This window comes from Chelonia mydas, chromosome 1, assembly GCF_015237465.2.
Source record: "Chelonia mydas isolate rCheMyd1 chromosome 1, rCheMyd1.pri.v2, whole genome shotgun sequence".
Classification (NCBI taxonomy): Eukaryota; Metazoa; Chordata; order Testudines; family Cheloniidae; genus Chelonia; species Chelonia mydas.
The window spans coordinates 210,233,559-210,305,389 of record NC_057849.1 but is presented as its reverse complement, the minus strand read 5'-3'; the positions used below and the strand labels follow the sequence as shown (position 1 = coordinate 210,305,389).

At 42.6% G+C, this 71,831-nt stretch overlaps 2 protein-coding genes across 8 annotated transcripts; both read right to left on the bottom strand.

Annotated features, from left to right (window-relative positions):
* Positions 1-11,623: 11,623 nt before the first annotated feature.
* Positions 11,624-55,645, bottom strand: LOC102929876 (killer cell lectin-like receptor subfamily G member 1). Of its 7 annotated transcripts, none has more exons than XM_043550229.1 (7): positions 55,096-55,645; positions 51,094-51,270; positions 13,978-14,073; positions 13,497-13,595; positions 13,274-13,425; positions 12,311-12,414; positions 11,624-12,090 (listed from the first exon to the last, which is right to left on the bottom strand). In XM_043550229.1, exons 2-7 carry the CDS (start codon positions 51,182-51,184, stop codon positions 11,979-11,981), a joined length of 654 nt encoding a protein of 217 aa, XP_043406164.1. In that variant the 5' UTR covers positions 51,185-51,270; positions 55,096-55,645; the 3' UTR covers positions 11,624-11,978. The 7 variants fall into 7 exon arrangements, with proteins under 7 accessions (XP_043406164.1, XP_043406052.1, XP_037745664.1 ...); XM_043550117.1 differs by lacking the exons at positions 51,094-51,270; positions 55,096-55,645 and adding exons at positions 18,789-18,949; positions 22,103-22,224; XM_037889733.1 differs by lacking the exons at positions 11,624-12,090; positions 12,311-12,414; positions 13,274-13,425; positions 13,497-13,595; positions 13,978-14,073 and adding exons at positions 44,469-46,382; positions 47,034-47,140; positions 48,048-48,199; positions 49,974-50,078; positions 50,591-50,689.
* A 4,570-nt stretch (positions 55,646-60,215) lies between these two features.
* Positions 60,216-68,397, bottom strand: LOC114021663 (killer cell lectin-like receptor subfamily G member 1). Its single transcript, XM_027831468.2, has 5 exons — positions 65,222-68,397; positions 64,718-64,816; positions 63,111-63,262; positions 62,483-62,586; positions 60,216-60,664 (listed from the first exon to the last, which is right to left on the bottom strand). Exons 1-5 carry the CDS (start codon positions 65,313-65,315, stop codon positions 60,553-60,555), a joined length of 561 nt encoding a protein of 186 aa, XP_027687269.2. The 5' UTR covers positions 65,316-68,397; the 3' UTR covers positions 60,216-60,552.
* Positions 68,398-71,831: the final 3,434 nt, after the last annotated feature.

Below are 71,831 nucleotides of genomic sequence, written 5' to 3'. Positions count from 1 at the left end.
CACTCCAAGCACATGAGGTGTCAAGTTGCCAGGTTTGTTAGGATACAGATATTCAGGCCTGTCGGTAAAGGCCTGTACTCTAAGAATTTAGGTGTATACTTATCACTTGGCTAGTTCTAGAGGTATAAAAGAAAGAATCAAAATCACTGTCTGCCGGTGTAAGAGCCTTCTCTTACTGTGACAGTCTGAGGCCCTGTTCTTAGGCTAAGGCCTTTGACTAAGCAACAGAGGCAGCTATAAACTGGGAAGTGACCGGTCACATCCTCACATTCCAAACTAGTCACATTGAAAGAAGGTGCTATTGGGCTGTTAGGAATACAATCCTGTCCTGATAGTGCCTATCACCTCCAGAGAAAGAGAAGTGCCTAGAAAATGTAAAAGGAAACTTAGTTTGATAGCATCCTGTCTGGCAAGAACTCACTTATCAATACTGGGATGTGAAATCCTCACTTCTGTATTGTTTTGTCATTATAGTTCCCACTTTGCTATTGTTTGTCTATATAATCTCTGTCTGGTTCTGTGATTGTTCCTGTCTGCTGTATAATTAATTTTGCTGGGTGTAAACTAATTAAGGTGGTGGGATACAACTGGTTACATAGTCACGTTACCATATGTTAGGATTGGTTAGTTAAATTTCAGGAAAATGATTGGTTAAGGTAAAGCTAAGCAGAACTCAATTTTACTATATAGTCTGCAGTCAATCAGGAAGTGAGTGGGTGAGAGTGGGTGTGTGTGTGTGTGGGGGGGGAATGGGAACAGGGAATGGGGGTGGGGAAATTGGAATCAAGTTTGGCTAAGGGCAGGAATGGGAACAGGGACATAGGTGTAAGGCTCTGTGGTGCCAGAGCTGGGAAGAGGGACACTAAGGAAGGAAACTGGAATCATGCTTGCTGGAAGTTCACCCCAATAAACATTGAATTGTTTGCACCTTTGGACTTCGGGTATTGTTGCTCTCCGTTCATGTGAGAAGGACCAGGGAAGTAAGTGGGTGAAGGAATAAGCCCCCTAACAAGGTTCTGAGGACTCTCAGCCCTGGTCTACACTACGAGTTTAGGTCGAATTTAGCAGCATTAGATTGATTTAACCCTGCACCCATCCACACAACGAAGCCATTTTTGTTGACTTAATGGGCTCTTAAAATCGATTTCTGTACTCCTCCCGGACGAGGGGATTAGCGCTGAAATCGACATCACTGGGTCGAATTTGGGTTAGTGTGGACTCAGTTTGATGGTATTGGCCTCCGGGAGCTATCCCACAGTGCTCCATTGGAACTGCTCTGGACAGCACTCTCAACTCGGATGCACTGGCCAGGTAAACAGGAAAAGCCCTGCAAGCTTTTGAATTTCATTTCCTGTTTGGCCAGCATGGCAAGCTGATCAGCACAGGTGACTGTGCAGATCTCATCAGCAGAGGTGACCATGGAGTCCCAGAATCGCAAAAGAGCCCCAGCATTGACTGAACGGGAGGTACTGGATCTGATTGCTGTATGGGGAGACGAATCCGTGCTATCAGAACTCCGTAGTGAAAAAGGTATTTGCAGCTTTGTGGTTAAATACACTATAATTCAGGTTAATAAGAATGTTCTGATTGGCTGTTTACCTGTCCAAAGTTGAATATCAAATGAATGTGGTACTACTCACTGTGAATGGCTAAGGCCTGTCTCCTTCCATTACAAATTGCTCAGCATTTTCTGTGATTGCAGGAAGTATTTGAAAATGACTGTAAACTACATTATAATAAATGCAACATACTACCTCTCGAGGCATGGATTATGCCAGAGTTTGTCTTTGTGTTCAGGAGTCAGGTTATGGCAGGAAACAATTTGCATCACTTCTACATTCCTCTCACTGCCAGTGCAGTAGGTTTTGAGTGAACGGCCTTCTTCTCACAAATGCAGTGGTGGTGTTGTTCTTCACAAGAAAAGTATTTGACTGCTTTGCTGGCAATTAGTACACAGTCCCCTGGCGTATAAAGTTGTGTAAGTGTAAACCTAAGATGGAGAGAGAAATCTAAGTGCCTGCCTTGCATTAACACAGTAACCATCCTCAACAGTGGTACTCATTGTGGCTTTGGTGGGGAGCAGGACAGGAGTGGGTTTAGTTTCTAAAACAACTTGTGAATGAATCTAATGTTGCTGAAAGTGAAGTGTATACAGGCAGACCACAGAGAACAAGTGATATGTCAACAGAACTGTACCTAATGAAGCCTTTTAGTGATTTCCTGTCACTAGCACCATATGAACCATTTTGGATTCTACTGTGTACCGGACACATACAGTGCCACAGACATTTCTGAGCTCATTCTCCTCTCTGTTGGCCAGATGGTGATGGCTTCTCCTCAGCCAAGCAGGGAGCATGATAAACCTGCCTTCTCCACTCAATAGCTGAGCAGGGGCCTCCCACAACAGCAGTCCCTGCACTCTAATGAGTGGAAAAGCTGCTTGGTTCTTATCTCCCGATCCCCCGGGGAGCACAACTCAGAAAAGTGGGTCATGCCCCCTCCCTTTCCACTTGCTTATGGAGCAAGGCAGCCCACCAGGGGGAACAATCTGTTCCATCGTAGCAGAGCTCCCTCCTCATGAACAAAGACAAGCCCTGAGAAAGACAGAGGGACCTAGACAAATTAGAGGATTGGCCAAAAGAAATCTGATGAGGTTCAACAAAGACAAGTGCAGAGTCCTGCACTTAGGACGGAAGAATCCCATGCACCGCTACAGAGTAGGGACCAAGTGGCTAGGCAGCAGTTCTGCAGAAAAGGACCTAGGGGTTACTGTGGACGAGGAGCTGAACTATGAGTCAACAGTGTACCTTTGTGGCCAAGAAGGCTAATGGCATTTTGGGCTGTATCAGTAGGGACATTGCCAGCAGATCGAGGGACGTGATCGTTCCCCTCTATTTGACATTGGTGAGGACTCATCTGGAGTACTGTGTCCAGTTTTGGGTCCCACACTACAAGAAGGATGTGAAAAAATTGAAAAGTGTCCAGCAGAGGGCAACAAAAATGATTAGGGGACTGGAACACATGATTTATTAGGAGAGGCTGAGGGACCTGGGATTATTTAGTCTGCAGAAGAGAAGAATGGCGGGGGTAGCTACTTTCAACTACCTGAAAGGGGGTTCCAAAAAGGATGGATCTAGACTGTTTTCAGTGGTAGCAGATGACAGAACAAGGAGTAATGGTCTCAAGTTTCAGCGCGGGAGGTTTAGGTTGGATATTAGGAAAAACTTTTTCACTAGGAGGGTGGTGAAGCACTGGAATACGTTACCTAGGGAGGTGGTGGAATCTCCTTCTTTTGAGTTTTTTAAGGTCAGGCTTGACAAAACCCTGGCTGGGATGATTTAGTTGTGTATTGGTCCTGCTTTGAGCAGGGGGTTGGACAGGATGACCTCCTTAGGTCCCTTCCAACCCTGATATTCTGTGATTCTATGAACCCCTAACAATGAATTCTTAAATACACCGTGCCTACTGCTTGTACTGAACTTTAACAGAGAAGAAATAAAATCAAAGTTACACACATATATATAAAATCCCTTTGGTGTAATAAAGCCACCATTTTCTGAATTAGGTATATTTTATTTATGTAAACTTATCTAATACTGTCACGTTAAAAGCCATGGAAGCATTTGGGTATGACACCTTTGTTTGTACCTATAGGTCCTTAGGAAGAGGCTGGAGAGCTGGAATTGAACTTTCTGAGCTGTATTTGGTCTAGTCCCAGCAGAGAAATTGTGATATCACCATCAGACTGTCCTGTTAGAAGATGGACAGCATGACCCAAGAAAGGAAGATTTTTTCACTCTGTAATTTTTCATCTCAGACCGCGCAGGAAGTTTTCAAATTGAAGTGAGATGTTCCACACCAATCCAAATAGCTCAGAGCAAAGGGCTTACATCTATGAGTCAAAATGACACTACCTAGGGCTACGGTGTTAAATTCAAAGTCTTGCTGCAACTAGTTAGAATTTATTAAGCAACAATGTCTCTGAAGCACAGAGAAGGAGGCTAAACAATCTGTGACACTTAATGCTCATAGACCCTGATCTGAAGCCCATAGAAGTCAATGGAAAAACACTCATTGTTATCCATGGGCTTTGCCTCAGGCACATATTACCTTACATTTTTACGATTCAGGACAGACCTTTTGCTATCTATTCTACAGCACAGGTTTTACAACTCATAGGATATGTCTACTCTGCATGCGCACACACACGCACACACACACACACACACACACAACACCTTGCAGCAGCCAGTCTCTGAGGTTTGGATCAATTGAATTTAGATCATGGGTCTAAAAATAGCGGTGTGGATGTTCCCATTCAGGCTGGAACCTGAGCTCTGAAACCTGGCGAGGCTTTTTTAGCTTCATAGTATGAGCCCCATGAGTCTGTGTCAGTTGACCCATGCTCTCAGACTCGTTGCCCCACTGCAGTGTAGATGTACCCATAGTCCCTGGACTGTAAGTAATTGAAGATCTCTCTGCACTTTTATTCTTTCAATTTTTCCTTATATTTTTTCCGTTCCTCATTTGGCTACCCCTGGAATTTTGAAATCAGTTCTGGGCACCTCATTACTAGAAAGATATTGACAAACTAGTGGGAGTTCAGAGAAGAACAATGAAAATGATTAGGGGTCTAAAGGGATGGAATTCTGAGGAAAGATTAAAATAACTACATATTAGAGGTGGTTGAAATTTGGAATTTCCATTCTGCAGGAAATCCTGATGTTTTGAAATTTATCTTTGTTCTGGATAAGAACAAAACTAAGAAATTTCAAAATTTCCTATGAAATGAATTTTTTTGACGCAAAATGTTTTGTGTAGCTTGAAATGTTACATTTTGATAAAACTGAAACATTTTTTCCAGTTTCAAGTTTTTAAAATTTAAAATATAATATAAAGTGAAATGAATTTTTAAATGAAAATTCACTTGGAAACAAACATTTGAAATGCTTAATTTCATTTTTTTTTCAAATCAAAATATCATCAAAACTGATATGTTGCCCAGGGAAAGTTTTGATTTTGAGAAACAGACATTTTCCTGTGGAAAATGTTCTAGGTCCACTAAATTAGCAAGATTGGCTAAGTGATGAATAAGTGGAGATAAGATAAGAGTCTACAAAGACTTTAAAGTTATGAATCCTGAGGAGGGGAAATCATTATTTATGTGGGGACACTGAATTATGATTAGGAATAATGGGATGAAATGAATAAAGAAAAACTTCAGGCTAGACATCAGGAAAACAATCCTGACGTGGAGGGTCTCTTAGAGGGGAAGTAGTCTTCCCAAGTGAAGTATCTGAAGGCCCAATGCTGAAGCATTTAAAACAAGGACTGGGGAGAAAAACAATGAAACCCAGCAAAACAATTAAATCACCTGTAGCACCAATACCAGTCCTGTCAGCATCTTCAGCCCTCTTTACTCAGACATTGCAATCCACCACCCCAGCAGGTAATAAACTAATGCCCTGAAGAATGAGAACCTTATAGTCCTGGTATCTTTTTCTCTAGCTGGTTTCTCTGCAGATGCAGTTCATATGCTGTAAATGCCACTGTAATCCACAGACTCAAACTGCAGCAATTTTTTTTAAAGTCTAATGAAGGGAGAGAGCAGTGGGGAGAGACAGATTTTTGTTGAATCCTCCATATCTCTACTCTACACATATGCAGAGAGCAGGACAAGACACTTAGTTAGAAGGGCCCAGCCCCAGAAGCGTCTAGAGGAGGTGGTGGGGAGGGATCGTAGTCTCTGGGTATGTATGCTAATAACTGCCTCTGGAGTTGTGCAGAGGGTTTCCATTAAGGCCAGACTGTCTGCCAGGTTCCACACATCCACCAAGAGCAGAGTGGGGGAAAATGGAGCAAGAGACTGACCTGTTGCCTCAGCAGATGAACCATGCAGCACTCAGAAATGTCTGCTGTGAAAGCTGCATCCCAGAGCCTTGTGCCACTTTGGATCCAGATTACAGATGCCCTAGCTTGCTGGAAGCTGAGCAGATGCCAACTGTTGATGCCAGAAGTGGAGCTGGCCACGAGGAGTTTAATGGAAAACTGTGGAACTTCCATCGTCATCTGGTTCTGTGGAGTTCAGGTGACACGTGCACTCTTGACGGCACACTGCAGAGACTGAGAAGTCATCAGAGTGTATGCGTGTGTGCATGCTCAGGTGTACAGCTGGCACTATAATTCATTTAACAGCAGTAAAGTGGGGAAGTTTGTGTGGGAAAACGCCAACTGAGTTACTGCTTACTAATTTTGTCTAAGGCAAAATTTTCACAAGTATTCCAAAGGCCGGTTGCAGATATTTGTATCAAAATTAATTTTTCATCCTTAACAACTTCTCTGGCATGCTGTCTCAGGGCTCGTCTACACTGGCACTTTACAGCGTTGCAACTTTCTCGCTCAGGGGTGTGAAAAAACACCGCCCCCCCGAGCGCAGCAAGTTTCAGTGCTGTAAAGTGCCAGTGTAGACAGTGCCCCAGCGCTGGGAGCTACACCCCTCGAGGAGGTGTTTTTTTTAAAGTTCTGGGAGAGCTCTCTCCCAGCGCTCTACTGCAACTACACAAGCCCGTTGCCAGTGTAGACTAGCCCTCAGTGGTTTAAATCTGTGTAATCCTTTTTTTCTAAGTCCTGAAAAGACTGGCCTATGCTTCAGCAGAGAGATAGGCTGAGGCTCAGGTAAAAAGGGAGTGTATTAGTTACACCTAATATTAGGTCAGCACACTCCTAAACCGTTACAGCTGATTCTCTCCTTATTCTTGTATAGGGAATAACTACTTATTATGCTACAGGTGATTTACTTAACTACTATTAAGTCAGGAATAACGCCTTTGAATTCAGTGGAATTACCTCAGAGTAAAACCAGTGTGAGAAGAGAATCAGGTCCACAATTGTCTCATCCTTGTTCTAATATTACTGAGCTAGTGGGGTTATTGCTTCACAATGTGTTACTCAGGAATATCCTGAAACATTGAGTTCCACAGATTAATTTTACATTTTGTTAATGAAATAGTACATTTTATCCATTTACAATTTACAGTATTTTTAATTTCATTGAGAATTCTCTGGTTCTTTTACATCATAGAGCATGTATACACTATGAAATTAGATCAATTTTATAGAAGTTGATCTTGAGTAAGTGATTTTATACAGTCGATCATGCGTGTCCCCACTAAGCGCATTTGGTTTGTCCTCAATACCGTGGCTAGCATCAACTCACAGAGTGGTGCACTGTGGGTAGCTATCCCACAGTCCCCGCTGCCCATTGGAGTTCTGGGTTGAGCTCCCAATGCCTGATGGGACAAAAACATTGTCGCGGGTGATTTTGGGCACATGTCATCAGTCTCCCATCCCTCCCTCCCTCCTTGAAAGCAATGGCAAACAATCATTTTGCACCGTTTTGCTGAGTTATCTGTACAGACACCATAGCACTGCAAGCATGGAGCCCACTCAACTGCACACTGCTTTTGTGAGCATTGTAAACACCTCGCGCATTATCCTGCAGTATGTGCAGAGCCTAGCTTGGAGCCTCCAGCACGAGGAAGATTGTGAGGAGGACACGGATATAGACCTTCTTGAAAGCATGGGATGTGGTAATTGGGATATCATGGCAGCATTGGGCCATGTTGATACAGTGGAACACCGATTCTGGGCCCAGCAAACAAGCACAGACTGGTGGGACTGCCTAGTGTTGCAGGTATGGGATGATTCCCAGTGGCTGCAAAACTTTCGCATGTGTAAGGCCACTTTCATTGAACTTTGTGAGTTGCTTTCCCCCACCCTGAAGTGCAGGAATACCAAGATGAGATCTTCCCTGACAGTTGAGAAGCGAGTGGCATAGCTCTGTGGAAGCTTGCAACGCCTGACTGCTACTGGTCAGTCGGAAATCAATTCGGAGTGGGCAAATCTACCGTGGGGACTGCTGTGATCCAAGTAGCGAGGGCAATTAATAACCTGCTGCTAACAAGGGCAGTGACTTTTGGAAATGTGCAGGTCATAATGGATGGCTTTGCTGCAATGGGGTTCCCTAACTGTGGTGGGGCAATAGACGGAACACATATCCCTATCTTGGCACCGGATCACCTTGCCAAATGGTACATAAACCACAAGGGGTACTTCTCAATGGTGTTGCAAGCACTGGTGTATCACAAGGGCTGTTTCACCAACATCAACATGGGATGGTTGGGAAACGTGCATGATGCTTGCATCTTTCGGAACTCCGGGCTGTTCGAAAAGCTGCAAGAAGGGACTTTCTTCCCAGACCAGAAAATTACTATTGGGGTTGTTGAAATGCCAGTAGTTATCCTTGGGGACCCAGCCTACTCCTTGCTTCCGTGGCTCATGAAGCCATACACAGGCAGCCTGGACAGCAGTAAGGAGCAGTTCAACTATAGGCTGAGCAAGTGCAGAATGGTGGTAGAATGTGCCTTTGGATGTTTATAAGGGTGCTGGCGCTGTTTGTTCAGCAGGTTAGACCTCAGTGAAAGCAATATTCCCATTGGTATTGCTGCTTGCTGTGTGCTCCATAATATCTGTGAGAGTAAGGGGGAGATGTTTATTGCAGGGTGGGAGGTTGAGGCAAATCACCTGGCAGCCAATTTTAAACAGACAGACACTATGGCAATTAGAAGAGCACATCGAGGCGCGCTGTGCATCAGAGAGGCTTTGAAAAACGGTTTCATGACTGACCAGGCTATGGTGTGACAGTTGTGTGTGTTTGTCCTTGATGCAAAGCTGACCCCTTTGGTGAATGTACTTCCCTGTAAGCCAGTCCCCCTACCCCCTTCAACCACTGCTGGCACAGGAAATAAAGTCCCTATTGTTCTGAATCCATTCATTCTTTATTTATTAAAAAAAACCTTGATAATGCTGACTAGTAAAACGTAGCCCAGGTGGGGTGGGGGAGGAGGGAAGGACAAGGCCACATTGCTTATTGTAGCCACACTACAAATCAAAGCTGTTTGAATGACAGCCTTCTGTTGCTTGGGCCATCCCCTGGAGTTGAGTGGCTGGTGCCCAGAGCCTCCTCCCCTCCCACCCACCGTGTTCTTGGGCGTTGGGTGAGGAGGATATGGAACTTGGCAAGGAGGGCAGGCGGTTACACAATGGATGCAGCGGGGGTCTGTACTCTAGTTGCCTTTCCTGCAGCTCCACCAGACGCCTCATCATGTCCGTTTGCCCCTCCATTAGCTTCAGCAACTCCTCCTGCGTGTTCCGATCATGCTCACTGTATGCTTTCCTGGCCTCTGCCACCGAATGCCTCCATGCATTCAGCTGTGCCCTATCAGTGCAGGAGGACTGCATGAGCTCTGCGATAACCTCAGGGATGGAGTTGATAGGGGGAGCATAGAAACATTTGCACCTGCAGGGGGGAAAAAAAGGGAGAGTAGAATTTAAGAAGATACATTTCTGAGAACAAAAGGGAGACTCTTTCACAGTGAATCAAGCAATTCACAGCAGACAGCACATGTGTTTTAGGTACAAGGTCGCATTTTGCCTTTTATATTGAGCGCCTGCTGGTATTGTGAAACATCACACACGACTGGGCAACAGAATTCTGTTTCCAGGCAGCCATGGTAAGCCAAAGGGTATCGGGATTGGGTTCTTCCACGTTCATAACATGTGGGAATGGTTTCAAACTGCAGTGCCCTCCTTTCCCATAGCAACCAATGCCGGTTAGGTTTGCCATTTAAAAGGAGGGGCTGCGGTTTTGGGGTGGATGTGCAGCACACACCTCCCCCCACCCCACCGCGTGGCTATTCTCCAGGATGATCCCTTTTAGCCAAGCACAAACAGCCTAGCATGACTGGGGTCTAATGTGCCGGGGATCACCAAACAAATGGGATTACTGTTCCCTTACAAAAATTCCCCTATTTCAACCAGGTGACCATGAATGATATCACTCTCCTGAGGCTGACACAGAAAGATAAAGACCGAATGTTGCATGAATGCAACCAAAACCCAGGACCATTCGCTGCCATGCTTTGCGCTGCAATGATTCCAGACTACTTGCTACTGGCTTGGCAAGGTAAAGTGTCCTACCGTGGAGGACGAAATAAGGCAGCCCTCCCCAGAAACCTTCTGCAAAGGCTTTCGGAGTACCTCCAGGAGAGCGTCATGGAGATGTCCCTGAGGATTCCCGCTCCATCCCCAGACAAGTTAACAGACTTTTCCAGTAGCTGTACTGGCTGCGAATGCATTCCAATTGTTTAGGGCAAATCAAACATTAAACACAATTGCTTTTAAACCCTGTACTGTAGTTACAAATGTGCACTCGCCAGAGGTGCCTTCTCTGCCTTCAGGGTCCGGGAACAATATGCCCTGGGAGGGTACTGGCTCCAGGGTGATGAAAAGGTCCTGGCTGCCGGGGAGAATGGATTCACCGCTTGCCTGCTGCGCATTCTCCTCCTCATCCATAAAATCCTCCTCTGTGTTGCGTGAGACTGCCACCTTGCAGGTGTTCGTGGACAGTGGTGGGGTAGTGGTAGGGTCCCACCGCAGAATGGCATACAGCTGATCTTAGAAGTGGCATGTCTGGGGCTCTGACCCAGAGTGACCATTTGCCTCCTTTGTCTTTTGGTAGGCTTGCCTGAGCTCCTTAATTTTCACGTGGCACTGCTGTGTGTCCCTGGTGTAGCCTCTCTCCACCATGCCCTGTGCGATTTTGGCATATATATTAACATTTCTTCTGCTGGATCGGAGTTCTGCCTGCACAGATTCTTGTCCCCATACAGCAATCAGATCCAGTGTCTCCCGTTCGCTCCATGCTGGAGCTCGTGTGTGATTCTGGGTCTGCATGGTCACCTGTTCTGCTGAGCATGCCATGCTGACCAAAGAGGAAATGAAATTCAAAAGTTCCCAGTGCTTTTCCTGTGTACCTGGCTAGTGCATTGGAGTTGAAAGTGCTGTCCAGAGTGGTCACATTGGAGCACTCTGGATAGCTCCTGGAGGCCAATATCATTGAATTGCACAGCACTGCATCTACAGTACCCCAAATTCGACCCAGGAAGGTCGATTTTAGTGCTACTCCCTTCGTCAGGGAAGAGTACAGCAGTCGATTTTAAGAGCCTTTTAGGTCGGCAGAAGGGGGTTGGTTGTGTAGACACATTCCTTATAAAATCGACCTAACGCGGCTAAATTCGACCTAACCTCGTAGTATAGACCGGGACATAGGAACAAGCTAATAGATGCTCCTGAAGGGCTTCCCCTGTCCCATTCTTTGTTTTACAGATCTCTATCGCATCTCCTCTTAGTCTTCTTTTTAAAAAAAATCAGAGGGGAAAATCACAAGTATAGCTAATAATTGCTGAAGGAAGCAGAAGAAAAGGGAGTAAATGTTAAATCTGTTTAGCTTGAAATATGAGTCATGCCAGAGTATTTCCCTCCATTTGGGGAAAGTATTATATCTAAAGGTTAATTGAGTAGGGTAGGAGTGAGCAAATGTAATAATTACTTGAGAATACTCGAGCAATCCTGCTAAAGAAAGAGGAAAAGACACACAGTGTAACTGTAACATTTTGTGAATGAATGAAAAATCCAGTTTAATCCTACTCATGCCGCTTACTTCACTCCAAGTACAACAGTGAGGTATCATCTTTAAAGAAGAAATACTTAATATTGTCCCATTATTTTCCTTTATTGAGCTTTTAAACACAGTTTAATTTCTGGCAGTCTGAGCCACAGTACAACTGTGCTGAAAATAGAAATACAAAGATAATCAACGATACGTGTATTAACAAGAACTTCAGCTTTTTCAGCTGATGCTGCTTTAACTAGATGCTTAGACACAATTGTATACCTACATTACAGCAGGAATCAAACCTTGGTCTCCCACAAGGCCAGTGTATGCTGCTAACCACCTAGGAATACTGTCAAACTTGTCCCACATGAACAAAGCTAGGAGCATCTTTAATGGGTTCATGATTCAGGTCCATTGGCTGAGTGTGAGTGAAGACTATTTGGTGGGAAAGTGCAGCAGGAGGTTACTTGGGGGATTTCTCACAGATGCATAGGAAAGGAACTGCACAGCTGGAGGCGTGGAGGGCATCCTTCAATAGGACAGCACAGTGCTGCACGGGGCTGTTAGAGGTGACCCTGCAAAAGACACAAAAGGAACACAGATGGGTTGTGGGAAGAATAGTGAAAGATTCCTTGCTGAAAGAGAAACAGGCTCATGTTTTACTCCACCCATATTCTGGTTAATGACTTCAGAGGGAGTTTTTCCTGAGTAAACATTGAGTAAGGTGCTCAGGATCTGTCTTATGGACTTGAAAACAACTGAAAACCCCAAAACTAAAAATTGAATCAAACCAACTTTATATCGTTGAATGTTGATCCATCTTCCCAGGCCCAGCCAGAGCCATTGAAATTTGTCAATCCAATCCAGTGTTCTTCTGCATGGATCCCCAGGAACAGGTTCTACAAGGGGAAGAAGGACAGAAGGGACAAAGGATCTGAACAAAATCACCCTGGGCAAAAAACAGCAACATAATGTAAGGGAGTAAAATATTCCAACCTTTCAGAAAGACCACTGTGATTCCCGCTGACTAAGACCTGCTCTGTGAGCCAAGCAATTTTAGCCTCTTTAATACTTCCTTGAGTCATAGTACTTGTGGGAAAGACCCACAAGAATTGAGAATTTGGGAACTAGTGGTGATCCCAACTGGTGGTGAAGGGGAGCAAAGACCTCACACCTTCAGGGTGCATGTGGAGGAGCAGAAGCATGTCCCAGCACTCACTTATGTTATTTTACATGTCTGTTAACTAGAAATGAAAGGGGCTAAACAATTCTTTACCGGATGTCATTCATCCCATAATTTTACAGATCTCCATTTCTGATGCCTGTTCTCCCATAATCTATGGGACTCTGCACCAAATGTCAGTCTCCCATAATCTCACAGGCAGAGTTGGTCCAAAGATGGTATTATTTTCTGCGGAAAACTTCTACCAAAATGGAAAATTCTGACTAGACACCTAAAACTCCAACCCCCAGAAACTAGAAATATTTAGATTTTCAGAAACTGAAAATTTTCAGATGAAAACCAAAACATTTCAGTCAAACTCCCAAAATTTTCAGTTTTGGGTGTTCAATTTTCCAAAATCTAAAACTTGTGAGGAAAACAGACTCTTGGTATGAAAATTTCCGTTTAGTCAAAACACCCATTTTCTGTCAAAAACGTTTTGATGAAAAATTTTCAACCAGCCCTTCCTCAGAGCTCCAGACTATCACATCTGCCAATTGAATTGCTACAGATTTGGCTGCATTACTGGCATTTACCTTTTCCCTGTTGTCACTGATTACCAAGAGCCCTGAGTCTTGGGCAGAGCAGAAATTCCAGCTAGAATTCCAATCTTTCTTTTCCTTGGAGAAGTAGTAACAGCTGTCTCTATATCGTACCCACTGGTCAGGGCATCCCGGACAGGAATTATCTGTAAAGGAATCATAAAATACTTATAATGGCTCAGATCAGAGACTCTGTGTCTTTCCTGAAAATACTTACACTTGATAGCCAAGGCCACTGAGACTCCTAACAACACCAGGCAGAAGATCCCCAGGATCACCGCAATGATCTGCCAGGGTGGAGCTGGAGCAGGGGAAGCTATCAAGAAAACAGGAAACATAGATATGGGCAGAATGAGCCACTGTCCTGAGTATCTGAAGTCAGATAACACACAACCATATCTGAAAACCAAATGACACATTTCCATTCACTAGATGCTAAGTAATTCTGGCAGCCAGTGAGAGTGCTTGCAACAAATTTGTCTGGTCTATCAGAGCCCTTCACCTGTAAACCACCCTGCTTCTGTGCTATGTGCTGCTTTTTATCTCCCTGCTAGTATGGTGTTGATTGATATAATAGAGGAACATTCTTATTTTAATATCCTTAAAAATCTCTCTTGGGGCAGAGGAAGTAGTAAGTTGTTTAACTAAAGACAGAACAACAAAAGGAAGAATATCAGGGGCTTGATCATTTACAATACCTTTGATTTCTGCATATTCAGGTCTTTGATTCAACTGCTGCTTAGGAGAAGTGAGAAATTTTGTATTCGTGTAGATCGTCTCTTTCTTTCTCATTTCTAGTGGGTTATAAGAGTGGAAATTTAAGACTATATATGGGGCTAAGATAAGAAATGAGTAGAGAGGTGACTAGCTGCAAAATCTGATATGGATCTGAACTTCCGCAAAGTTGATTGGCTTTTGGATCAAGTTTTTCAGTTTGGGTCCATCTCTAAAGGCAAATCATAATACACTAGAACAGGAGAGAACTGTGTGTCACATGGGTTGGCTAAAATAATAATTTCTTTAATATACTTTTTTCTTGAGGCTTGTACTAAACTGTACCATAGAAGAATTAAAAAGTTACACATGTATATAATCTCATTCATTGTAAGTATCATCACACCTTTCTGAATTTACAGCACAAGTGATATACTTCTCTAACGATAAAAGCACCAGGAGCATTTCGCCAGGAAGAATATATTTGCACCTGTAGACCCTTAGGAAGAAGCTGAAAATTTGGAACACAACTTTATGTGGTGTATCTGTCCTTGTCCTGTATTCCTAGAGAAGAAGGAGTCTGATATCACTTCTGAGTAACCTGATAGAAGCTCTACGGTGGAGAAATGAAGAGTTATTAACTCTGCAATGAACAATACCAACTGTAATGACACAGGAAACGTGCACACCTCTATCCCAACACAAACAATTCAGAGCAAAGGGGCTATCTTCTCAGGATTCAAATGACACTCATTATAATCATGATGTTAACTTCAAACTCTAGCTGGAACCATTTAAATCAGGGGAGAGCAAAGTACGGCCCATGGGCTGGATCCGACCGGTTAGGGCTTTCAATCTGGCCAGCAGGATTGCCAGCCCTGTGGTACAGCGGGTCTAAGGCAGGCTTCCTGCCTGCCCAGGCCCTGCGCTGCTCCAGGAAGCAGATGGCACCACATTCCTGCAGCCCCTGGCTGGGGGCAGGGGTGCAGAGGGCTCTGTGCGCTGCTCTCGCCTGCAGGCACCACTCCGCACAGCTCCAATTGGCTGGGAACGGGGAACCGCGGCCAATGGGAGCTTCGGAGGTGGTTCCCACAGGCGAGGGCAGCGCACAGCGGAGATGCCTGACCCACTCCACCCCCAGGAGCCACTGCCAGACATGCTGGCCATTCTGGGAGCAGCGGGGGGCCAGGGCAGGCAGGGAGCCTGTCTTAGCCCCGCTGCCATCCTGGAGCCACTTGAGATAAGCGATGCTGGGCTGGAGCCTTCACCCTGAACCCCTCCTGTACCCCAACCTCCTGCCCTGAGCCCCCACCCCCTGCCCTGAGCCCCCTGCCACAGCCCACATCACTCCTGCACCCCAACCCCCTGCCCTAAGCCCTCTAACTGCCTGCCTTGAGCCCCCCGCCACACTCCTCCTGCACCACAACCTACTGCCCTGAGCCCCCTACTGCATCCTGCACCCCTCCTGCACCCCAACCCCCTGCCCGAGCCCTACATTCATGGCCCTGCACACAATTTCCCCACCCAGATGTGGCCCTTGGGCCAAAACGTTTGCCCACCCCTGATTTAAATGGTGAAGTAATTAAGCTACTATATGAGACAAGAAATCAAATTTGTATACAGGTCAATGGGCAGCTTCTGGGTGATGGCGCTTAAGTGACATTCTGATGAAATAGAAACTTTCCCCCAGTGTCCTATAGATAGGCTTGGAAAAATACATTTTTAATTTTTTTTTTAATAATTTCAATGTATAATATTTGTCTTTATTTTTAAGTTTTTAAATTTTGATCAATGTAAATTAACAGTGGTGCAAAATTATGAGTTTTAAGCAATTTTTTAAAGATATTTTCCTCTGAGTTGTTACAGTTGTGGAAAGTTATGGGGGGTCAGACAATAATTATTTAATGACAGTAGATGTTGAGATTTAAACAATGAAAGATGTAAAACTGTTAAAACACAAACTGTCAACATCATATGTCAAAATGTTAGTCTTAAATCAAACTCTAATATGTTCTTAAGCAGCATTTGTCTTACTTTGACTATCTGTAAATTTTGATAATTATTGAGAGAAATATTTTCTTTTCAGTTTGTGTGTGTCTGGTGAAATCACTATTTATCAACATTCGTCGATAAAAATCTAATCCTTTCAAGCCTACCAACAGAGCCCTTCCAGTAATGGAAGACTGTGTGGCCTTTTGTGTGTGAAAAGGGATAGTTATGGACTCCAGTTTCCTTAGAGTTTCAGTCTGTAGTACGATTTCAACATTTTGTTTCTTTTTCAAGTTTACAGAAACACACACATACCTGAAAGCCTCATGGACACAACGGTGCTCAGTATGTTTCCTCACTTTCTCACAGCCATTATTGCACCACTTATCTTAATGATGATTCAGAGTGTTCAACTGCAATCCCCTCTGGCTGATACAAAAAAAATTGTATCTCTCTATATATTTACTTAGCATTTACTGCCAGCTATACTGAGTGCAACCACTCAGAACTTCTATAAGAAATCAGTTGGCCTAGTGAAATCCTGTTAAATTACTATGTGTGTATTGAGAACTTACTGCACAGTACATAATAATAACAATAATATCTGGGGCTGGTCAATAAATGGAAAAACAGTTTGGTGGCAAACTTCCAATATTTTGAAATTGTTTCCATTTTGCAGGGTTTGAAATTGATCAATTTTTCACTTTTATAAAATTGTCCATGAAATATTTCCCCCAAAATCTTAGAATTTTTTTTTAAATTGCATTTTAAAATTTTTATTTTCTTTCCATCCTGGTTTTCCTTTTTGCCATAGAATGCAATGAAATGAAGGATGTCCAGGGTTCTTTTCCTTCACTTTTTTCATATTTTCCTTTTTCCTTATGTTACTTTGTAACTTTGAAAAACTTCTGCAAATTTGGAAGAGCTGCAGTATAGTGTTTAATTTTTTCCTTTTGCCACACTGCAACTTTTGCATAGTTGAGGAAGTTGTCAAAAGCTAGAGTGGTAAAAGGAAAAAGGAACAGAAGAAAAAGGAAAATGTAGACATGATACACTATATTGTATTCAGTGGCAAATCAAAAAAGAGGAGGGTCAAAAGGGGAATATGAAAATATGAATATCTCAGAATTTCAAAATTATTGTTTCAGTGAACAAATAGATTCTTAAAGAAAATCCTTCCCCAAAAATGTTACTTTTTTAAAGTCAATTTTTATTGGAAAAATTACAAACAAAAAAATTTAACCAGCTCTCATAAAAATCACATTTAGCTCCTTTCATCTCAAAAGTTCTCATAGAGGTTTAAGAAGTATTAACAAGGACCCATATACTCCTTGACAAGCAGAGATTAAATTCTGCAGCAAGTTCCTTGGATTCTCCAGCATTCTGGTGCAGCTGACAGGACATTTTGTGGGAACTTCATTTACATTTAAAACATATAGATTTTTAAAAATACCAAGCAAGGAAAAAGTTCACAGTGAGCAATTACTGGTTCTGTTTCAAGCTGAGCTTATGTACTCTTTCTCTTTATTGTTATATGAGAGATTGTCTGGCTGTCCTTTTATTAGGTCAGCAACAGCCAACAGGAAATAGGAATGTCTTTTGAAGGCTTATACTTTATACGTGGGAAGTAGCTTACTCACATTACTCATAAGAATCATCCTCCCCAGAGCACTCAGAACAAGGGGACTTTTAGAGTTAAATACAAGTAAGCAACAAGGAGTAAAACTGTAATGTTTTACTTCCTCGTTACTTACTTGAGAACAAATATGAGTTAATGTTGAAGTTAAACATTACAGTTTTACTTCCAGATTAACTCATATTAGCAAATTTAATTGTTTACTCTGTGTGTGTGTGTGTGAGAGCGGGAGAGAGAGAGAGAGAGAGAGAGAGAGAGAGAGAGAGAGAGTGTACAGACAATATAAAGAGGCAAATGCGAAAAAAAAAAAGTCCCACAATTAGAGAGATAAGGTGGGTGAGGTGTAGCTCGGAAGAGACAAGCTTCTGACTTACACAGAGCTCTTCTTCAGCTCTTTTACCAACAGAAGTTGGTTCAATAAAATATATTACCTCACACACCTAGTCTCTAACATCCTGGGACCAACATGGCTACAACAACACTGCACAGTCCCATAATATTTAGAGTCTTTCTACAGTATTGTCTGCTTTCTTCACATTCTGAGCCTTCTCAGACAAACAGCAGCCCTACTCAACTCCTGCCCTCAACACAGCAATTTATAGTTGTTTCCATGGTGCAGAGCTTTCACAGAGTAACCAAAGCTGCTAACCTGGTCACCCGACTTTACAGGAAACTGTCTGCAACCAAACATCAATATCTGAGAAAAACAGCTCAGGTACTCCCACACTTCATCTCCCAAACACACATGTTTTTTTGTCCACCAGAGAATGGAACGGTTTGTTATTTAAAAAGTAGAATAGACTTGGTTTAAGCACACATGATTCAGTGTGACCTCACTTCCCATGGTGATTAATACGAAGAATCATTGCAAATTTGCCCTGCATCCATGCTACCACTGTTATAAATCCATTCCAGTCAAAGTGCCCTCTGGGTACCTATCGGATAGTTCCCAGTTCAACTCTCAGAAGCAATGTAGAAAAAAATCATTTGAAATTGACATTTTGAAATGAGAAAATTCATTTCACTTAAATTATTAATTAGAAACATGTTTTTCTTTTGAACTTCTTGATGAAAAATAAAACAAATTCATAAAATTGACCATTTCCTGCTCTGTTAGTGACACAGGTAGTAAAATGCTTTTGAAAATATATTTGCTTTCAAACTACTTACCCTTTCACAATAAAGTACAGTTCAATTGGCAGTGGAAAGACAGCCACTTGGGATGCTGAGAGAGCTCTGATTGCCTGGTGAAAATCCTGAATGGTTTGGGGTTTAGCAGATTTAAGCCTCTGCTTCTTATTCTGGCCAAGCTCCTTTTGGTGTTGTCTTGTCTACATGGTGAATTAATATGCAGTAGATTACCACCTTGACTTTTGTGCACTAACTCACAGTGTAAGATACAGGTGTCATGGTTTCCATGTTTCTCCTTGTATCAATGTGTCAGGCTTTGATGAAAGAACTGACAACTCATAAATATAGCACTTTGCATCCATGCAGTTGCCTCTTCACCTGTGACAACTGCACAGTCCCTATCAATGTACCCTTTCTCATGATGGAATATATATATTTTTTTTACTTCCAGACGTTTTAGTTATGTAATCATAGAATTGTCGGGCTAGGAGGGACCTCATGAGATCATCCAGTCCATCCCCTCATACCGAGACAGGTTTAAATATACCTAAAACATCTCTGACAAAGGTTTCTCTAACTTGCTCTTAAAAAATGACCTAGACAAATCTGAGAATTGGTCTGAAATCAATAAGATGAAATGCAATAAAAGCAGTTGCAAAGTTCTACACTTAGGAAAGTTAGATCAAATGCACAAATACAAACTGTGGAATAACTGGCTAGGCAGAAAAGGATCTAGGAGTTATAGTGGATCACAAACTGCATGTGAGTCAATAATATGATGCAGTTGCAAAAAAGGCTAATATAATTCTGGGGTGTAGTTAGAAAGTTTTTTCTAATATCTAGCCTAAATATCCCTTGCTGCAGATTAAGCCCATTACTTCTTGTCCTGTCTTTGGTGGACAGGGAAAACAATTGATCCCATCTTCTTTTAAACAGCCCTTAACGTATTGGGAGACTGTTATCAGGTCCCCCCTCCATCTTCTTTTCCCAAGACTAAACAGGTCCATTTTTTTTAATCCTTTCTTCATAGGTCAGGTTTTCTAAACCTTTTAACAATTCTGTTGCTCTCCTCTTCACGCTCTCCAATTTGTCCACAACATTCTTATAGTATGTTGCTGCAAACCAGACACATTACTCCACCTGAGCCCTCACCAGTGCAGAGTATAATGAAACAATTACCTCCTATGCTTTACATATGACACTCCTGTTAATACATCCCAGAATGACATCTGCTTTTCTGCCGTGGTGTGGCACTGTTGATTCATATTAAATTTGTGATCTGTTGTAACTTCTAGATACTTTTCTGCACTACTAATGCCTAGCCAGTTATATCCCATTTGAGTTTTCCTTCCAAAATGTAGTACTTATTTCAACATCACTATCTTAGTTTCCCATAGGTACCTAATCACTCTAGAATCTAAGAGCTGTGGTATATAACAATGCCAAATCATTTTAGTAATAAGAGAACGATTTTGGAGAAGCATATAAATATCTCAAAGGAATGAAGAATGAAGTCAAGGGAGATCTAGAGAAAGCAGCAGAATTTCATCATTGCAGGCCACAGAACTTTACCCATCCACTCCTGTAATAGAACCCTAACCTCCGGCAGAGTTACTGAAGTCCTCAAATCATGATTTAAAGGCTTGAAATTACCAAGAATTCACCATTTACACTAGTTTAAACCTGCAGGTGATCCATGACCCATGCTGCAGAAGAAGGCAAAATCCCCCAGGGTCTCTGCCAATCTGACCTGGGGGAAATTCCTTCCTGACCCCAAATATGGCGAGCGATTAGACCTTGGTCATGTGGGCAAGACCCATCAGGCAGATACCTGGGAAAAAATTCTCTGTAGTAACTCAGAGCCCTCCCCATCTAGTGTCCTGTCTCCGGCCATTGGGGATTTTTGCTACTGGCAGTTGCCGATGGGCCACCTGCCGTTGTAGGCAGTCCTGTCATATCATCCCCCTCATAAACTTATCAAGCTTCAGACTTTTAGGTCATTAGCGAGAGCTGCTGCCTCCCCACATGCAGGGCCTGTAGTCTTATCATGGGATAATCACGGTGAAAAGTTGTCAGTGGGTTTATGAAATTCAGTGCAAGAACAATAGCAAATCATAACTAGCTTCCCAATGTTGCTCTTTCATGGAGGCATGGATATCAGATAGGGTAGTGTGGTTAACAAGTCCTGATTAACTGAAACTTCTCTGTGGTTCAGAAATCAAATTGGCCAGATCAGTCACATTGTTCATTTTCTCCAAGAATATTGGCTATAGATTTCTTTTTGACAACATTCCCCACCCACCCCTCCTTTACCCCATTTTGTCCATGTGCATGCCTAAAGACCCAAATTCAGGCACCTAGGGCAATTTTATTGCAAAAACTTAGACACTGAGTGAGTTTAGGTGCTTACAGGATTTGTCATGGGGTTTTGTACATCACAGTGGAGCTAAAACTAAGATGTAAGCACCTAAAATAGGGTCTTAGGTGCTTGACTCCTTTTGAGCATTCTGCCCTTAGTAACTATTACATTCCATTGTTTCAGATTATTTTCCCCCAAATGCAATATCTTGCACTTTGTCCAGCTTGATTCTTACTTTGTTACCTGTCAATATTTCTTACTTCTCTAGGGTGATTTATATTATTTCACTCTCCTTAATGATATTCACAGCACTTTCCCCATTTAATATTTCACTATTATGTTATTTACTCACTTTTACAGATTATGCATAAATATGTGAAGTAAACGCAGCCCAACACAGTCCTACGTGGTATCCCCTTCGCAAGATCATACGTCGTCGTTTTCCTTCTCTCTTTGCTTACAACCTTCAACAGCTTTCAGATGAAATGTCTTGATTCACAGGCAAACCAATGTAACTGTTTTCTCAAGCATGGTTTCTTGAGAGTCTATATCAAATATTTTCCTACTATCCCTATATGTTCCCTCTACCACCTTCCTTGTCAGATGCTGAACTTGTAGATTTTGCCTTTAAGGACAAAATAATTAAAGATGGGGTCAGATGATTTCCTGACAGTTCAAAATTGTTGAGACCCAGGAATTTAGATCAGACTCATCTCTATATTTAACTAAAGTTACCCGAAGGAGGAGGAGATCACAGGACTATAAACAAAGGACTATATGTCACAGAGACTCTCACAACTATAAATCTTTAAATATATAATCCCTAAAGAGAAAAAAAATAAAATCAAAGTTACATGCCTGTATAATATCTTTCATGAAAACACTTTCACTCATTTCTTGAATTAGAAAACACAAGTACATTTTACCAACATTAATGTTCTACTCTAATAATAAAAGCTTTATATGTATTTGGCCATGATACCTTTGTCTGTACCTGTAGTTATTTATGAAGAGGCTGGAGAGCTAGGGTAGATAATTTGTGCTCAATCTTTTCTGGTCCTGTATATATGAATCCCCAGGGGAGAAAAGATGATATTTCACTCTGGCTGTCCCGATAGAAGATCAACCATGCAAGCCAAAAGACAATGGCTTATTCACTTCATGATGTTCTAGCTGAAACCGCACAGGAAGATCATTGGGTGTTAATTTGAAAAGACCTCCCTCGATGCAAAGTGCTCACTGAGGAGAGTTCACTGATGGAAGTGCCTGATTCTTCCTGGACTCAGATGTAAATCAGTGTCTGATGAAGGGAGCTGTAGCTCCCGAAAGCTTATGCTCCAATAAATTGGTTCGTCTCTAAGATGCCACAAGTCCTTCTTTTCTTTTTTTGAAATCAGTGTAAATGAGAGGAGATTCAGGTCTAATTCTTATTTTAATCTCAATGAACGTGTGGGGTTACTTCTCAGCAGCAGGTTACCAAGGAATATAATGGAATTTGGAGTTCCGCAGGTTAGTTTATATCACATCAATGGAATATTTCATTCTAGCCATTTACAATGTACTGAATTTTTAATTTCACTCTGAACCGCTATGTTTTTTTCTTTCAAAGGAAAGGGTAAATAGGATCTCCTGAATGGCCTCCCCTGTCTCATTCACTGTATTATAATCCTTTATCACATCTTCTCTTAGGCTTCTCTTTTTAAAAACATGATGGGGAAAATACACAAATATAGTTAATAATGATTGAAGGAGACTTAAAAAAAAAGAAAGACCGTTGAATCTGTTGAGCCTGAAATATGAGTTATATCAGATTATTTCCCTAAATGTGGGCATATTAGCATATTAATTGATTCCAGTACCATCTGGGTCTCAGCTCCATGTCAATGTAATACCTGCTGGACAAAGGTGTGTAGCTGCACTCCCTAGAAGTCGTGGTAGTCTGTATCTGCAAAAAGAAAAGGAGTACTTGTGGCACCTTAGAGCCTAACAAATTTATTGAAGTGAGCTGTAGCTCACGAAAGCTTATGCTCAAATAAATTTGTTAGTCTCTAAGGTGCCACAAGTACTCCTTTTCTTTTTCCCTAGAAGTGTGTCTCATTTCTCAATTTCTGCCAGTATTTTTCTCCAGAGTCCCCAGTCTGTCCACATTACCAGTCTGTACAGCACTGTCATCTGGAGTAGCATCCTAGGCCCAGTGCACTGTTTGCACTTCTCCTATTAGATAATGAGCCAATCAGATAGCTCAGGATTCCTTCTCACTAGATTACAGTAATAATCTGTTCAAAAGTAACCTGGTGGATAATTTTCCTATCCCAGTTTGGATAAGAAAGGTTGAGGATTTACTGACAGACTGGTCAGTGCAACCTATTTAACGTCTCCTGTGACTCTCAGACCTGAAGAAGAGCTCTGTGTTGCTCATAAGCTTCCCTTTCTCACCAACAGAAGTTGGTCCAATAAAAGATATTACCTCACCCACCTTGTCTCTCATTGATTAGACACTCAGGCCCTGGTCCTCAAAGATATGTAGGCACCTAACTCTCATTGATTTAAATACTTTTGAGTATCTGGGCCTCAATAACTCTGGCAGCCAATGAGAATTTTTGGAGAAAATAGGTACTTGTCATGCCTGCCAGCACTGTGAGCCCCCAGCTTGAAACCTCCATGAACAACAACCCTATTTGGTCCTAGGTGCTGTCACCCCCACCCATAACTTGATGCTGTGTGACATACAGAGGGACATTTTTACTCTACCCTTCCAAATACCAAGAGTCAGGGCCACGAAAGGAAGAGGCGTTCTGACTATGGTCAGTAAAAGAAAGTATAAAGTCAGCGGCTTATTAAGACAGTACCTTTGCTCTTGGTTTCCTTAGGTCTTTGTTTCCTTTGGTTCTCGGAAGGAGTGTGACATTCCAAATCTGTGTTGCTCAGCTCCTGATGGCTCGTTTCTGGTGGTTTATAATGGTAGAAATTTTAGACTCTGTTTAAGTGGATTTTAGAGTTGTGTCTAGCTACAAAGACTGGATTGGATCTGAACTCCCTGAAGTTCAATGGAGTTTGCCTCCAAGTTTTTGGATTGGACCCATTTCTAAAGACAAAGTATAATTCAGTAGAGGAAAATGACACACAAAGCTTCAAGGAGGGAATTGTGCGCTCCATGAGCTGCTTGAAATAACAAATCCTTTAATATGCCTTTCCTTGTGCTTGGGCTAAACTGCATCCAAGAAAAATTAAAAGTTACACATCTATATAATCTCTTTCACAGTTCCAGGCAGAGAAGGAAGTGGATGAGAGCCTCCAGGGAGCTTGGAAGGTGGCACGGAGCGACCTACCGCCTCTCAGCTCTTCTAATAGGTCCCAGTTTGTTGTAGAAAGAGGACTTTTATACAAGGAAACTCTTTCTAGTGGACACCAGGAGAACTGGCATCCTCAAAGACTGTTGGTAGTTCCAACTCAGTACAGGGTAAACCTCTTGAGCTTAGCCCATGATCATCCTAATGGCCATGCTGGGGTGAACAGGACCAAAGATCATTTGGGGAAGTCATTCCACTGGGAGGGAATGTGCAATGACATTTCTACCTATGTCCAGCCTTGTGAGGTCTGCCAGAGGGTGGGAAAACCCCAAGACCAGGTCAAAGCCCCCCTCCAGCCACTCCCCATAATTGAGGTTCCATTTCAGAGAGTAGCTGTCAATATTCTAGGTCCTTTCCTTAAAAAGACACCCAGAGGGAAGCAGTACATACTGACTTTCATGGATTTTGCCACCCGATGGCCGGAAGCAGTAGCTCTAAGCAACATCAGGGCTAAAAGCATGTGCCAGGCATTAACAGACTTTTATGCCAGGGTAGGTTGGTCCTCTGACATCCTTATGGATTCGGGAACTAATTTCCTGGCAGGGACCATGAAAAGCCTTTGGGAAGCTCATGGGTTGAACGACTTGGTTGCCACCCCTTACCACCATCAAACAAATGGCGTGGTGGATAAGTTTAATGGAACTTTGGGGGCTATGATACGTAAATTTGTAAATGAGCACTCTAACGATTGGGACCTAGTGTTGCAGCAGTTGCTGTTTGCCTACAGGGCTGTACCACATCCCAGTTTTGGCTTTTCACCATTTGAACTTGTGTATGGCTGCGAGGTTAAGGGGCCATTACAGTTGGTGAAGCAGCAATGGAAGGGGTTTACACCTTCTCCAGGAACTAACATTCTGGACTTTGTAACCAACCTACAAAACACCCTCTGAGACTCTTTAGCTCTTGCTCAAGAAAACCTAACAGATGCTCAGGAAGAGCAAACGGCCTAATATGATAAACATGCCAGAGAGCATTCCTTCGGATTAGGGGACCAGGTCATGGTCTTAAAGGCGCTCCAGGCCCATAAAATGGAAGCATCGTGGGAAGGGCCATTTACTGTCCAAGAGCGCCTGGGAGCTGTTAACTATCTCATAGCGTCCCCCACCTCAAATCTAAAGCCTAAAGTGAACCATGTTAATTCTCTAAAGCCCTTTTATTCCAAGGAATTCAAGGTTTTTCAGTTTACAGCCCAGGGAGGAGATGACGCTTAGTGGCCTGAAGGTGTCTACTACGAAGGAAAAAGTGATGGTGGCCTGAAAAAGGCGAACCTCTCCATGACCCTCATCCATTTGCCCTGACAACAGATCAAGGAGCTGTGTACTAGCTTCGCACCGATGTTCTCAGCCACCCCAGGATGGACCGAACGGGCATACCACTCCATTGACACAGGTAATGCTCGCCCAGTTAGAGCCCAACCTTACCAGGTGGTTCCTCAAGCCAAAACTGCTATAGAATGGGAGATCCAGGACTTGCTACAGATGGGTGTAATCTGCCCCTCTGGCAGTGCATGGGCATCTCCAGTGGTTCTAGTTCCCAAACCAGATGGGGAAATACGCTTTTGCGTGGACTACCGTAAGCTAAATGCTGTAACTTGCCCAGACGACTATCCAGTGCCATACACAGACGAGCTATTGGAGAAACTGGGATGTGCCCAGTTCATCTCTACCTTAGACTTAACCAAAGGGTACTGGCAGGTACCGCTAGATGAATCTGCCAAGGAAAGGTCAGCCTTCATCACCCATAAGGGGCTATATGAATTTAATGTGCTTCCTTTCAGGCTGCGAAATGCACCCGCCACCTTCCAGAAACTTGTAGATAGTCTCCGAGCAGGATTGGGAGAATCTGCAGTTGCCTACCTTGACGATGTGGCCATATTTTCAGATTCCTGGGCAGAACACCTGGAGCATCTACGAAAAGTCTTTGAGCGCATAAGGGAGGCAGAACTAACTGTTAAGGCTAAAAAGTGTCAAATAGGCCTAAACAGAGTGACTTACCTTGGACATCAGGTGGATTAAGGAACTATCAACCCCCTATAGGCCAAAGTGAATGCTACCCAAAAGTGGCCTGTCCCAAAGTCAAAAAAACAAGTCCAATCCTTCTCAGGCTTGGCCAGATATTACAGGTGATTTGTACCGCAAATAACAAAAAACTTATTCAGTGGAGTTTAAGTCTCCAAGATTTTGATTTTGAAATACAACACATTTCAGGGCTTCTAACAAAGTGGCTGATGCACTCTCCCATGAAAGTTTCCCAGAATCAACTGGTTAAAATCGTCCTTAAAATGTGGAAAATATTGTTAGTTTTTATATAATCAGTAGTATGTCTAGAGGTGCATGTGTCTTATTAACTCTGTTTTCTCGTAGAGCTCCAGGAAGAAATCACAGCCAGTGTGGAACAGGCTGTCCAGCACCGTCTGTGATTTGGGGGGCGTGTCATAAACATAGAGATAAGGGCAGCTGTACTGAGTCGCTTTACCTCTAAGGGGTTAAGAAGCTCAAGTAACCTAGTTGGCACCTGACCAGAAGGACCAATGAGGAAAGAAGATACTTTCAAATCTTGAGGGGGGTAGGTTTTGTTTGTGGGTCTCTGTTTGTTCCCTCTCTGGATGGAGCGAGAGACCAGGCAGGTACAATATCTCCTGAAAACATACCTTCTATTAACCCTTCCAGGGCTAGTGTGGAATGAACACCCCACTGTCTTTTTGTTCTGTGTTTATACGGTGGGTAGCACAATGGGATCCTGGTCCATTACTGGGGCTTGTAAACACTACGATAATACAAATAATACATAAGAATAAGAAAAAGAAACAAATGTTTTTGGTCAAAAAATGTGTTCTCCTTTTCATTGGACTTGAAACATTCAGTTCTGTGCATCTTCTCAGAAAGATATTGACAACCTGGAGGGAGTTCAGAGGTCAGCAACAAAACCAATCAGCTGCATTGGAAGAACTGACTTAGCAGGAAAATTTTAAATGAGCTAAATGTATATGGCCCAATTTTCCTCCCATTTACTGGGGCAACTCCATGGAAGCGGAGTTTAGCTAGACAGTGATTGCACAGGCCATAACATAGTCTACTAAGGTTTGATAAACATAAACACCAATGAGGGGGATGAATTATTTAGGGTGGTTCACAGGCATATAACTAAGAGTAATGAGTTAAATTAAGAAAGGGAAAATTAAGACTAAATGGACAAGATACCAAGTTCTACATGAGCTGCTTTGTTATGCTCCATAGGGATCCCTAAATCCAGGTAGTCACTGGCTGCCAGAATGGCTCCTCACAGCCAGTGTTCAGCTTGTTAAGTTAGATCTGACTTCAAACTGCTCCGACTTGCACCAGGGCTCTAGACCCATGCAGATCTGTTCCATTATCCAAGGGATAAATGGTGTCCTAAAACCTTCTTGGTTTCCAACCCATCCCCCCTCCAGTTTCATGCCAAGTGCAGCTCAGCTAGACCAGAGGATCTATTCCAAAATCAAGGGAAACTTCCTGACACGAATGGTACGTCTACACAGCAGCTAGACCCCTGTGGCTGACCTGTGCCAGCTGACTCAGGCTGGCGGTGCTCGGGCTGCAGGGCTGTTTTATTGCTATGTAGACTTCCAGGCTTGGGCTAGAGCCTTAGGTCTAGGACCCTGTGAGGTGGAAGGGACCCAGAGCTTGGGCTCCAACCTGAGCCTGGAAATCTATCCAGTAATAAAACAGCCCCAGCCCTGCAAGCCCAAGTCAGCTGGCACGGGCAAGCAGCAAGTTTTTCTTAGCTGTGTAGACATACCCTAAGATGCAGTATGCTGCAGAATTATTGCCCAAGGGAAATGGGGAAGATTGCATGGCTTTGGGCATTTAAAATGAGATTGGAAGCACACTAGAAAATGTAGTTTCATGAGTATTCCCACACTGGTAGGGTTATGGGCAGAATAAACTAACAGGCTTTATTCCATCTGTAACATCTATGACTCTGTAGCCACCAGAATCAGAACTAACAGTCTTAATGCAGCCAGTAAAAGAAATCCTGTGATGATGCTGTGTAAGTCATGAGCACTTACCATACAGTCCATAGCAATGATAATAATGTTTTACAGTTAGATAACTTTTCATCCCAAAGGATTTCAGAGAGCTTTACAACAAATGTATGAGGCTCTGTATACTCCACAGTGAGCTTGACATAATTTCTGCAGCAAGGCCCCTGGATTCTCCAGAATTCTGGTGAGGCAGACTAGAAATTCTGGAGCAGCTTCAGTACAAGTTCTGACCAGGCATGACCTTATCAAGTAATGGAAATAATCATGAGTTTGACATGGATTATACAAGAGACTGCCCAGTGTGCACCAGCAGTGAGTCTCCCTCACTAACAGCTGAAATCACTGAGAGCTGTGTTAAGTGGTGGGACCTCAAGACATCCTGGCGGATCAGCGAGCAGGGCAGGTGGCGAAGAGGAGCAGCGAGCCACCAGCAGAGAGGAGAAGAGAGCAAATGCCTGGGCAGCGGAGTGAGCAAGGTGCCTTCTTACCCCCCTCTCCACACAGTGGGAGGCGGGAGGTGAACTCTGCAGATGCACCTCTGAACTCTGGGCCTGCACTGACCCAGGACAACAACTGTGAGTGGGGTGAGCAGAAGGAACGGTCACGTTAAAGGGACTTTTGGTTGCTGGACTTAAGAACCTGAGGGAAAAGGACTCTGCTCATCTTACTCGGGGGGATGGGTCTTTTACTCATGGTTTATGTTTATGAACCCTGTTTGCGGTGTTTTCCCAAATTAATGCCAGGTTACTTCCCTCCTTTTATTAAAAGTTTTTTTGCTACACTCAGACTCTGTGCTTGTGAGAGGGGAAGTATTGCCTCTTAGAGGCACCCAGGGGGTGGTATGTGATTGTTCCAGGTCCCTGGGTGGGGGCTTGAGCCAGTTTTGTGTTGTATTGTTGAAAAGGAACCGCTAGATACTGAAGCCGACCGTTGTTGCTGCCAACTCTGACTGGCAGAAGGGTTACATCTGTAATGAGGAACTATAACCTGCTTGTGTCATCCATCAGGGTGAGACATTGTTTGATTTAACTCTTAGACTAAAAGCTTAGGATTTAGAATGCATGTTTACTTTTTTATTTTCATAAGGTAACTATCTCTGACCTTTATGCCTACCACTTACAATCGCTTAAAAGCTATCTTTCTGTAGTTAATAAACTTGCTTTATATTTTACCTAAAACAGTGTGGTTTGGTTGAAGTGCTTCAGAAATCTCAGTTCAGTTTACCAAGGCTAGTGTGTGTCCATTCCACACTGAGGGAGTAGCAAACCACTTAATGAAGTTGCACTGCCCAAGGGGGCCTTGAGCAGTGTAAGACAGTACAGTCCTGGGGTATAGGGCTGGAGATGCTGAAACTAGCTGGGGCATCTCTACTGATGATTCATGAGCGGCTGGGAGATCATTCATGTAACTCCGTTGGGTGTGTCCCGTCTGTGTAAGTGCAGTGCAAGGGGCGCTAGAACAATTTGTATAGTGGGGGTGCTGAGAGCCATTGAACCAAACTGTAAACCCTGTATATAATGGAAACCACTTCAAGCCAGGGGTGCAGTAGCACCCCCACCACCCCGAGTTCCAGCACCTATGGCATAGTGCCTATCAGAGGTTTGTAGCTTGACATCAGTATCACATTGTGAGAGGCAGTCTAGGTTGGTGCGTTTGAAAGGCTCAGTGGTCCCACAGCCCAGGTTGCCCCCCCGGGACTCCAGGTAGTTAATCAGGTTGCTCAGAACAGGTGAAGGTTGTTTAAAGCAATGGAAAAACTTCCACACCCTTACTTAAGTGAGGGACTTCACTGGGGGACTTTCTTCAGTATTAGAGTTAGGATCACTCACTGGCTCCAGGTGCGATATCAGTGCACTCCATATGTACTTCTGGGGGGTCTGAGAGCAACACATACTTTGAGGGTCCTGCTTGCGAAACAATGTTAAATTCAACCAAGAGAGGCTGGGTGTTTACCCCACTAAACAGCAACATTGTTATAAAGATGATGATCATGCTCTCCAAATTGGTGAGAAGGTTGAACAGAGAAAGATGTCTCAGACAGCAAATGCTGGCTCCATCTTAGGTTGCAAACAATTTGGTTACATGTGGCTACTCTTTCCTGTTAAATGAGGCTCTCTGGCTATCCTCATATTAAAGGGTCAATAGCAGCCAACTCAGGAAATATGAATGTCTATTCAAGGCACTGGCTTATACCACACAGGAAGCATCAGACTCACATTGCTAGTGATAAGCCCTGCCCCTGACCAGAGAACTCAGAGCATGGAAACTTTTAGAGTTAAAGACAAATCATCTAAGAAAAGTAAAATTCTTTCAGATTAATTTATCTTTTCAAAGTGTGTGTGTGTGTGTGTGTGTGTGCGCGCAGACACTAGAAATCTGCAAGAGTAAAAAAATCAAAAGCCCTCTGTTTCTAGGGCCTTTCTGTGGTGTTTTCGTTACTTTTTTAGGTTCCGAGCCTTCAAAGAGAAACACACAGCAAACAAACACACAAGGAAGCCCCACTGGAGTAGTTTATATCTTCCATAGTGCAAAGCTTTCATAGTGTAAATTATGCTGCTAATATGTTTACTTCACCTTTTGGTCAAACAACAACTGAGAAGCAGCTCAGTTATGCACATACAAAGTCTCACAGATTCCAGGCAGCTCTAGCTTGCACTAAGCTGTTTGCATGCCAGAGAACTGAATTGTTTTGTTACTGAATGCGCAGGCAAGGAATGGTTTAAGTGCATCCTCTCTAGCCATGCTGATTCATGTTAAAAACAATTGCAGGTTTGCCCTGCATCCACAATAGCTCTGTTATAAACCCTTCCAGTTACAATGGTTTCTTGGTACCTTGCTCAACACAGCTCCCCAAAACAGTGTATTTTTCGAGGTTTTTGAAATGCCACCATTGGGGAATGGTTGAACCATTACAACTCACACCGACACTAAAATAATTCAGATGAAAATAGATTAAGAGAACCACACAGCATTTAACACAGCTGAAAGCAAGTCTACTCCAAATGGTATTTGTCATGCATTTGGAGTGCTTTTGTGAGTGGACACAAGATAATAAATATAACAGGGGACCACAGAGTTCCTAACCATGGTACATTTCTCCAGAGTAGTGAGGTGCCTGGGTCATGAGCAGTGGGTAACTCTTGTGGAGCAACACAGCTTTGTCCCAAGTACAGGGTGCTGGAATTACAGTATTGGACAAATTCCTCAGAGTGGATTCTGACAGCTCGGCCTTAGGCCTGGGGGCCTTTCCAGATGCTTGTGTCCGAGACGCTTTATCTTCAACCCTGGAAAGATGGACAGATGGAATTCTTGCTGGTGGGCAGGTTTTCTTTATGCTTTTGCTTCCTCTGTCATACCACATATTGCAATGGGGATCATTCACAGATGAGGTTAAGAATCTTTGCATCACTTTAGACCATACCATGGACATCCTTGTATTAAAGATGGTACAAAAGTGGCCAACACACAGTTTTGTAGTTTTGCACCCTTACTTATCCTATTATGACAACAACAAACTCTATCCTTGTAAGCATAAGAGTTCACAGCAGGGCTTCTCCCTAGCTCTGAACTTGTTCTCAGTTCACCTGTAGTTCTGCTTACTGGTTTGAGAAGTTGGGATCGTATTTCATCTTTCATTACATTTTTTACATTGGCTCCTTATTGTGTAGGAGGCTGTCATTAAACTGGCCCTATTGAATTTGAAGCTCTGGTTATTTTTGATTACTTCTCCTTCAGCACCCCTGTTATGCAGGGTTTTCAGAACCCAAAGCAGTGGTAACTTAACTCTTTCTCTCCAGCCGGTGTCAGGAATAAATCAGTGGGGGCACAGCTCATTTGTCTGAATAATGATTGATACAAACCAGAGTGCTTTCACCTAAAATTACTTTTTATTAGGTCTCAAGCATGTGTGCGCGCACATACCACACACACACGCTGTAGCAGTAGGTTCAGAGCCTCTTAAACCTTTATATTTACCAAAGTTAAGATGGTTTCGAGGCATCAATAGTCAGGCTTCTAGAGTGCCCCTCCTTCCATCTAGCTTCTGGGAAACTGAGGTGTCAGATCCTTGCCCAAAGTATAGCTCCCTCAGACTGCTCCAAAGCAAATTCTTACATCTAATCTTTTATAGCTAACTTTAAACAATCACTCCTAGTGGGTCACCATAGTAAACGTTAATGGATCTCCAATTCTCCTAGATTCAACAAAACTACTCTATTTCATCAAAGCATTCTAGTCATATCAGCAATAAAACTTACTTGTCAAAGGTGTCAGAGGCACTTAAAATCAAGTCCTCCAGTATTTTTTGCCTGCTGCTTTTTCTCATTCATTGGACCACTAGGACCTCTGAGGTCACTTGGACCTTCCTCTTCTTTAGTTCCCTTCCAAAATCCCTGAAATCTTCTATAGTCTATGTAAGTCCATGTGATGTCAGATTGTCAGTTCTGATGTGCATCATCAGCAGTGGAGATTTGCCAGATGAATTCAGAATCCTGTCCAAACTAAAAGATGCATCTTGTGTCTTTGCTCCAGGGAGACAGCACACCATACTGCTGTCTGTCTCTAAGACCCTTTTCTGAATTCTGTCAACTCTTCTTCATATGGAGTCACTAGCAATAATAGCCTATCATTTTAGCAGAGTTTAAGAATCTGAGGTAGGACCAAGTATACCTGGACTGTCTCTAAAAGGTGTTTTTGTAAGCTTGTCTTAAAAATCTTCAATGACATGGATGCCACAACCTTCCTTGGAAGCCTATTCCAGCACCTAACTATCCTTGTAGTCAGAAAGTTTTTTCCGAATATCTAAACTAAACCTAAGGGAGGTGGTGCCCATTATTTTTTGTCCTACCTTCAGTGGACATAGAATATCAGGGTTGGAAGGGACCTCAGGAGGTCAACTAGTCCAACCCTCTGCTCAAAGCATAACCAATCCCCAACTAAATCATCCCAGCCAGGGCTTTGTCAAGCCTGACCTTAAAAACTTCTAAGGAAGGAGATTCCACCACCTCCCTAGGTAATGCATTCCAGTGTTTCACCACCCTCCTAGTGAAAAAGTTTTTCCTAATATCCAATCTAAACCTCCCCCATTGCAACTTGAGACCATTACTCCTTGTTCTGTCATCTGCTACCACTGAGAACAGTCTAGATCCATCCTCTTTGGACCCCCCCTTCAGGTAGTTGAAAGCAGCTATCAAATCCCCCCTCATTCTTCTCTTCCGCAGACTAAACAATCCCAGTTCCCTCCGCCTCTCCTCATAAGTCATGTGTTCCAGTCCCCTAATCATTTTTGTTGCCCTCTGCTGGATGCTTTCCAATTTTTCCACATCCTTCTTGTAGTGTGGGGCCCAAAACTGGACACAGTACTCCAGATGAGGCCTCACAAATGCTGAATAGAGGGGAATGATTACTTCCCTCGATCTGCTGGCAATGGTCCTACTTATGCAGCCCAAAATGTCATTAGCCCTCTTGGCAACAAGGACACACTGTTGACTCATATCCTGCTTCTAGTCCACTGCAACCCCTAGGTCCTTTTCTGCAGAACTGCTGCCTAGCCATTTGGAGAAAACCTGATCACAGTTCAACAGCCCTTAACATATTTGAAGACTTATCAGGTCCTCCCTCAGTCTTCGTTTCTCAAGACTAAAGATACCCAGTTATTTTAACCTTTCCTCATAGCTCGGGTGTCTAGACCTTTTATCACTTTTGTCACTCTTCTCTGAACACTCCAATTTGTCCACATCTTCTTAAAGTGTGGCACCCAATGCTCGACCCAGTACTCCAGCTGAGACCTCCACAGTGCCAAGTATAGCATGATGGTTACCTCCCACGTCTTACATACAACACTCCCTTTAATACACCCAAGAATGATAGCAGCTTTTTTCTAACCTGCATCACATTGTTGACTCATATTCAATTTGTGATTGATTATAACCCGCAGATCCTTTTTAGCAGTACTACCACCTAGCCAGTATTTCCCCATTTTGTAGTTGTGCATTTGAGTTTTCTTCTTAAGTGCAGTACTTTGTACCTGTCTTTATTGAATTTCATCTTGTTGATTTCAGACTAATTTCCCAATCTGTAAAGTCTATTTAAATTCTAATCCTCTTCTTTAAGGTGCTTGCAACCCCTTTGTGTCATCCACAAATTTATAAGCATTCTCTCCACTCCATCATCCAAGTCATTAATGAAAATATTGACTAGTACCAGGCAGCAGCAGCAACTGCTGCTGCTGTGTCCTGTCTGGAGCTTAAACTGTGTGAGACCAGGAGTGCAAATGAAAGATCAATGGGATCCCAGGAGCATGCTGAGGGGAGATGAAGGTCTTATTGCCTACCCCGACAAAAGGAAGGTTTAAGACAAATCGGTATTTACTCAAGTTGTTCGCACGATGAGAAGGTTATTTTAAGACAAACCTGCACACACATGATGGTGGGGTCCTTCCCTCTCAGATTGAGGCACTGAGCATTTTCCTCAGTATTAGAAGGGAAGCCTCCTGCTAGCTTTCACTGTCCAGGCACAATGTGGATCCACTCCACAGATAATGCGTCTCAGATCAACATGCATTTCCTGAATCTTAACAAGGGAAACAGCTTGAAGTTCTAAAAAGAGCATGGGTGTTTGCATCATCATGATGCAACATTGTTACAAAGTGGGAACAATGCCCCTAGAGCTAGTATTTGGTGAGAAAATTGAAAAATGTCAAAGTGAACAAAAAGAAAAGGAGTACTTGCGGCACCTTGTTAGTCTCTAAGGTGCCACAAGTACTCCTTTTCTTTTTGCGAATACAGACTAACACAGCTGCTACTCTGAAAAGTGAACAAATGTTGTCTCTCTCTCTCATATTGCAAGTAATTCTGGTTCTGCTTTGCTACTCTTTCCTTGTATATAAATCCTCAAGGGAGAGAGATCACCTGTCTGGCTTCTTTTGTAGGGCAGTAGCAGCCAACAGAAGAAATGAGAATGTCTTTCAAAAGCACTGGCTTAAGCCACATTGGAAGTCAGAAGCTCTGCACCCTAACCAGAGCACTCAGAGCTAGTTAAAAATAAAAAGGTGAAGAGGAGTAAAATTCTACAGTTTAATACTTCCATATTAACTCATTTGTTTACAAAATCAATCCAATGTTTTAATGTGTGTGTGTTTGTGTACATGTAACAGCAAACATTAGAAAACTGCAGATGCAAAAAATCAGTTTGGAGGGCCCTTCTGCAGTGTTTTCTGCATTCCTCAACTTCTGAATCTTCAAATACAAGTAAGAAACAAAAAATAAAAAAAAACCCTACCCAACCAACCAACCAGCCAGCCAGCCAGCCAAGGCTTCTAGCATGATAGTTTATAGTTGTTTCTACTGTGCAGGGCTTCACTGTGTAGCCCATGCTGCTAACCTGATCACCCCATCTTACAGGAAACTGGTGGCAGCCCAACAGCATTAACTGGAAGTATCCAGGGAGACAGACATTTTATATTTAATTCTGACTGCCAGGAAGGAATTGGTTGTGAATCTGAAGGTGACATGTAACTTGGGTGACAATGACCATGAAATGATAAATTTCAGGATTTTAAGGAAAGGAGGGAGTGAAGGGAGCAGAATAAGGATAATGGACTTAAAAAAACATAGATAAAAACAAAGTCAGAGAACTGGTTTGTAAGATAGCATGGGAAGAAAGTCTGAGGGCAAAGGGAGTTCAGAACAGCTGGCAGTATCTCAAAGAGACAATATTAAAGGTGCAACAGCAAACTATCCCAATGTCAAGGAAAGACAGGAAGAATAGGAAGAGGCTAATATGGCTTTACCAGGAGGTCTTTAATGACCTGAAAATCAAAGAGGAATCCTACAAAAACTGGAACCATGGACAAATTGATAAGGATGAGTACAGCACAAGAATGTAGGGACAAAATCAGAAAGCCTACGACACAAAATGAGTTGAAGCTGGCAAGGGACATAAAAGGCAATAAGAAGTGGTTCTATAATAAATACATTAGGTGCAAGATGAGGAAAGTGAAGGTCCTTAGCATGAAGGAGAGCTAATAATAGATGATATGAAGAATGCTGAGGTGTTTAATGCCTATTTTGCCTCAGTCTTCACTAAAAAGGTAATTTTTGATGAGATACTTAAATGCAATTAACAACAAAAGGAAAGAAACAAAAGCCAAAACAGGGAAAAGGCAGGATAAATATTAGTTAGATACGTTAGATGTATTCAAGTCAGTGAGGCCTGATGAAATTCACCCTTGAGTACTTAAGGAACTTGCTAAAGCAGTCTCAGAACTGTAAAGAATTATCTTTGAGAACTCCTGGAGGAGTCTATAGGACTGGAGAAGGGCAAACGTAGTACCAATCTTTAAAAAGGGGAGCAAAGAGGACCTGGGGAATTATAGAGCAGTCAGCCTAACTTGGATACCTGAAAAGATACTGGAACAAATTATTAAACAATCAATTTGTAAGCACCTAGAGCATAATAGGGTGATAAATAACAGACAACATAGATTTGTCAAGACAAAAAATCATACCAAACTAAAATAAATTCCTTCTTTGATGGGGCTACTGCCCTAGTGGATAGGAGAGAAGCTGTAGACGTGATATAAATTGATTTTAGTAAGGCTTTTGACACAGTCCCACATTAATCATGAGCAAACTAAGGTAATATGGTTTAGATGAAATTAATACAATGTGCATGCAAAACTGGTTGCAAGACCATACTCAAAAAATAGTTTTTAATGCTTCAATCTCCTGGGTCCAGTACTATTCAATATTTTCATTAGTGATGTGGATAATGGAGTGAAGAATATGCTTATAAAATTTGTGGATGACACCAAACTGGGAGAGGTTGATAGCACTATGGAGGACAGGATTACAATTCAACCTGACCTTGACATACTGGAGAATTGGTCTAAAATCAACAAGATGAAATTCAGTAAAAACAAGTGCAAATTACTACATGTAACAGTGTGCCAACTCACCGGTGCAGCACCTCCTACTGGTTCTCCAGGAATTAGCTCAATTCCAGCCTCAGAGCACCTCCTGCTGGCCGGTGTCTCCCTAACGGTACCTACTTCCTGTGAATCTCCACGGCTTGTAGCACTTCAGGCCCCACATCCCTCCCAGACCCCAGTGCCCCTTATTTTGGGGTGCTGCCCCACAGCAGTGCCCCACACTCTGGGTCTCCTCTCCCAGAAGAACCTCAACCCCCTATACCCACCTTGCCTCAGTGGCTACAGCCAGTCGTCATGTAGCCCCTTCTCTCAGGGGCAAACTGCAGTCTGTAATGGCCATTCATCACTGGCAAAGGGGCTGGATCTTCTGCCCAGCAGCCTCTTTGCAGCCCTAGTACCTCCTCTGGCCTTTAGCAAGGCCTCAGCCTGAGAAGTCACCAGGCCAGAGCTCCTCAGCTCTGCCTGCCTTTCCCCAGCCCTGCTCTGCCTCAGGTACCCTGCTTACTCTCCCAGGCAGCCTAGTCCTTTGCTCCCCAGCTGGCACAAGAGTCTCTCTCCCACTTGCTCAGCCTGCCCTTTTATCAGGGCCATCTGTGCCCTAATTGGGTGCAACCACATCTGTGGCTGACTACCCAACCAGCCTCTCTTGGCTGCTTTTAACTCCTTTCTGACTGGAGCGGGGTGACCACCCCGCTAAACTACACTTAGGAAGAAAATATCAAATGCACAGCTACAGAATGGGAAATAATTGGTTAGGTGGTAGGATGGCTGAAAAGGATCTGGGGGCTTATTGTGGATAATAAATTGAATATGAGTCAACGATGTGATGCAGTTGCGAAAAAGTCTGATATCACACACAAGTATTCATTTACCTACCCTCACACATATTCAGCTATGCCAGAACAGGTCATCAGGGATCTTGAACTATGGAATGAAAACTCTTTTCCTGATCAAGGTTATAGAGGTGAGGATGCCTGCATAGCAGGATCTAGATTTAATGAAGTTTTACTAAGGAGGCAGATTTACATGGGAACTGTGTTCTGGGGTCCTAGCAGAACATCATTAAGGGATATTCCTTCCACGTTAGCAGTTATATGGAGCTTTTCAACTGTGGCACTTAAAAAGGTGTGGAATTTGTATCTGGATTTTACAGATGGGGAAACTGAAACAGAGAGAGGTGAAGTGCTTTTCCCAGGCTTACCAAGGAAGTGAATAAAACCAGCTCCCCTGACTGTGCATTTGAAGCCCTGTGCAATGGACAAAACTGCTTCTATGCAGCAATTTGTGAAAGAGTGTATTGCATACACTCATTAAGGTGGGGTAAGGATAAGGAGGCTCAGAACAAAGAGTTCTAGGAAGACTAAAAATGGCTCCTTTTTATTGTGGGAGTTACTCTTTCAAGGGCACCTTGAAAAAAAAAGCATTAAGGGTTCAGCTGTGCCTTTTAGGACAGCCCTGTGTTGGGCCGGTGTGGAGCCTCCGCAGCAGGAGGTCAGGGTGGGGATCGTGTCTCCTGAGGCGCAGTCCCTTCCTGAGCTCTCAAGTGGGCAAGAGGAGAGCACCCACTGCACCATTGTATAGGATGGTGGAGCAGATCTCCTGAGTTACCTAGTGAAGTGGGGGCTAGATAAGGCCATAGCTATGTCTCCCTCTCCACCCAATGTGTTCTACGAGGGAATAGTCCCTGCACCTGGCAAGAAAATGCCTTACCACTGCGGTTGGGGGTAGAAGGCAGGTCACTCCTGGCATGCTCTGCTCCTCTCCCCTCAAACATTCATCAGTGGCTGAGAACAATTTAGTTCCAATTCTCCCATACTACATAAATTCAGAATTACCTTTATATCTTAATATGAAGAATGTGCAAGGTGGCCAGGTGGATAATGCTTGTAGGCATCTCAGCCATTGAATGTCTTGATGCTGGATATTTAACTCATGAATCTTCATGCAAAGTTTTGCTTTTAATATTCTCATACAGTTCAGGGAAGGTGTTAGACTGTGGACAGTTAAACAGCAGTAAATATGGAGTCAGCAGCTTGGAGCACATAGAACCTTTGCTCTCTGAGTTCATAGTACTTTTTCTCTGCTGCTGCTCAGAAGCCTTATGGCATTTCAGTTCTGGGTAGGTCACCACCTCCTCATTTCCTTCTAGTGAGTTATGGCATAGAAATAGTGAATTCCATTCAGTGCACTGACAAGATAGATGGTTCTGATTAAAATCCAATAGAGCTATGAGACTGGTGCTGCAGTACGTAGGGCATGGAAGGACTTTTGTATTAAAAAGTTTAGTCCTACAGTACTATAGTCTGCAGGAGCCTGTCAGTGTGTTATGCTTATAAGAAGCACATGGGATCTTTTTCAGGGGAAAAGGTAATACGCCATGTTTATTGAAGAGACAACAATTAGCATATGCATTTAATCACATCACACACACATACACACACACACAGAGTCGATGTTATACCTACCAATCCAGAGTCTGGATCAACCTAGTGGCCAGCTAGGTTGATCACTGGTAGGGAGGAGCTGGGTTCTGTCGGTTGTGACACGATGCTTCGGGGAAGTCTTGGCAGGACGAACCCAAAGTTTCATGGCAAAACATCCTGTTTATAGTGATTTTCCTTCATTGGGACCAATAAGTTTTGCACAGTCATGCTGTAATCAATTGTTGTTTGATGAGTGCTTGTTTTCTTAAATTCTTTGTCTTGTTCTTTCATCAAGTTCCTCAGGGAGTTATCCCATGCTGGTTTTGATCACAGCTATCTTGTCCCCATTGGTAGGTGCCTGTCTCATCTTTAGAGTCGTCAATCTGCCCTCCTCTGCCTTTCCAATTGGGGTGTGTTGCAGCCTCCTGGAGCCCTTGCATCTGTCTCCAGTTCCTCCCTAGACCATCTGGTTCAGCGATGGCCTTCACACTTATCTCTTAACACACACATTCCTCATTCACACACAAAACAAAATTAATGTACACAGAACATTTTGAACAGGAACATCAAATTGCAATGCAAAAGAAAAACAATCATTGCATTCTTTTACTTATTTTAAAATGCTAAACCTACAACAAATTGGTGACCCTCAAAGGTCTGTCACTGCCTTGAAATCAGCACAGACACAGATTCTGGCTGATGTATCTCTACCAATGACCCATTAGGCCATTCCTTTCTGCTATTCAAAAAGGATGGCTGGCAGGATATGATCAAATCATACATCAATACATTTAATACCTGCTACTTTACTATTCTTTATCCTTCATTCTACATTATATAAAATACAAACATAAAATCCTACTACTACAAGTGTACTGGGATTGACCAACATCTGTGAATTCAGCACATGCATCTTATCACCTTTTTTCCGTCCGATATCTGAATCCTCTTTTAGTCCTACCTCAAATGTCAACTTACACTGAAAGTTGTTCAAGTGACTAATATAACCCTTTGTGTATGCTCTGTAGTCAGAAAATTGCCAAAAAAGCCAAGTTGTGGAAATCACTAGTTCACCAGTTCAGATAGCACATCTACTCAATTACCCTTATGACTCATGCATTCTGCTTATGACAATCTTGAAATGTAAAATTTGACTTTACATACTTCAAAACAAATTGAACCGTGATCCACAACACATATTTATAAACTCATTTGACATATCCAATGCTATTTCCTTAATTAAAAGCCTGTTCCTGCTCCCATTGAAGTCAACAGTTGTACTCCAGTGGAAGCAAGCTACTATGTATCACACTCTTCTAGAGGAACACCATGTTTTATTTCTGTTTTTTTAAAGAGCATTTTTAAATGTCATCTTCTCAAATACTAACTGCTCAACTTCTTTGATGCTCAGTGGAATTCCTCCACTGGATAGGAAAGATTTTAAGGCTCTGGGGTGGTAAATAAATATGGACAGTTAAGGATCAGTCATGACTTCATGATGTTGACTATCACAATCAGGCAAAGCAGAGAGAAAATGGTACTTTATTCTGGTATGAGTAAGTTTAAGAAAGGAGAGTAGAATTCATATGTCACCTCCTGTAATCCTCCCACAACAAGGTCTGACTTAAAGAGACCTTGTTGTGGGAGGATTAAAGTCTGATGGTCCTGTTACAAGAAGCACAGCAGTAGCCTATAGGTGAAATATTAATTTTGTTTTAATATTCTGGTTAAAACCACAAAGGAAGTGCCAGACTTGTGCTGCTATTTTGAGATGACCTGCCATTGCACAGAGCACTAAGAGTTAAGATGACTCAGATATAATTATCAGGCCTTTTTTAGTCCTGTCTTATCTTCTTCCACCATGCATGATCTTTTTATGTGTGCCTAAAATCTTTGGTACTGGAGAATTATAGGTAGGAAGAGATCATTACACCCTTGTGTTTTAGTGTCTTTCTGTAGTTTTCCCCCAACTGAATGGACTCTGTTTCCATCTCCAGTAATCAGTCATTTCTCAGAGTTTCTGCAGTGCAGGATTTTCACAGTATAATAGGTCCTGTTAACCACTTCACGCCACCCTGCAGAAAATTGCCTCCCACCAAAGAGCAGCAGCTCAGCCTCAATCTCTCCTGTCAAATTTGTTTCACTCTGACTAAATAATGAGTCATTGGGCCAGAGAGTCAGTGAGTGATCCTGTCTCCACCCCACCCCACTCTGATTCCTCTATCCTTATACCCACTTACCATTCTGGAATACTCCCCCTTACAATTCTAGAAATGTCCCCCTAATGATTATATTTCTATGAAAAAGCTTATATCAATCATTCATATATGTGATAATGTCTCACTAAAACCAGTATGGACTGGTTTAGCCTTTTGAAAGACAACTGTGATCATCCATATTTTATTTACTGGGTTAAATATTCTAGAAGCCAAGATTCCTTATCTTAACATTTGTATGATTTGATTTAGTCCTTGGTACTAATAAAACAATCCAATTTAACAATTTGGCTTGTATTAATCCAAAGATTCGAGTTTACAGTCCCAGCATTGCCTGTCATAAATAACCAGCAATTCTGAAAAATTTTGACAGCAGTTCTACAATGCAACACCTTTCTCTTTTATTATAATTAATTGTCCAAATAAATAAAAATAATTAATTTTTATTTTAATGATTCTTCCCTCTCCCTGCCCAAGAGAAGAAAGGCTCCTGGGTCTTGGGTAGAGGGGAAGCACTGAGACAGTGGGAGTTGCAGGAGGAAGGAATATGAGAAAAGTTGCTGGTTTGACTTGGGCATTTTTAAAAATCATGGGATTGGACAAGCTTCTTGTGTTATTCCAAGAACTCCTCCTGTAGGACTGAAATCCTGTGATTTTTGATTAATTCACAAGAGCTGGCAAAAGTGGGTTAAACGCCAGTCAGGAGTATATAAACCGACAGGTAGCTTCCAATGCACAGGAGGTGAGTGGGGAGTAAGTAAGTAGAAGGTCTGGAACATACAGGCCCTGGGCATTGTGGGATGCTATTGAAGGACTCTATAATCATGAACTCAGGAACGTGTACTTTAATTGCCTCCTCACTGCAAAGTGTGCAGGTAGGACAGGACCTTAAAGCAAAACCCAGGCTTTAATTCATGCCCCCAGCCATACAAGTGAGCATGGATTCAAAGCATATATAAGAACATGCTTTAGGACTTGTGTGTGGATAGAAGAGGAGGTTGGACTAAAACAATAAAAACACAGGGTAAGCCTATAGCACAGACATACCCTCACTGACAGGGTTGCCACCTGCCCAGGTCTTCCAAGAATTATTCATTTTTAAGGTAGAATTCCCAGGAAATCTGTAAGGCTGTCCAGTTTTGTGGGCTCAGGATCATCCCAGATGTCCTGGTTGTTTTTACCTCAGAGGTGGCAACACTACTAGCTGATGCCATGCTAAGAAGAGGATCTGAGGGACCAGTATTGTGTTAAGGTGTTCACTGTTAGCATTTACTATTTTGAATGAACTATTATTATATATTACCCCATCCCTGGGGCATGGCAGTCTTCTCTCATTTCTCCTCTGGGTTATGGGTCCTGAGTTTACCTACAAGGGCACCTGGTGCCTCCACACAAGGAAACCCCTCCTAGTGTAAAGAACACAGAGGGCCTATCCCTTGGGTAAATATCTGACACCCAATCTCATACAGAGGAGTGTCAGTCAGAGCACACAAAAATAAAGTACTATCTCAAATCGCAGAGTAATAAAACAGGAACTGGGGCTTTATTAGGTATTGGGAAATCAGGATAAGGGACAGTGGAAAAGGGGATAAGGATAATAAAAGACAAAAACAACAATACATAAACTATACCCCTCCAACCATTTACAGCTGCTAAAAACCACCATGTTCTCCCTTTCAGCACTTGCCTTCGCAGATAGTGAATTTAGGCTCAGTCTTTGATGAGTTATGCAGTACTGAAGTCAGTGTCCATCTTAAAATAAAATAGAAAAATAAATAAACAAGGATGTTCTTAAAAGTATTCACATGAAGGATGTTAAGATCATCCCTGTAACTCTCTGTGCTGCATTCAAATGTGTAGGTAGCTTGGCTCTTGGTAGCCTGGATGTGACTTTCCTCTGACTCCCTGATTTCTGGTGTCTGCTGAGATGGCACGGTTCAATATCCCTGAACTCCCAGAAGGACTCAATGTCTTCCCCTGGGTAGGAATGTGGAGGGTAGAAGGGTCCTCCCTGACTGTGATGCTTCTTTCCCTGTTGTACTCCAAACAGAGCCATAAAAAAAAGTAAAACCAAACCCTTTGTCTCTGAGTTCTGGTTTATTATTGGTTCTGGTCGTGTTGCTACCCAGTTCTCTCTCTGCTCTGGACTGTCCACAATGTGGAAAACAGCATCCTGAACTTCTGCCACCATTGCTGCTGTAATCCAGAGGGAGTCCCCTATACACTCAGTGTGGTATTTGAGCAGTACCCCCTCCAAAGCGGTTACAGTTATATAAGTACTATATTTATGAACTTGATAGTGCACTAACTGGCCCCTTAAAATAATGTTTCACAGATAGTAAAGGGACTGGTAGTTGCTTATTTTATATTTTGTATATATATATTTTTCCAAACACAAAGACCAGTCATAAATTTAGTCTAAAATGAGTTTTATTTTAGAGAATGAACAAACAAAAAAGAACAAAACTGAAATCTCCAGCAGAGAGTACAGGGTGGAACCCCCACTCCACAGAGCAGCAGCTGTGAGAAAAGGCCAGTCCCATCCCCTGAGCTGCGATTGATGAGGGGATATGTGAAGAGAAGAGCTCGCCACAGAGAGATGTTGGCTAGAGGAATAGGAATAAAACTCTGCCCTGACTCCCAGCTGCCATCCCACCTCTCATTGGAAGAGAGGAATATCACTCCAGTAAAGGGACTGAGCCCTGCCTAACAAAAGGCGAGGAGTGCAGAAAGCACATACATGCAGAAGCTTGTGCACATGTTGCTGCTGCTAAAGAAGAGAGCAGGCTCAAACAGCCTGGACATGGGGCTAGGGGACTGACCCAAGGAGCAGCCTGGAGGCACAGCTTAGACCCAGCCCAGGAGTTCTCACCAGTACATGGAGATGGGTGCCAGGCAGAGCAGCAGAGGCAGGGATTGATTCCCTGAGCTTGTACCACAGCCAAGCACCAGTGAACAGCACACGGAGCAGAAAGCACCTTATTTGGAACCAAGAGACTGGGGCTGGAGGGCACTTTGGACTCTTAATTAGAGTAGGTTGGGAATTTTTCATCGAAACGTTTTTGGTTGGAAAATGTCAAGTCCTCACACCTGAAACTGTTCACAAGAAAGAATCAGTTTCAACAAATTCTCCATTTTGAAAGAACTGTGAAAAAAAAAAAAAAGGAAATTATTGAAATGTCCTGTTTCAACATTTTTCCAATGGAATAGTTGTCAAATGACTTTTTGTTTTGCAATTTAAGTTAATAATTGTAGCATAATAAAATTAAATATTTAAATTGGTCAAAAGCTAAATAAAACATTTCCATTGACCTGATCCATTTTTTCCCAGATATTTGGTGAGAGAAAATATTAGAGATTTTGACATTCCATCCTGATTTGGGAAAGGATTTTTTTTTAATCTAAAAAATTCTCACAAGAAAGGAAAAAAGTTTCATGCCCACCTCTACTCTTAATTGAGTTACAGAACAACTCTCTCTGTATCTAGGCACTGGGTATTCAGTATGCTGGACCATTGCTGTGGATGGAGGTATGTGTGCTCCCCATGAAGGGTCCTGAATTACCCCCTTTGTTGTAATCAAGGGTTTGTCTCAAGTGTTGGTTTATAGCTGAATACAGCATTTGTTCGTGGGACTAATTCTTGTCTCCTTAAATGTTGAGGAAGGGAAACTGGTGCTTGCCCCTTGCGGGAAGCAAGCAGTGTTCTCTCAGGCATGTGGCTAGGGGAAGCCACTTAATGAACCTGAGATGCCCCCACCACAACAGTATGCGTGCCTCTTCCATAACATGCTGGGGTAACTCTTAGAACAAAATGGCTGCTCTCTCTGAGGAAAGGCAGGGTTCTTAGAAATTCAATACACAGGGAAAAAATGGTGTCACAGCTTCATGGCTAAATATACCACAGTTTGGGCTAATGAGAGAGTTGCGAGGGTGCTCTGATTGGCTGTTCACCAGTCCAAAGGGAAGGGGTTTATCAATGAAGCTGATATTGCTAATTCTGAATACCTACGTTCTTTTTGCAAATATTCAACATTTCTGTGATCACAGCAAAGTTTCTGAAAATGACTGTAAATGGCAGTAAACATCAAATGTGATATATTGACCAAGGGACGGGTGTTAATTCAAACATTATCTTTGTCTTCAGGAATCAAGATGCACCAGCAAGGGATTGGCGTGGTTTTTCATCCTTCCTCTGCCATTGCAGTGGGGTCTGTGTGAACTGCCTTCTTCTCACAAATACAGGGGTTTCGCTCGTCACAAGAATCGGACTTGGCTCCTCTATTGAGGAAAAGTACACAATGCTGTAGAGTACCATGTTGGGTGACCGTAAACCTAGGATGGAAATGCACAGTTTACTGCCTGCCAGTGACATGTACGGATCCCCAGTAGTCGTACTCATTGTGCAGTTAGTAGGGCAGCAGGTGGGAGAGATGGGCACAGTTTCTAAAACAATTTGGGAATTAATCTAATGTTCATGAAAGTCAGGAGGAAAAAGCATTGGAAAAAACTAGGCCAGGGATAGACAGCTTCCTATCACAGCTCTGCCAATGTCCCTGACTCCGGAGCTGCAGCACGCCCTGCTATTCCAGCCCAGGGCTCCCCCGCCTCACAACTTTACCAATGCACCTAATCCCCCTCTCTTGCATAACAGAGATCTCATTTTCATCCAGTTGTCCCGTAGGAATAATAAGACGAGGAAAAATACTAAATGTTATATAGTGAAGAGGGGCAGGCATGCCAGGGGTGGCGATGAATGAACCTAATGAATGAAACAAATTGTGCCTCCTCAAATCTGTGTATGTGTGTGGAGGAGCCCTGGATAAAAACTGTCCACCTGAGCCACTATCTCCCCAATGCTTCTCAGGGGCCGGGCAGCTGCATGTATCCCCTATGCTTGGCTGTGGTATAAATGCCTGCTGCTTGTAGAACATATATAGCAAGCCAAACAGAAGGGAACAGTTTCTCTCACTGAGAGTCACTTACAAGTCACTGGTGAAAGCTGTGTCGTCCCCCCACACCCAGGACTCATTGTCTGTCTTACGAGATAATCCAATCCAGTGGTAAGTAAATGTCACTGACTTTATGAAATCCTGTATGGGAACATAACCAAATCATTTAACCCCAATCCATGCTATTTGACCATTTTATCACTGTATGGCTATCAGGGAATGGAATGTGACTGAGGAGTCCTGAACAGAGTCCATGTGCTGAGCTTCCTGCCCTGCCCATAACTGTCCCTGAAGAATTAGATTTAGTTTTTTTCTCCCAGTTAATAGACCCACAGATTTTATAGATTTTTTATAAATTTTTATAAATTTTGTTACAACTGATCTCTTCTCTCCCTCTAGGGTCACTCCACAGGCTAGCCACCATCCTTCCAACTGGGGATCCTGGATGAGGTTCCCCTCAGGCCCTGTCATTACTGCTCCTTAGTGAGGTCCAGGAGTTGTGACGGGATGTGAGGCACCTTTACCCTTTGGTGCCAATGGACCTTCCCACAGGCTGCCTCTGCTAGTTTGGGGTCTAATCCACAGCATGCTGAAGTCAATACGTGACTTTCCATTGATTGCAGATGTGTTTGGCTTCAGGGTTATTTGGGATTAGGATTTCTTTTCGTACCTTTTAAACTAGTGCACAAAATCTTGTTGTATACACTGTGTGAGACAGGTTTCAGAGTAGCAGCCGTGTTAGTCTGTATTCGCAAAAAGAAAAGGAGTACTTGTGGCACCTTAGAGACTAACCAACAAATAAACTGGTTGGTCTCTAAGGTGCCACAAGTACTCCTTTTCTTTGTGTGAGACAGTTATATTTGGGGGTAACTCAAGGAATCACCTTCTAAGCACCTCAAATCCTTGAGTTGGCCCATTGCACACTGCAGTGATCATGGTGGACAGGAATCTGTACTGGTTGGGGAATAGGGCTGTAGGGAAAAAATGTTTTGCAATCCTGCCCAAAAATACGGAGGTTGGTTCTGGAAAATGAAGGGTAAGAGATTACCAGTTCTTCCTTGTTTTCAATCTTAAGAAGGTTGGAGCCTAAAGAAAGGCAATAATCTTTACTCTCTTGCCAAGTTTTCCATGTTGTAGGAAAGTGATAACAATAGTCTCCATGCTGCCTCCAGTTCCCTGGGCAAGGGCTGAATTTACTTCCTTGAAAAGAAAACACATTCATAGCCTCATCAGATATCTGGCTGATGGGTGTGATGCAATCTGCTATTGTTTAATGTCCTTTACTGATTTGTATATGTTGCCCTACTGCTCTCCATTGGATAGAAAGCAACGTATTCAAGAGTTCGATTTTCTCCCTAGTTGATGCCTCTAAAAAGGATATAATCCCATCTCAAGTGATAGAGGCCTGTGCTATGGAAGCTGAAAGGTATCATTTCTATTGCAGATAGTGGAAGTATGTAGTTTAGCTCCTGACTGGTGGCTTGCACATATATGGATGTAGATTTGTTATGATCCGATCACCACCCAAACCACCCCATTATTCACATGAGCTATTGCTGGCCTGCTCATTCTGTACCTCTCACAGCACCAAAAGTGATGGCTATAGCTGTAGGGCTGGCCAAGCTGCACTGTCTTTTGTATCTACAAACTTATGGTTACAGTGTTTAGTTTGGGAATTCTCCCTGATTTACGTCAGGCCAAATCACATTTGGTTTTCATGTCCCATCAGGGCCCTGTAGAGATGTTAGGCAGCTTATGTTGTTGTACTCTAGGGTTTTTATTATTTAAAGCAACTTCTCTTTTGCAGTTCTTCTCATGCTGTGGTGTTTCAGGAGGCTATATGCTAATGTGGTTATTCTAAATACATTTCTTTATTTTGTAATCGTTTGTTTCCCCTCTCACTCCTCTAAGTTCTCCTGCACTTACTGCTTTCCTACTTCAGCCTAGAGCTGCTGAGTTCAATGAACAGGAATCCCATCGGTTCTTGCTTGAGTTACTGAAGAAGCAATAAGTTCATAAGCAACAGGTGAGCTCCATTTCTGTTCATTTCAACCACATGTACTCAGCAAAACTTGTATTTTTAGATCTCCCTACATTGCTCATTCAGCATGTTTAGTTGGTTTCATTTGGCTCTGTTATTGAGAACCTTCATGCTGCAATATTATGGGATAATTATATGCAATTTATTTATGCTTTTGTCTTCAGGAAGCTGAACAATGTGGACAGCTGTCTTTGCATACAGGCTTGTTTATCAGCCTGAGATAGAATTTTGGGGTTGACTTTTTGATACTCTTATATCTTATACTAATATGTGTGAACAAAGAACAAAAGACACTGTGTGTGTTGCTTCTCCCTAGCCAGACAGGTTTGTTAATACAATGGGAAGAGATAAGGGATAGAGCAGTTAAAGTGTTACAGGGTATGGTGGGAGTGTAATATATACGCATACACTGGAAGACTGCCTGGCTCTTCTCTCAAGGCAAGGTCAAGCAACCAGTCAGAAGGGGCAAGGAGGAATGGGGGGAAGGCATAAGAAACACTAAAAGCCAAAGAAAACCCTCGCCTTGGCCAGAGTATAACCTCACTCCTTACCCTTCCCATGGGATACAAAAGAGGTGGGACAAAGACCCAAACTCGCGACCCTCCCAAATGGAACATGACCATAAATTGTAAGGGGTGTGATAGGGGCATGCACTGCAGGTATATTTGGGCCTGCTAAAGAGGAGGAGATGGGAATTAGGAATGGGAGGGGGGAACGGGGACACAGGCAAGGCTCTGCAGCGTCAGAGCTGGGAAGGGAACACTGGGAAACAGACCCTGCCAGCGTGTAGAGCTATGGATATGCTTGTTTGGAACTAACCCAATAAACATCGAATTGCCTGCACTTCGGGCTTCTGGTCTTCTGCTTTCTGTCTGTGTGACAAGAACCTTGGGAGAGGGTGAAGGGAAAGCCTTCTAACAACAAAATATTTACCTCCGGTTTCCTTGTGTGATTTTTGACCGGGAGTTTTAGTCTGTTGCTGCTGATATGCATTTCCCAGCTGGCTAAAATTTTCTGATGGATGGGAGTCCTGGAAAACTTGCATTTGCAATTATATTAATACATTACACCACTTAAAATGAAAAATCAAGTTTGCATTTTAAGGAAACACAAATAGCATCATGGCATTACTCTTTGTTCTTGTAAAATTAATGTTTAACTGGGGTTGCTTGCTTGTGTGTTTAATAACATTACTTTTTTTGCTAAAGAAGAGTTTTGAAATTTGATTCTTTGAACATGTATGGAAGAACTTACCTGTGAATTTCCTCTGAACAATAATCCCTGTATAGAAGAAGGTGCATATTCTACAGTAAGAATAGGAAAGTAAAGCCTAACATCTAGGCTCATAAGAATAAAATATGGGACCAAATCAAAATGCACCCTAAATCAGGGGATGGCTGGAGGAGAGGGGTTATGTACAAGCCACTGCATCTGCTCTTCTGCATTACATCAGTTTTACATCAGTGTTACACAGTGGACTGACAATGGCATAAAACTGGATTAATGCAGGAGTGTATCAGTCCCCCTGTGTCTTTTCTGCAATTACTTACACTTGGCAATCAAGGCCACCACTGCTCCTAGTGATACCAGGTAGAGGACCCCCAGAATCACTGCAATGATCCACCAGGGAGAAGATGGAGTAGGAGAATCTAAAAAGAATGAACATAAAGATGGGAAAGATGGGATGCCACTTTTCTGAGTATCTGGCATCAGATTACAGTTTATCTGAGCAACACCCAGGTCCCAAAGCTATCCACCAGAGCAGTCTGAAAACCAGCCCCTCTATAACTGCCATTGCCAGGTGCTTGTGCTCATGGATACTGTTCATGACTGCCAGAGCTGTGAGCCTCTTTCTCAAATCTCAAAGACCATCAACCTGATTGGTTGTAGATGTTGTTATTGTCTTAGTAGCATAGCATATGGCAACATAACAAATGAACATTCCAACTTTACTATTCCAAAAATCTAGTGTCGGTTTCCTGGGATAGGGACAGAGGTTTGACCATGGACAGTAGAACAGAAAATATGTTACCAGCTAGTTAACATACAATACCTGTGCTCTCAGAGTTCCCAGGTCTTTGTCTCCTTTGCTGCTCAGAAGTGTGACATTTCACTTCTGTGTAAGTCACTTCCTGCTTGCTCATTTCTAGAGGATGGTGAGTGTGGAAATTGTAGGCTTTTCTTCAGTGGCCTATGATAGATGATGGCATTTGATGAAAAACCAATGGATCTAGAAATATCAGGTAAAAAATAACAGGATATTGCAGTGATTGGTTTTAATTTACTGCATTACAATAGTCTGTAGTAAGAGGAACAGAAATGCAGGATTAAATGGCATACTGAGTTCAGTACATGCATCCTATCATCTTTGTCTATTATTTGCCCTCTATTTAACTATATAATGACAATATATTCTGGTTGCCTCTGAGTCTCAGAAAAATGGATATTCAAATGGATCAACCTAGACCACCTTTAATACTATTCACAGTGGTTTAGATTGCAAACACTTCAGGGCTGGGACTGTCTCTCACTGGGTGTTCACACAGTGTCTAGCACAATGGCACCCATAGCTTGTATGTTGCCTCCAAGCTCTATTGTAATACAAATATTAAACAGACATAATGATTGTAAATCTAGTATTTTGCTCTCCAAAGTGCTACCCATCAGCAGAAGAAGTGAGAGGCTATTGTTACTAGTTAGATTCAGGTTTTAAGAGGCTTGAAGGAGACAGTCAAAAGGATACTGGATAAAAAAATTGGTGCTGGAATCCCCATTGCATGAGTCTGTTTAACATGGAATGTAACAAAATTTACTTTCGGGGAGCAATCCAGTAGTCTGAGGGATGTGTTTATGTGTGCAAGGGATAATGGTCAAGATAGCCTTGTCCCATAGGTCTTTTCTCATTTCTGTATTTCAGTAAAGTTAATTAATGATAATCAGTCATATAAAAGCATCACCTGCATTGTCTGTCTCTAAAAGATACCATGCAGTGTTGTTGTAGTCGTGTTGGCCCCAGGATATTAGAGAGACGAGCTGGGAGAGGTAATAATTTTTATTGGGCCAACTTCCATTGATGAGAGAGACAAGCGCACTTGCACAGAGCTCTTCTTCAGGTCAGAAGAGCTCAGTGTAAGCTTGAAAGCTTGTCTCTCTCACCAACAAAAGCTGGTCCAATAAAAGACCTCATTCATAGTTGCTCTCTAAAAGATACTGACTAATATATAGAAAAAAAGGGAAAATTTTCAACTCCTATTGTCTATTGCACTTAGACCAAGAATTTTTGGCCTTTTTAGCGATATTAGTTATAGGTTGGTATTCTTTTTTCTTTTGCATAATGTGTTCCTTTTCACGAATGCAGACCAAGTCACTATTCAGAGATCCATATAATGCCAGTACAGTTCTGTTCTGCTTGCTCCTACAATTTGCTGAGTAACTTTTTTTGTATTGCTGATTACCATTGGTATTAATAGAATTTGAGGTCACTCAATGTTTTGCAATATCAGGATTCATCCTTTCCATTTTTAAATATCTCAAGTGATTGTGTTCTCAGTAACACCTTCAGAAAGCTATTGCACAGTCACTCCCTGTACTGTTTCTAGTATCTAGCTTAAATTTTATTTTTCTTAATTCTATACCATTATTCCATATTATATTTGGAATTATCTGAAACAATCTCTTCCTCTGTCCTTTGTGTTTACATCTCTCAAATATTTGTAGTCTTTGCCAAGCTCTCTAAACTGCCCTCTTCTTTCATCACTAGTTAGCAACCTTAGCCTATACCTGTACCCTTCTTTTCATTTTACCTCATCCCTCATTAGGCAATCACTCTAGCCTTTTACTCACTAGTGTTTCCCTTCTCTGAATAACCTCAGATTTAATACATATGGTTAGTATGGAGGTGTTCAGAACAGAATGCACTATTCTGTGTGTGGCACCCTGCTCTGTGACAAGCTCTTTTCTGCTTACACAAATCTAAATTAGCTATTGGCTGCTATCATTCATTTCACCCAGTATGTCTGTTGGCATTGTTGATTTCCAAATGTCTTAGGGCTGAATGCTCAAAAGGATGTTCTGATGCTCAGTGTCACAACACCTACCTTTTATGTGCCTGAAAAAATCACTGTGATACACAAAGCCTGAGTTATAGTGCCTGGCTCTCTATAGAATGAATGGAGAGAGGAGCCTTAGACTGTGATGCACCAAAGCCACGATGCTAGGCAGAGAGCTGCCTCAGTTAGCCAGTGGGAGATGCTGACAAGAGGAGTGTGTGCTAAGCCCCAACCTCTCAGAGTTTGGTGCCTTATGCCACTTTAGCAAGAAGGCAGGGGGATTAGGACTTCCCTCATAACCATACATGAGCACAAGGGGAAGATCCCTGTTCAAATCCTGTCACTCAGAGGAGTGCTCTAACCACTGGGCTATGGCATAGTCTGATGCGGGGCTTCTTCCATCTCTCCTCTTGAAGCTGTTTCACTCTGGATAAATAATGAGCATTGCAGTAGGGTGCCCATGTCTCTGAATGCTCTAACCACCAGGATATAGAGCCATCATGACTCTGTTCTCTCTCTTTTTCTCTGTCTCTTAAAGGCTCATTTGGGCCAGAGAAATAGAGAGACCAAGAGGGAGAACACAAACATGAGAATGATTGTATAGCTTTGTGGTTAGAACATTCAGAAATGTGGGATTCCCGGATCCAGTCCCCTGGCTCCAATGACTCTGTAAATATTCATCCAGAGTGCAACAGCTTCAACAGGAGAGCCTGAGTGAGCCCCACATCTGAATGTCCTGTAGTCCAATTGTTAAAGCAAGCTCCTGAGAGTTGGCAGGTCCCAGTTCAAACCTCTTTGCTACCTGAGATGGAGGCGGGAGGTGGGGGCTTGAACTGGGAGTCTCCACCATCCCAGGTGGGTACACTCAGATACTGGAACAATTTGTATAGTGGGGGTCCTGAGAGCCATTGAACCGAACTGTAAATCCTAATGGAAATCACTTCAAACCGGGGGCGTGGCAGCACCCTCACCCCCTAGTTCCAGTACCTATGAGTACTCTTACCACTGGGTTAAAATTCATGACAAGTCATCCTCGTTCCCCTCCACCCCCACCCCAGCTGTTCTGTGTGGCGTTAGGCACACCACAACACACCTAGAAGATCAGGTCCTGAAGATGAATGCCTGTCTCCCCCCGGGTTTGTGAATCACTGTGGAGCTTAGGTAAGCGATAGGTACCCAGGGACTGACAGGGAGCCAGCAGTGTGCATGCCCAAAGGCACAAATATAGGTGCCTAGGAAACTTTTATTGCAAAACTATAATTGCTGAGTGAGTTTAGGTGCCTACAGGAGTAGGCAGGGGCATTTGTGCATTGCAGTGGAGCCAAAATTTACCACATCCGGAGATTTAATATTTCATTATTGTGTTATTTACAAATTAAGAACAAATACATGACCCAACAAAGTCCTTTGTGATACCCCACCGATCACCTCCTTCACAAGTTCATATTATTGTCTTTTATCTTTTCCCTTTGGTGACAGCCTTCAACAGTTTTCAGGACAAATGATTCCACTTCAAGCCAAGCTAATGTGAACTCTTTTCTCAAGTATGTTTTCTTGAGATATCAAATGCTTTCAACTATATATCCCATCTACCACCTTTTGAGTCTAATGTTGAACTTGTAGCTTTTGATTTTCATAGTAAAAATAACTAGAAATGGCACACAAATCCAGAATTTTAGATCAGACTTTTCTCTACTTTATATCTAATGCATGTTGCTTCAAGGAGGAGTAGATCACTGAATTATAAACGGAGAACTATATGTCACCTGAATAGCCTCACCAGTCAGTCTTTAAACACACCATCCCTACTGCTTGTACTGAACCATAACAAAAGAAAAAAATAAAATCAAAGTTACACATCTATATAATATCTTTCATGGTAAACACTTTCACTCATTTCTTGAATTAGTAAACACAAGTGAATGTTACCTACATTTATGTTCTATTCTAATAACAATAAACCCAGACGCATTTGGCCTGATATCTTTTTCTTTTTTTTTTGGTACCTGTAGTTGTTTGGGAAGACGCAGGAGAGCTGGAAAAGACTTTTCCGTTCTGTCTGATCTGATCCTCTATATATGAATATCCAGGAAGTAAATATCTGTCCCTCTGGCTGTCCTGACAGAAGATGGAGAATGCAAGCCAAAAGAGGAAGTTTTAGTTACTTTATGACGTTCTGTCTGAAACCGCACAGGAAGTTCCATGGCTGCTAATTTGAGAAGACCTCCCCCAGTCCAAAGTGCTCAGAATAAAGGGGCTTGCCTCCTGAGTTACAGTGATGTGACTTGGCTCATGGTGTTAAATTCAAAGTTAATTTACAGCTTTTTAAATGCTGAAGTTAGGAAGCAACAGTATCTATGACACACACAGTAGTTAGGCCAAACAATGTGCTACACTTTGTGCTCCTAGGCTCTCAGTCTCTTGGAACAGTCTCCACTAGGGAAATACTTGAAGCCCCAGACTTCTGGCCATTTAAAGTGACAGGACAGCACTAGGAAAGTGCAACAGGGAAACATCCTTCCTTGCCCCTTGGGATATAGGCTGAAGATTCAAGATTGTCTCATTTCTAACTTCTCCGACTGTCTGATCACCAGCCTCAGCACAGGTGTGCCAGCAGCCCCAGCAAAACATCACCGTACCAGTAGGGCCAACACCAACCCCATCATCATTTTCAGGCTTCTTTGCCTAGATCATGTGACACCAGAGTCAAGGAGAATGGGAACAAAGAGAAGAGAGTCAGCCTCTGAGGCAGCTCAATGGGCAGTTTCAGGGTCGTGGTGCCTAAGGCTATGTCTACACTATGAGCTGGGGTGTGAGTGTAGCCATGGTAGCATGGAGAGTGGCAGCAGAGGCATGGCTGAGCCGTGCCAAGTACACATCCATCTGAAATACCAGTACGAGTACATACCAGTGGGTATGTACTCAGCACAGCTAAGCCATCCCTCCACTGCTGCTATCCTTGCTACTGCAGCGACACTGCTATGTATACTTGTGCTAGGTCGATGAGTGCCATTGCGAATATGTGTATACAAACAGGGGAATCATCCCCCTACCTTGTGGAGCAGACGTAGCTTAAAAGTGACATGGAGTGAAGCAGTAACTTTGTCCTGTTATCATAGAACTTAATATGATGCAGGACTCTGGGGGAGCGTGATGGGGTGAATTTTAGATTGGACCCATCTCTGATCTAGATCTAATGGATTTTACCCCAAGGAGGAGTAGATCGCAGAATTATTAACAGAGAAATACATGTCACCTGGACTGTGTCATCAGTAAATCTTTAAATACACCATCCCTACTGCTTGTACTGAGCTATAAACAGGGAAAAGATAAAATCATGATTACATAGCTATATGATATCATAGCTCCAGGAGTTACTGCACTTCTTGTAGGGAAGGAAAAGTACCTGCTCTGCCCTAAATGAAGTGCATGAGCTGTCAGTCCTGGATGGAAGAGTATGAGCTGGGACTCTTTAGAGAGTTAAGCCTTTTAAAGGGACATGTTTGGAGTATGGGAAAGACCCCTCTGTCTAGAGAGGAGCATGCTCTACCTGGATCCCTGCCTAATCAAAACTTGGCCTAGAGGGCCTTACGCTAAAAGGCACACAGTACAAGAGGCTGCACCTACTCTGTCTTGGACTCAAGGGGTGTTTGTTGTAAATTAATCCCTCCAGTGTGGCTGAAATAAACCTGTTTAATACCCTACAACTGTGTCTTGCATCACTTACTATGTACCTTATTATGCACTACTATCCCATGGAGAAATTTCTCCCTGACACCGCCTTGTACCACCCTCGCTGTTAATAAACTGATGTCCTGAAAAATGGTGATGGATGATCATGGAAATTTAAACTCTAACTAATTTCACTGAAGATACAGTTCATTGTTGGAAGGGCCTTACTCAGATGTAAATCAGGTGTAACTCCACTGAGGTCAGTGTCAATGAGAGGAGAATTAGCTCATAAATGTCTAATTCTTATTTTAATCTCAGTGAGCTAGAGGGGTTACTTCTCAGCAGTGGATTACCAAAGAATATCATAGAGTTCTGAGTTCCACGCATTAATTTTATGTTATGTCAATGGAATATTTAATTTTATCCATTTACAATGTATTGCATTTTTAATTTCACTGTGAACCCCCATTTTTTGTTTCAAAGGAAATGGTAATTAGGAGCTGCAGAATGGCCTCCCCTGTCCCATTCATTGTTTTATAAACCTCTATTACAACTCCTCTGTGACGCTGCACTCCATAATGCTTTATTGAAATATGCTTATGAGTGTAAATATGACATAACTGGAATATGCTTTATGCAAAAGGTCTCTAGTAAGGTATCATTACAAAGTTTATAATCTACTGAGTATGGTCATCTTATTTGTATGAATGTATCATTCTTGTATCTGAAACTAGGAATAGGAAATATAACTCCTAGGTCCTATTGTAATTATGCAAAGTGTGGGCCATTAATGGTGGCTTGGAATCTTGATGGTTCCCATTAACCAGGACAATCGGTTGTAAATGTCTCTGTTTACTTGTAAGTCTTCCTGTATACCTGTGTGCTGGCAAATGGGTAATGAAGTCTTACAGTGACATGTGATCATGTCACCTGAACTGGAATCCATCTTTAACCTGGTTCTTTTCCATTTAGAAGGAGGGGTGCTAACCCAGATTGGGACAAAGGATTCCCGCCTTGTGCCTAAGATATATAAGGGGGTCGAACAGAACAAAGAAGTTCCAGTCATGAGAAATCCCCTAGTTACCACCTGAGCTGGAGCTAACAAGAACTGTACCAGGGGAAAGGATTGGGCCCAGACTAGGAAGGAGTCTAGTCTGTGAAAAGAAAAGGAGTACTAGTGGCACCTTAGAGACTAACCAATTTATTTGAGCATAATCTTTCGTGAGCTACAGCTCACTTCATCGGATGCATTCGATGGAGTGAGCTGTAGCTCATGAAAGCTTACGCTCAAATAAATTGGTTAGTCTCTAAGGTGCCATTAGTACTCCTTTTCTTTTTGCAAATATAGACTAACACGGCTGCTACTCTGTAGTCTGTGAAAGAAGCTTATTGGAACATCTCTGAGGGTGATATTTTATATGTAATCAGTTTCTTAATGTGTTAGGCTTAGATTTGCGTGTTTTATTTTATTTTGCTTGGTAACTTACTTTGTTCTGTCTGTTATTACTTGAAAACACTTAAATCCTACTTTTTATACTTAATAAAATCACTTTTTTTTATTAATTAACCCAGAGTAAGTGACTAATATCTGGGGGAGCAAACAGCTGTGCATATCTCTCTGTCAGTGTTATAGAGGGTGGACAATTTATGAGTTTACCCCTGTGACAAAGCTCTGTCCTTGCTTCCGTGAGTCCCGCGTTTCCTGGGGGATTTCGCTAGCCTCAGAGGCTCACTGTGACCCTCCATGTAACCCTTCTCTCTCTAGAGACAAGGGTCACAGTCTACTGAGCCATTTTTATCATAAGCCAGCGAGGGAGGTGAGGAGAAGTTATCCTTCCTTGCACAGTCTCTGTTGTCTCCCAGTCTCAGTGATTAATCAGGGGGCAAAGGGGGCGGGGAAGGAGCCTGGGCGCACCCTCTACTCCGGGCTCCAGCCCAGGGACCCTAATAGTATCAGCTATGATAGCTGACCTTTTAGAAACATGACATGTACAATTCCCTGGGCTACTTCCCCCACAGCAGCCCTCACTTCCTCAAGCTCCACTTCACCCTTACCTCAGGTCCTCCTTCCTTGTGCCTGATATGGTGTGTACTACTCAGTCTCTCCAACAGCGCAACTTCCTCCCACAGCTCCTGACATGCACACCCACCTGACTAACTGGGAGGCTTTTAACTAGTTTCAGCCAGCCCCTGATTGGCTTCAGGTGTCCCAATCGACCTAGCCTTCTCCCTGCCTTCTGGAAAGTTCTTAATTGGCCCCAGGTGTCTTAATTGACCTGGAGCAGCTGCCATTTCACTTATCCTGGTACCAGGGATTTGTTTAGCCTGGAGCTAATATATCTATCTCCCGCTACTTTTCTATAGCCATCTGGCCTTGCCCCATCACACCCCGTATAAGCTTTATACAGAGTTAAACGGATTTATTTGGGGTTTGGATCCCATTGGGAGCTAGATGTCTGGGTGCTGGACGCAGGAGCACTTGCTGAGCTGTTTTCAGTTTAGTCTGCAGCTTTGGGGGCATAGTTCAGACCCTGGGTCTATGTTGCAACAGGCTTGAGTGTCTGGCTCAACAGGACAGGGTTCTGGAGTCTCAAAGTGGCAGAGAAAATGGGCTCAGAGGTAGTCTCAGCACACCAGGTGACAGTCCCTAGGCAGTCATTTCCCATTTTGTACGTGTGCATCTCCCATGTTGTATGTAGAGTGGATCCACATGAAAAGTTTCTTGTATTTTTAAATATGCTACTGGTTTGAGTGACCATATTTCCAAATGGAAGACTCTTTTAAAGTGTGATCACTGTACTTAACACAGAATCATGGAAGATTAGGATTGGAAGAGACCTCAGGAGGTCATCTAGTCCAACCCCCTGCTCAAAGCAGGACCAACCCCAACTAAATCATCCCAGCCAATGCTTTGTCAAGCTGGGCCTTAAAAACCTCTAAGGATGGAGATTCCACCACCTCCCTAGGTAACCCATTCCAGTGCTTCACCACCCTCCTAGTGAAATAGTTTTTCTTAATATCCAACCTAGACCTCCCCCACTGCCACTTGAGACCATCGCTCCTTGTTCTGTCATCTGCCACCACTGAGAACAGCCAAGCTCCATCCTCTTTGGAACCCCCCTTCAGGTAGCTGACGGCTGCTATCAAATCCGCCCTTACTCTTCTCCTCTGCAGACTAAATAAGCCCAGTTCCATCAGCCTCTCCTCATACATCTTGTGCCCCAGCCCCCTAATCATTTCCACTGCCCTCTGCTGGACTCTCTCCAATTTGTCCACATCCTTTCTGTAGTGGGGGCCCCAAAAGTGGGCGCAATACTCCAGATGTGGCCTCACCATACCTTTAAAGAACACCTTTAAAAATACCTGTTGGGGAAAATAGTTTAGTCTGACCATTCTTATTCTCATATCTGAATATTTTTTTCTGTGATTGAATGAAATGTAATAAAGTAAAAAATATCATAAAATCAGCTTTTACTTTTTTTCCTATTTCCAGTAGTCTTACAATACAATCATGTTAAAGAGCAGGAATACAAACATCAGCAACATTTTCATTTATGAGGAATTTGCCTTCTTGTACACCAAAACAATGCTGCTCTTTCTAGGGGCTCAGGTACAATTCGATTCAGATACCTATATGATTTCTGGAATCATGGCAATCCCGGCTAATAACCCCTATGAAGTACCAGCAGATTTTTTCTAACTGTGAAGAAGCTTTAGCTGTGTCCTTGCTGGGTGATCAGGATCCTGCAAGCATGAACAATGGACATTTTCTAGGAAAGAGTAGCAGGAGATTAGTTCAGGTCTTTCTCACATATCCATGGTGAGGGAATTTCACAGCTGGAAGCCTGGAGAGAACCATTCAACAGGACGACACAGCGCTGCACAGGGCTGTTAGAGATTACCCTGAAAAATAAATGCACAGAACACACATACTCACACACACGAGAATTAGCAAGAGATTCTCTGCCAAAATAGGAGGAAGAAAAACTCAGTGGTAACAGAGAAGCAGCTCCATGGCATGTGACAGGGGTGACTGAATCTGAAGTGGACAGTCAGACAATGGATAAATAGTGTAAACTTCATAATGACTCCATTAACACTGTAACACCTTGCCTTAGACACAGATTATCATGTCAAATTTGGCAGTGTATATTTACTTGGTTTTCACAGACAGCCAGTTTAGGAGACTGGTATAAAAGTGGCAATACTGGAGGCCACCTCCTCAGGGGGAGATTATCTCAGTACTCGAGAAAATAAAGTGGGTAAAGCCAGCATAAACAGAGGCAGAACTAAAGGGTTCATGGTGTAGTGGTCAATGCAGTGTGCTGGGATCCTGAGACCTGAACTGTGACTCCACCGACTGTGTGAATTTAGGCAAGTCATTTATCTTGCATGTCCATCAATTTCTCACCAATAAAATTCATAATAATACTAACCTACCAACAAGGTGATTTGCAGCTTCATTAACTAATGTTTGTAAAGTGTTTGGATATCTTCAAAAGGAACATGCTAGAGAAGTGTTATATCATTATCATCATCATCATCATCATCAAAACCATTGGTCAAAATCCTGGAGTCCTTAATCACTTTTTAACCCTGTCTTTATTCAGGCTAACTTTTCTGTGATTTTAATGGGACCATTGTGTGTATGAGGACTGATTATTGTTTTGAAAACTGGCCCTACAAATTTACCCTAACTGGGAGCTCAACTGTAAAAATATGTGAAATGTATTTCTGGAAATGTATTTATGAGATGTGACAATAATGTTTTGTAACAAATGTTGAAGGGGAAAGGTGTGATAGAAAGGGAGATAGAAAGACTGAATTAGAGTCAACAAAAAGGCCTACTAATATGCTTCAAAGACTAAGCTGAAATCATGCTTGATGAAAACAGAATATGTGCAACCAGAAATTAATAAACCAAAATTGGTGTATCAGAAACTAGGTCTAACTGGTGAACTAAATAATGTGGGGATGGGATAATTGCACCCCCCATTCCCTTTGTGGTTCCTTAAAGAAAAAAAGAAAGACTTTGGGGAGAAAAGATGGTGGCTGCGAGAGCAAGCTTCACCATCCTGGCTGCCACCCCCACAGTTTTCTGGGACCCCAGGCCTGATGATACTGATCCTGTGAAATGTCCGGACCAAAAAGGGCCAGAGAGAGGGCTCCAGATGTCATCGCCACCCCTACGAGCTCCAGCTGAATCCCAAAAAGCACCTGGGATGAAACGGGATTGAACTTTAACAGCAGCAGCAATCTCAACTAATTTCTTTTCTTTTCCCCAAAAGGCCAGTTACTATAATCTTTGATACCCTCTAAGACTGTCAGACAAGGAGAGGTCTCCTTCTAAACTCTCTCCAGCTAAAGGAAAAGGGAAGAAGGCATGTTGTTAAAAATAAAAGCCATACTTAATACTTTACATTTCAAATGCTTTATGTTTTTTCCTCTTTTTTGTGTCTTTAATAAAAGGTTTAAAGGATTTTTAATGGTGTATTTACCATGATAGTAAGCAGGATCAGGTCTTTGTACACCAAAGACCCAATCTTGTTCAACACTGTTTAAAGTTGGTTAGTGATTTGGTTTTGGTAACATGTTTGGCATATATATTCTATCTAAATTAATACAAACACTAAACACTAAGGAACTCAAGACTTAACCCATTTTTTAAACCACAAAATCCCCACCACCATCACCAATATTAATAACTAATATCAAACTGACTTCGTATCACTGACTCCTGAGCCATCTTCCCAGGCCCACCCAGAGCCAGTGCTGTTCCTCAATCCAATCCAGTGGGCTTCTGTGTGGAACACCGCAAACAGGTCCTAGAATAGTTTTCAGAGGGACAGAAGAGACAAGGAATCTAAACAGGAGCAGCCTGAAGATTCAAATTCTGATGGGCAAACAGAGCAATCTAATGCCAGGGAGAGAAATAGTACATTTTCAAACATCCCTTCTATTTGGATGAGCCCTGTGAGACAGATAATTTCAGCCTCTTTGATAGTCCAGTGAATTCTGGGGCTTGTGGGATAGACCAGTGAAGAACTGGGAATTTGGAGACAGGTTGTAACCCCTCTTGTGGTGGAAGTAAGAGAAGTCCTCACATCTGCAGGATGCATGAGGATCACAGGTGTTTCCCAGCACCCTGTTGTTGTTCTTTACACATCTGTCAATGTTACAAGTGAAAGGGGATAACCACTACTGTGCCAGATATAGATTTTCCCATAATCCTATAGATCTCCAGGACAGATGTCCATTTTCCCATAACCATAAAGGGCTCAGAATCTTCACAACTGCCAACGGTATTGCTGCACTGTCAGGTCACAAATCAAAGTGCACAGGCATTTACCATCTCCTGGGCGTCACTGATCACCAGTAGATGTGATCCCTTTGCAGAACAGGATTCCTGGCTTGAATGCCAATCCTTTTTTGTCCTGGAGAAAAAGTAACAGCTGTGTCTGTAAGCCACCCACTGATCAGGGCAGCCTGGAGAGAAGTGACCTGTAAAGGGATCATAAATGTATCTTATACTTTACTTTTTTCATCCTAGAGGGTTGCAAAGTGTGCTGTAGATTAAATAAAGAGAATGTTCCCTCACTCACTGTAACATGGCTAGTCCTTTGAACACCAAGGAATCTTGTGGCCTCTGTAAGACCACTTATCTCTCTGCAGTCATATTCCTTAAAGAACTATTTAAAATGCTCCCATCCTCCACACTGGAACAAGTGACAGGAGAGGCTGGTGGTCCCCTCAGGATTCTGGGAGAGGATGCTTGTTCATTTCCTTCTAATCCAATGTATGCTCTTTCTTCTCTTCAGTGGTCCATCTATGACCCATCCAACTGCCTTTCAGTGCGAGGGTGCAGCCAAAATCATGCTGGTTTATGGGTCAGCTCTACTGCCAGGAAGTCTCCCATTTGCTGTACAGCCTTGGGCAATGTGGACAGCTGGTGCCAGTGCACCCACATCTCCACCTTCACTGGGAAACTTTTAAAATCTGCTCCAGTACCAGTACACTAATTTGATTCCACAGCTGTCTGAGTCTCAGCCTCGTACCAATCTAATACTTGCTGTACAAAGGCATGTGGCTGCGCTCCCAAGGAGTGCGGCTCATTCCACAATCTCTACCGATACTTTTCTGCAGTGACCCCCATCTCTCCACAATAGCAGCCTGTTCAGCCTTTCATCTGCAGTAACATCCTAGGCCCACTGCACAGTTTGCTTCTCTCCTATCAAAAAAGGAACCAATCTAATATCTCAGGATTCCTTCTCACTGGGCTATAGTAACCACCAGCTCAAAAGTAACCAGGTGGATAATCTTCCAATCCCATTTGGGGAAAGGAAGTGCAAGGATCTACTGGCAGACTGGTCGGTGCAGCCTAGTTAACCTCTTCTGTGACTTTGAAGTAGATGCTCCTGGAACTGTTGCTGCTGCTCCTGTTGATCTTCATAAATCACAGCAAAGCTCAGCCTGGGCTTGCTTCTGTCTCACTGGCCACTTCTGGGCCTTTTCCCTATTTCACCTTATTCCAGACAGCGTTCAAATCCCACTCTGGACATGACGTGCAAATGGATGGGCACCCAACCCAGCAAAGGCAGCTTGTGTCAATGTCCAGACTTGCAGCCACCCTGACTGGGAGCTTTCACAGGCAATGGGAGCAGCTGTTTGTACATTCCCCATCTGATGTGCTCTGCCCCTCCCTTGTGCACTCCTTCCTGGGCCAGGGAAAACTAGGACAAAATGTGCATTCAGACATTTCAGGAAAAGAGATAAGGAGAATGGTTATGTGAAATTATTTCTCATGGTTCAGAGCAGATCCCTAGGGCCAGATACTGCTCTGAGTCACAACTGTAAATCTAGAATAACCCCCTTATTTTCAGTGGTGTCAGTCTGTATTTAGACCAATGACATTAATATCAGATTTCGGCCCTTGGTGTCTTTCCTGAAAATACTTACCTTTGGTAGCCAAGGCCACTGCTGCTCCCAGTGATACCAAGCAGAGGATCCCCAGAATCACTGCAATGATCCGCCAGGGAGGAGCTGGAACTGATGGGTCTGACAGGAAGAGAATGAACATAAAGATGGTCAGAGTGAGTCCCTGTCCTGAGAATCTGGGGTCTGACTATAGTTTGGGCAGCACCTGGACCCCAAACCTACCCACCAGATCAGGTCTGAAAGCCAGCTCCAATCTAACTGTCCTTGCATGTTGCTTGAGCAGTTGGATACATTTCATGACTGCCAGAGCTGAGAGTCCTATTTTCAAACCTCAGTGACTGTCACCCTTATTTGCTCCTAGATGTTTTATCTTCTAAGTGGCATGGCACTGGGTAGCATAAAAGAGGAACATTCTTACTTTATAATTCAAAAAAGTCTAATGTCAGTTTCCAGAGGTGGAGGAGTAGAGGTCTGACTATAGACATTAAACAGAAAATATGTTAGCAGCATGTTAACATACAATACCTTTGCTCCCAGAGTTCCTAGGTCTTTGACTCCTCTGCTGCTCAGAAGGAGTGTGAAGTTTCAGTTCTGTGTAAGTCACTTCCTGCTCACTCATTCCTGGAGGACTGTAAGTGTGGAAACCGTAGACTCTGCTTTAGTGGATGATGGTGGATAATATGCAGAGTAGTTGCAGATGCTTCTGTTCCAGGATATCAGAGAAACAAGGTGGGTGAGGTAATATCTTTGACTGGACTAACTCCCATTGGTGCGAGACACAAGCTTTCGAGCTACACAGAGCTCTTCTTTGAGATGACATTTAATGAACAACTAATTGATCTATGAGACTTAAATCACAACAGGTAAGAAATCTCAAGACATTGCAATGATTGGTTTAAATAACTACATTACAATAATCTGTATCAGGAGGAACAGAAATGCGAGAGGAAATGGCGTAATGTAGGACATCAGTGCAGCACATGCATCTTATCTTTTTTTTCTGTTATCTGCCCTCTATTTAAACATGAACAATTAAAATATATTTTGGCTACCTCTGAGCCTCACAGAAACTGATGTTAAAATGGAACAACCTAACCCCCTTTAATATTTTATACAGTGGTTTAGATTGCAAACTTTTCAGAGCTGGGACTGTCTCTCACTATGTTTTCGTACATTATCTAGTACAATACTTCCCTGATCTTGGTCGGAGCCTCTAGGCTGAACTTTCATACAAATAATAAATAATCATAGTAATTCTATATACAGTATTTTGTTCTCCAAAGTGCCACCCATCTACAGAGGAATGAGGGGCTATCGTTACTAGATAGATTCAGGTTATAAGAGGCTTGGAGGAGACAGTCAAAAGGATACAGGATAAAAAAAATTGAGGCTGGAAAAAACATTCCCATGCATCCTCTTAAAAATGGACTTGAAAAATCCTACTCTTGGGAGCAATTCAATAGTCCGAGGGATATGTGTAAGTGTGAAAGGGACAATGGACAGGATGGCCTTGTCATTCAAGGTCTTTTCTGCCTTTGATTTTTAGGTTTCATTAACGCTATTTGATAATAAGAAATCATGGAAAGGGATCACCTGTATTCACTACCGCTAACAGATATTGACTAATACATAGAAAAGTAATCTTCAGCTCCAACTGTCTGTAGCACTTAGAACAAGAGTTTATGGTTGTGGTAGCAATATTATTTTTAGTTCTGTATTCTTTTATCCTTGGCGTAATGTGTGTTCATTTTCATTAATACAAACCAAGGCATTATTCCTAGATCCATTTAGGACCAGTACAGGCCTGTTCTGCACACTTGGTTTCCTCCTGCAATTTGCTGAGCAACTTCTTTAAATTGCTGAGTATCTGTGACATTAATAGGATCTGAGGGCGCTCAGCCTCTTGCTGTATCAGACCCTAAATCCACTTGTCCTTTCCATTTTTAAATAATTTAAGTGATTGCATTCTCACCAGTTCCTTTGGGAAGCTATTGAATAGTCACTCACTGTTGTAAAATGTTTGTAGTGTCTAATGCAAATTTTTCTTAATTCTATACCATTATATCTATACAAATTATATTCTGGATTATCCAGAACAATCTCTTTCTCTGTCCTTTGTGTTTACATCTCCCAATATTTGTAGACTGTTTCATGCTCTCCAAAATCTCTTATTTTGACATTAGTTAGCAACCATAGCCTATACCTACTCCCTTCTTTTTAGCTTCCCTCATACTTCATTAATGAATCGATCTTGCCCTTAATCACTACTTTTATTCCTCCTCTGAATATCCTCAGATTTGAGTATATCCTACATGTTTTTCATATGGAGATGCCCAGAACAGAATGCAGAATTCTAGGTATGGCATCCTGCTCTGTGACAAGCTATTTCTGCTTAAATAAATCTAAATTAGCTATTGTCTGCTATACTATTCTGTCCATTTTCACCCTATATTAGAATTGCTGATCTCCAAAATGTCTTTTGTACTATTAAATCTCATTGTTTTAGAATATTTTCACCCAGATTCATTTTGTCCGGCTTGGTTCTCACCTTATTTCCTGTCGATGTTTCTAAATTCTCTAGGTTGCAGAGTCCTTCATGATGTTCCCAGCACTTTCCCATGTCATTATTGTGTTATTCACTCATTTTTACAGATCATGAATAAATACATAAGTAAACCCAGACACGATAGAGTTCTCTGGGGTACTCAACTAGACACCGTCTTCACAAACAAGTTCATATGGTTCATTTAACTTCTCCCTTCGTTTACAACTGTGACAAAGGCTGGGGAACAGCAGCTGTACCAGCATTCTGATCACTGGAGCACCAATTAAATCACCCCAGAGTATACCCGAGGGGCAAAGCTGTGCCTAATCAATAGGTTGTGGATGGAATGGAGAGAGCTACAAGGCTAATTAAGCCAATTAGCCCTAAAAGTAGAAAGGCACAGGGAGAAAGTACTTGAGGGGAAGAAAGAGACTGGTAGGCTTTTCAGAGTCAGAGCCAGGAGCAATGTCTCAGGGGGAAGATAACTTCTGTGTCCTTAAGGTTAGTAAGCGATTGTAAATACAGAACTGCACGTCCGTAAAGGTGGTGGGAAAGAACAGTGTAAATTAATTACCCAAGGTGTTTTGACCAGAAGACGGTCTCCAAGTTAGAAAAGAGACAGGTATGGGACCATGCCCTGTCACAACAGCCTTCAACAGCCTTCAGAACAAATCACTTCATCCATAATGTAAACTGTTGTCTCAAACATTTTCTTGAGAGCCTATAACAAATGTTTCCTGTTATCCCTATATACTGAATCTACCAATTTCTTTGTGAGATGCTGAACTAGTAGATTTTGCCTTTAAAGGTAAAATAACTGGAGATGGGGCCATATGATTTCCCTAAAGTTCAAAGTTTTTGAGACCCAGGAATTTAGATCAGACATCTCTATAGCTAATGCATGTTACCCCAAGGAGGAGTAGAGCATAGAACTATAAACAGAAAACTACACATCATCTGGACTGTCTCACAAGTAAATCTTCAAATATACCATCCATACCACTTGTCCTAACTTATAAACACAGAAAAATAAAATCAAAGTTATACCGCTATATAATATTTTTCATGGTAAGCACTCTCATTTCTTGAATAAGAAAACACAAATACATTGTGCATACATTAATGTTCTTCTCTAATATTAAAAGCCCCAGAAGCATTTGGCCACGATACCTTTATTTGTACCTGTAGTTTTTTGGGAAGAGGCAGGAGAGCTGGAATGCACTTTTCTGTGCTGTGTCTGATCAGGTCCTTTATATGTCAATCCCCAGGGAGAAAATATCTGTTCCTTTGGATGTCCTGACAGAAGATGGAGAGCCCAAGCCAAAAGAGGAAGGTTTAGTTGCTTTATGATGTTACATGTGAAACTGCACAGGAAGTTCATTGGCTGCTAATTTCAGAAGACCTCCCCCAGGCCAAAAGGTTCAGAATAAAGGGGCTTTCATCTTTGAGCTACAGTGATGCTGACGAGGCCTTCAAAGTTTAGTCACAGCTATTTAAATGTTGAAGTTAATAAGCAACGGTATCAATGACATGCACAGTAGTCAGGCTAAAGAGTTTGTAACACTTTCTTTTCATAGGACCTTAGTCTCTTGGAACAGGATGTCTAAGGGAAGTACTTGAAGTTGCAGAGTTTTGGACAGTTAAAATGGCAGGATGGCACTAGGAAAGTGCTACAGGGAAACATCCTGCATTGGCCCCCAGGAAATGAGCAGGGGGATCTAAGACTATATCATTTCTAACTTCTCTCATTTCTAACTTCTCTGACTGTCTGATCACCTGACTCAGCACTAGCAGCTTCATTTCCACTGACAAGAGTGCCAGCAGCTTGAGCAAAACAAAGACATCAGTATTGCCAACCCCATCATCTTGATTCCTTTTTTGCCCAGATGGTGCAGTGCCAGAGTCAAGGAGACTGGAAACAGAGAATCAGTCTCTGAGACAGATTAATGGGTCATAGTGCTTAAAAGTGACATGGGGTGAATCAGGAACCTTGCCCTCTTACCATAGAGGCTAAAATGATGTAGGATTCTGAGGGAGTGAGGTGGGGTGAATATGCCCTCTGTGTCCTCAGCAATGAGAGGAAGGAGTTACTGTTCTTCCTTGTAGGGAAGGAAAAAGTACCAGCCCTGCCCTAAAGGGAGTATAGAAGCTGTCAGTCCTGGATGGAGAAGTAAGAGCTGGGTCTCTTTAGGAAATGTTTGGAGTGTGGATTTCCTGCCAACCTGTTGTTTCTGTTTATATGTCTGTGAATTTTACAAGTGAAAGGGGCTAACCACTGTTGTGCCATGTGTAGATTTTCCCATAATCCTATTTCCCTGTTACCCTACAGGGCTCAGAACCTTCTCATCTGCCAATGGTTTTGTTGCAATGTCAGGGCACAGTTCAAAATGCACAGGCATTTATCATTTCCTGGGCAGCACTGATCACCAGTAGACGTGATCCATCTGCAGAGTCCAGGGAGAAGCACACTCTGCCTGGACACCTATCGAAGAAAAGCTTTATCTAGAGGGCCTCATGCTAAAAGACAGACAGTATAAGAAGCTGCACCTACTCTGTCTTTGTCTCAGTGGGTGTTTGTTGTAAATTAATAATTCCAGTGGGTCTGAAATAAAACTTTGTTTAATACCTACAGCTGTGTCTTGCTTCATCCCACAATGTACCTTATTATGCACTACTCTTCCATGGAGAAGTGCTTTCCTGACTCTGCCTTCCACACCTCAGCTTTAGGAGTGTCCTTACTAGGCAGTCAGGATCCCGCAAGCATGAACAATGGACATTTTCTGGGAAAGCGCAGCAGGAGATTCCTTCAGATCTCTCTCACAGATCCATGGGGCAAGAACTTCACAGCTGGAGGCCTGGAGAGCACCACTGAACAGGACTCCATAGTGCTGGTAGAGATTACACTGCAAAAGACATGAACAGGGCATACACAGCATGGGGAATTAATGAGATTCTCTGCCAAAATAGGACGAAGAAAAACTCAGAATTTGGGCGGTAAGAGAGAAACAGCTCCATGGCATATGGCAGAGGTACTGAACCAGATATGGACAGTGAGACAATGGATAAATGATGTAAAATTCCAATGAAGCCATTTTTCAGAGTAACAGCCGTGTTAGTCTGTATTCGCAAAAGGAAAAGGAGTACTTGTGGCACCTTAGAGACTAACCAATTTATATGAGCATAAGCTTTTGTGAGCTACAGCTCACTTCATCGGATGCATACTGTGGAAAGACAGTATCCGATGAAGTGAGCTGTAGCTCACGAAAGCTTATGCTCATATAAATTGGTTAGTCTCTAAGGTGCCACAAGTCCTCCTTTTCTTTTTAATGAAGCCATTAACACTGTCACATTTTCCCCAGACAGATCATCACGTTAAATTTGGCAACACATGTTTACTTGCTTTCTCCAGAGAGCCATTTTGGGGGACTGCAATACAAGTGGCATCACTAGAGGCCTCTTACTCGGGGGAGATGGTCTTTTTAATTATTAGAGAAAATAAAATGATTAAAGCCAGAATAGGCAAAGGCAAAATTACAGAGGGTGCATGGTCTAATGGTCAGTGCATTGTACTGGGATCCCGAGATCTAAACTGTAGTCCTGGCTCTACCAGTGTGTGACTTTAAGTAAGTTTTACCTTGTCTCTCCCTCAATTCCCCACCTATAATGTAAGAATCATAATAATATTGACTTTCCAACAAAGTGATTTGCAACTTCATTAACTAATGTTTGTAACGTATTTTGATAACTTCAGATGGAAGGTGCTAAATAAGTGGTATATCATTATTGTCATAAAGCCACTGGGCAAAATCCTTGAGTCCCTCATCAGTTTTTAACCCTGAGTTTATTCTGGCTCAACTTTCCCTGACTTCAGTGGGAATGGTGCGTGTATAAGAACTGACTAATACACTAAGGATCACAAGACCACAAGACTATTTTATTTTTTAAACCACAAAGAAAACAAAAACAAACCAGGTAATGTCAAACTCACTTTATAGCATTGACTCCTGAGCCCTCTTCCCAGGCCCACCAAGAGCTGGTGCTATTCCTCAACCCAATCCAGTGGGCTTCTGTGCAGATCACCAGGAACAGGTCCCAGATGGGGGTTGGGAGGGACAGAAGAGTCAAGGGATCTAAACAGATCAGGCTGAATACTGAAATCCTGAGGGGCAAACAGAGCCAACAAATGTCAGGAAGTGAAATAGTTCAGCATTTAAAAACATCCACTGGGGTTACCAGGGCTTCCTTATTCCTGGGACTTGCTCTGTGAGATGGATGATTTCAGCCTCTTTAAAAGTCCAGTGACTGATGGAGCTTCTTAGGGAGATCAGTGAAGAACTGGGAATTTAGAGACAGGTTGCAACCCCTCTTGTGATGAAGGACAGAGAAGTCATCACATCTGTAGGATGCAGGAGGAACATGGGTGTGTCCTGACAACCTGTTGTTGCTCTTTATATGTCTGCAAATTTTACAAAGGAAAGGGGCTAACCACTGCTGTGACAGATGTAGATTTTCCCATATTCCTACAGAACTCCTAGACAGATGGCCATTTTCCCGTAACCTCACGGGGCTGAGAACCTTCACATTTTCCAA

Bases quoted from the DNA above. Each gene is read 5' to 3' on its own strand.
- LOC102929876 (XM_037889733.1), bottom strand. From the start codon at position 51,184: ATGAGCAAGCAGGAAGTGACTTACACAGAAGTGAAATGTCACACTTCT. The intron at 50,079-50,590 runs GTAAGTAATTGC...TGCAAATGCAAG, and splicing joins GGTGGCCTTGATTGCCAAGT to TTTTCCAGGACTCCCATCCA. The intron at 46,383-47,033 runs GTAAGTGACTCT...TTTCCATCCTAG, and splicing joins ACAGCTTTCACCAGTGACTT to GTTTACGGTCACCCAACATG.
- LOC114021663 (XM_027831468.2), bottom strand. From the start codon at position 65,315: ATGAGTGAGCAGGAAGTGACTTACACAGAACTGAAACTTCACACTCCT. The intron at 62,587-63,110 runs GTAAATGCCTGT...AAACTATTCTAG, and splicing joins TCAGTGACGCCCAGGAGATG to GACCTGTTTGCGGTGTTCCA. The intron at 60,665-62,482 runs GTCAGTTTGATA...TTTATTTTTCAG, and splicing joins TCAGGAGTCAGTGATACGAA to GGTAATCTCTAACAGCCCTG.